General features: G+C 40.2%; 2 protein-coding genes and 1 long non-coding RNA gene across 3 annotated transcripts; 1 reads left to right on the plus strand and 2 right to left on the minus strand.

Annotated features, from left to right (window-relative positions):
• Positions 1-14,072: 14,072 nt before the first annotated feature.
• On the plus strand, positions 14,073-28,813 carry LOC148011807 (ubiquinol-cytochrome c reductase complex 6.7 kDa protein). The gene is made up of 2 exons (XM_087669996.1): positions 14,073-14,393; positions 28,357-28,813. The coding sequence occupies exons 1-2, from the start codon at positions 14,256-14,258 to the stop codon at positions 28,417-28,419; spliced, it is 201 nt and encodes a 66-aa protein (XP_087526122.1). The 5' UTR covers positions 14,073-14,255; the 3' UTR covers positions 28,420-28,813.
• Positions 28,814-38,844: 10,031 nt separating this feature from the next.
• Positions 38,845-39,431, minus strand: LOC148011808 (uncharacterized). Its single transcript, XR_015689355.1, has 3 exons — positions 39,355-39,431; positions 39,160-39,261; positions 38,845-38,990 (listed from the first exon to the last, which is right to left on the minus strand). It is a non-coding gene; the product is annotated as an uncharacterized LOC148011808 (long non-coding RNA).
• An 11,780-nt stretch (positions 39,432-51,211) lies between these two features.
• LOC148011809 (uncharacterized) lies at positions 51,212-54,354 on the minus strand. The gene is made up of 3 exons (XM_087670494.1): positions 54,058-54,354; positions 52,037-53,967; positions 51,212-51,704 (listed from the first exon to the last, which is right to left on the minus strand). The coding sequence occupies exon 2, from the start codon at positions 53,902-53,904 to the stop codon at positions 52,057-52,059; it is 1,848 nt and encodes a 615-aa protein (XP_087526620.1). The 5' UTR covers positions 53,905-53,967; positions 54,058-54,354; the 3' UTR covers positions 51,212-51,704; positions 52,037-52,056.
• Between the last annotated feature and the right edge of the window lie 17,735 nt (positions 54,355-72,089).

Here is a 72,089-nt window from a genome sequence, read left to right on the forward strand (position 1 = left end):
GCATCCTTTTGTGCAATTTCTATGTTCTTATCTTTCTCCTCCATCTATTTTTGGATGGCCTCTAACTCTACCAACTGTGCCTTTTTTGCTCTCTTTCTTCTCTCTTCTTCAATCTTCTTGTCCCTCAATGTTTGTATTTTTCTCCTAGTCTAGGTCGTCTATGAACCCTCCTCTTCTTGCATCTACCTTTTCTTTTCTTGTGTATTAGATCGTGCCTTGCTTGTTGTTCTTTCATTTGAGATCATTCTTGTGCTGAGGATTTTGGTGTGCTCTCCTAGTTACCTATTATTAATTTCGTGTCTGTATTTGGGTCATTTAAAGTTTCTTCAACAATGCGGTTAGCACACCTCCAAATGCAACCATACTAGCTCTTCCTATGGCTTTTCCCCTTGTAGGTTTATGCTTCCCATATGACCTCCTCAAACTACTCAGCATCCTCACTAAGTAGCTTGCATGTTGCATGTGTTGTGCTTCCTGTACATTCATTAAGATCCACATCATATAAGTGCCACGTAAGCAAGTCTTCAAACATAGTCAAGTGGATCATGCTCATTGCAGCAATGTGGCAAGTGCTAGAGAATAGTGTGTGTATTGACTTGGCCTATAATTGCAAGTCTCGGCTAGGGATCGCTTCCAACTTGATGCTATCATTACCCATTTCTTGATTTGTGAAGTTATACTTTACCACTACATCTATTTTCTTCTTTGGTTTCAAAGGGAAATCTAGCAAACCTAGAGCCTTGGTGCACAAGTTTTGCTAAGAGAGGAATTTCCATCTTCTAAAGTCCCTCTCCTATTTTTACAACCACAATCCATGTCCTTTTTTCCACATCATAGTTAGGTACATTTAGAATAGTTAACTCTTCCCCCAAACTTCTCCACATACTTGGCCAAGGAACACATTTCCACTAGTTCTCAAGCTTTCTACTCCTCATCTATGACATATCTGAGGTTTTGGATTTGCATGCACTTCAAGTTTCCATTCCTTCAGGATGTCTGCATTCATGTTATATTTTGCTAATTTTGCATATGTGAAAGGAATATGTGGCTTCCCGTGCCTTTCACGAACCACCCTTTCATCAATTCTTACCATTTCCTAATGTGTTGGCAAAAGAAGAAGGCATGTAATAGAGGCCGAGAGATAGCAAGGCATCTATATCAACTTTTATTTGCTTAGAAGTTATGTGTTGTTCAATATATGAGAGAAAATCACTATTATTTCTATTTATTTACTTAACCCCTTCCCCTTCCCTAAAAATTGCAATGCTTCCTAGCATGTAGGGGGTTAGTGCTAAGTGACTTTGTATCTCAACAACATATACAATGATGAAGAAAAAGGAAACAAAAGAACAAAAATGCATGCACACATTGTGATTGAAGGTATGCATAAGAAAAAAGGAGAACTAAGTGAGGGATGTAGGATCTTGCTATAGCGACCATCCATACAAATGGGGATTGTACTCCATGGCAGCGTAACGATCCATGTCACTTGTTCTCATATACCCACATGTGTGATGTAAGTGACGGTGTCCATAAAGAAAGTATCCGGTCTCAATGCGACTAGCAATGTGAAGCTCTTATTCACTAAGAATTCGTTTCATATCAAAACAATACATGATCCTCTAAAGGTCAATTTTGTGTGATGGCTAATACTCAGAATGACATTGGTGCAATGTAGGTGGGGTCATACTCAATAGTTTTTATGGCCCGATGCTATTTGACATTTGTTATTATCCAATAGCCTAGTCTTTCCCAATGTGTTCAGAGTGTAAACCATTTTTACAAAAAGGGAGAATATGATTTGACCAATGCCTTTAAGTTTGTGATTTCTTCTTGCATTGCTTCTTCATGGCTGTGTTTTAAAATATGTAATTAGATGGTTCAATGAGAGCTTGCTCTCAATTCACTTGAGTGTTTATGAGTCCTTTGGTGTGATAAAAGCATGCTTGGTGAAGATAAAATCAAATTCCTCCCATGAATAAGGAAAGATTCTAACAACCACCATTGTAGCTTCATTTAACAAGCCTAAATCAAGGCATTCATAGCTACAAGTAAATAAGGTGAATTTTTTGTCAAGGTATCTTATGCTATTGACCAAGTTGTCACCTATATGCATAACCATGTCTACTACAAGCTCGATTATGGGAAATAGTATGTGGGTCTTAATTTATCCGATGGTTCGAGTTTAGTGTGGCATACCTAGCACATATTATTACCTAACCTCTTAGGAGGATCTGGTTTGCTTTGAGTCATTGTAGGGGTCAACTCTAACGACAATGTGTTGGAGGTGCTGGGTGGTGAGTGGTCTTGACAATTGGCTCCAATTTGATGTCATTGTTGTATTTCATGGTAGAGGGTGTTGATACTTTCTACTTAGAATTCCACTCCTTAGCATCATGTCGTGCATCATCACGAGACTTAGGCATGGTATTTGCAGGTGGTAATATATGATATTTCAATAACCTGAAAAAAATCATAAAACACCTTGAAAAAGCACAAATGTTTGTAATAATAGTGTCGAAAAAAATTCAATGAAGTGTATGTACAAGATACCTGAACAACTCGGTCAAACTTGTATCGCTCCACCAAATAAGTGCATTTTTCACCAAAATCTTTTCAAAATCTAAAAAATAGCTGGAAAATCCCCAAAAATTATGAAAAATGTGCTTTTTGAAGGCTTATCCCAATAATGTTTCTTTGCCCACTCCTTTAGTGTTTGATAGAACATAGAAGATGATTAGAAGGCTCTTAGCCTTGATGGAGACCATAACTTTGCACTTTCCTAGTAATGAGTAGAGTTTCACCCTATATGGGTTGATTTTAGTAGTGGTGGGGATTGGGTCTATTCTATTTTGGTCTAGTCCTCGTAAGTGAGTATATTGTTTTGTCAGCCCCTTCATTGATTAGCACATCAAGAACATGGCTTTTCTTAGTGGTAATCCTTAGCCTTAAATAGGCTAGTGCTATGTATTCCTCATCCGCAAGGTCAATCTTGGTGATGGAGATGGCTCAAATGTTTATAAGCACTAATAACATAGGAGGCTCATGTAGTGGGTGTGCTTGTGGGTAGTATTTTCTTATGCAAATCTCGAAATACGCCCTTGCCCTCACCTTCTAAGGTTTTGAGCTCCACATTACTAGTCCTATTGATATGATGGAATTGAAAGGTTCCAAGTCCCTAGAACATCATTTTCTGCTTAGTAGGCCGCCTTGATGGAATACAAAAACACTAGGTCACCCTTTTCAAAATCACTCTACTTGATATGCTTGTCAAACCAAGCTTTTCGTCTTGATTTCTCACAAAAATGAGTGCATGAGCAGCAATAAGTCATGCCTTGGAGAGCCATTCCAATTCTGCTAGGTGATTAGTCCATGCCTCCTTGCCTTCCCATATTTCTTGCACTACTATTCTCAAGCTTAGAAGAAAGAACTTGACCTACAAGATTGCTTATATTTCATAAGTTAGCTTAAATTGTGTTTGCCCAATAGCCATTTTGTAAGTGGTTCGATAAACCCACAAAGTTGCCATAAGTTTGTTGTCCCAGTCACTTTGTGAAGCAAAGATTGTTTTTGCTAGCACACTTACCAAGATTTTATTTGGTACTTCAACTTAATCATTGGCTTGGAGATAATATGGTGATAATTTCCTATGGATCACTAGAAATGTCGATAAAAAATGGGTGATTACTTCATTAGTGAAGTGCGCGCCGTGATCGCTCACTAATTCAATGGGTGACCAAACCTTGAGATCACTTGCTCCCAAAGGAACTTAGCAATTGTTCTCGCATCACTCTTTCTAGTCACCCGTGCTTTAGCCCATTTCATGAGATAATTCGTGGCTACAATTATGTATTTCATGTGGGAATGCTACACTACAAGGCTAATTGGATCAATCAATTTAATACCCCATTTTTCAAATGGTTAGCGAGCTATTACTAGCGTCAACTCCATTTTGTCCTTTTGTATAGGGACTTTTGTGCGCACTGGCACTCATCACAATGTCTAACTAATTTAGCAATATTGTAGAATTGTGTGGGCCACCAGAATTGAGACTAAAGAACTTTGCAAGAAATTGTGTCTCTTTGAAGTGCCCTCCCACTATTCCCCCTTGTGTCTCAGTGAGTATGTCGTGTATCTCGTCTTCGCAAACACACCCTCATAATAGTCCATCCTACCCCAACCGATAAAGTTGACCATCGATCAACTAATAAGGTTGAACTTTCAAAATGCGCCTTCTGAGTCTAGCCTTCTCAATCAAATAGTCCGGATCCTATTTTTCAAAATTTGAATTATATTGTCTACCCATTGAACTATAATGTCTACCCAATAAGGTGTAAGGTTTGTTTTGTAAAGCTCTATTTCATTAGAGATTTTCAAAAGATGGGCATTAGGTAAATAATCCACAATGACTTGCTCAAAAACATATCCCATGGGTATGTGGGACATATGTTAGCCATGTAGTGTTTTTCTGCCCTTACATACCACTACAAAGAAGTCCAAACTCCAGCAAAAGAAGTGATCACCTAGCAATGCTTCCTAGCACATGGCTTGTTCACAAGGTACAACAATGCTTGATGATCTACAAAGAAGGTGAAGGGCATCACCAAAAGGTAATGTCTAAATTTCATCATTGTTGCAAACACCATAGCTAACCCTTCCCATTATGTTGTTGAGTAGTTGATTTCAGCCTCGATGAGTTGCTTGCTTGCAAAGCTCACTAGAAAATCCATACTATGCTCACAAGTTGGCATAATATCGCTCCTACTATGAATTTTGAAGCATCAATGTGCATATGGAAAGTGATGAACCAATTTGGGGCTCTTAAAATGGGTGCTAATATTAGAGCTTGCTTTAGCCATTCATAGGCTTATTGACACTCCTCTATCCACTTGAACACAATCAAAAATTTGTATAGAGGTCTACCAATCGATGTGTAATTCAACACAAACCATTGGTATTATCTAGTATGGCCTAGGAAGCATCAAAATCCCTTATAGTTGGGCGAAGGGGGGAGATCCACAAGCACTTTAACCTTCAAGAAGTCAATGGCAATCCCATTCCTCAACACAATGTGCCCTACCATGCAACCATGTTTAACCCAAAATTGGCACTTCAAGGGATTGAATGAGAGACTATACTATCTGCATCTCTCAAAGACTATGCAGAATTTTTCCAAGTGTTTCTCCCTATTGGTATGAACACGCAGGTCATCGACAAACACTTCCAACCATTTCCTAAGCACGTCTTTGAAAATTGCACACATTAGGCATTGGATGGTGGCAATGGTATTAGTAAGGCCAAATGGTATGACTATATAGACAACACTCATCCATTCCATAGTGAATGCCATTTTGTCCCTGTCATCCAGATGGACTTACAATTGGTTATAGCATGAAAATCCATCCAAGAAGCTAGTATGCTTCCTTCCCTACCAATCTCTCAAGCATGTGCTTAGTGTAGGTTAAAGGATAATTGTCTCTCTTCATGGTTGCACTGCCTTTTTTGTAATTAACACCACATACTCTTATCTTTCCATTCTTTTTTAGTACAATCACAATGGGTGACACCCAGTCCATGTGCTCAATCTCATAAATGAATCTAGTGCTCAACAACTTGTCAATTTCTTCTTTCACCACATGAGCATGGTATTCATGGCATAAGGCCTTTGCTTGATCAGTGTTGCATCACAAACCATAGGGATGTTATGAGTCACTATACTTGGATCAGTGCCTTTCAGCTTGTGCATGGACCATGTGAACACATCAGAGAAATATTTTAAAGGTGAATGAGCTTGTCCTCTTCCTCAGTCAAATCATCAGCTATGAACATAGGTCAAGGCTTCTCCCCTTCCTATGTCAAGTTGACCTCTTTGACCTCGATAGGACCTCAATGGGCTAGTTGGCTTGGCCTTTTCTTTTGGCTCCTACTAGCCCACTATTCGGTCACCCTTTTTAAACTTTGTGAAGCATTTAGGTAGATCATGTGGTTTCTTATGCTATTCTACTTTTGAGTCCTTGGGCTACTTTTTCCTCTCCTCCTTTAGTCTTCTATGCCTCAAGTGGACTAGAAGTCTCCTTTGGTGCATCAAGTCTTAGAGGGTCATGGTATCTCTAGGTCACTATCAAATCCTAACTTGGACTCTAAGTTGAACTCATAGCCTTTGATAGAAGAGGGGGTAGCACCAAATGGTTGGAGTTCTAATGCTGGTCCTATTTCAAATAGTGTCATGGACTTACATCTAGGTGTTCCAACCAGGTCCAATCACAATCCACTTTAATGACTCATTTCTCTATCTTAAAGGCATTAGTTTCCTTGGGCTTGGAGTCCATAAACATTTGTTTGATTGTCTACCCATCCATATCGTAATCGATGGTTTCTATTTCCTCATCACTCTCTTCACTTCCAATTCCAATGTCACAAACCACATATTCATTATTGGAATCCTCTTGTTCAGAGGGCTCATCCCCTATTTGCTTGTCAACTTCCAAGTTTTCATCATCCTTAAGTAGAGCCCAATTATACAAGAGATTTAAGTCACGTACTCTAGTCCATTTCCATTTCAACTCTTTCATGAGGCCTCTGAGAGTTTTTAGGTTGGTTGCATGGTTGTTAGCTAACTTTTGCACTAGATGCTTAAGGATTCTATGCAATTCCAACTTGCTTGTTGGAACATGGTATATCATGGGCATTGACATTTTGCTTAAGCTTCTTGCCATCATACATAGAGATACTGTGGGCAAATCATTACTCTTAGGCATAGGGGGTTTAGTAGCTTCATTGAATTTGCTAGCTTTCTTCTCAGTCTTTTTGTAATCATCCTCATCTCTTCAGAGAACAAAAAGTCAATGGTTGCTAGCACATGCATCCAATCATGCTCATCATTTGGACATGGAATGTATTTGGTTAAGGGGCCATAGTTGAGCTTGCCATGGGATTCTTGTTTGAGCATGGCAAAAATGGCGTCTAGGTTGACTAGTGAGGTCTTCCACATGTACATCTCCACTCTAGCTACCTACATTCTATTTCCAAAGAATATCAACCCAATTTCCCAATCCTCTATCACATAGACACTTTGCAACAGTGGCCTTCCCAATAAGATATTGTGGTCCATACCTTTCATTACGATGAAATTCACCAAGGATCTATCTTGATTTGCTATTTTTTCAACTATCTTGATTTGCTAGTTTTTCAACACTCCAAATGGGCAAACTTTTGTACCATTGGCAAGCGTCACATTGAATCTAGCAATCTCCATAGGGGGGACTATCCCAAGCTTGTAATATTGTGTAGTTGAGAACACTCACTCCCACCCCTAGGTCTACAATGCCTTTCCGAGTTGCCTCTTCCAATGCTATAGCTAGTAAAATAGCATGCATCTTAGGCCCCTTCTAGAAGGTATTAATTTGTAGTGACCCTAGTGTTGGGGAGTGTCACACCACTCATAATGTGGGTGTCATTGTCTATTTCCCTTAGTACTATTGGTCACTCTTGCCACTCAACCCATGCCTTAAATGTACTCCATAATTCCATGTTTTGTCTCATTAGCTGGCCTAAAGGTAATGACACTTGTGTGGATACAAGAGCTGTTAACAATCATGCATCAACCTCTTTGACATTGCCTTTCCTAGGCACCTAAGTTTCTAGTTCTAGGTCATTTTAAGCCAAGGTGGGTTCATCTAAGTGCGCTTGAGGTTCTTGCTCTTTCTAGTCACTAATCTTATGTAAGTTAGTGAGGAGGGTGGCTCTGTGCTAGATATTTCTTGATCCTCATGGTCTGTTATTGACTGTCCAATATGCACTTGAGCGTCCACTACCCAACCCCTCACTTTCTCAATGATCTCCATTTGGTCCTCCAACTTTAGCACTTCCCCTCCTTTTAGTCTTTGGAACAAAGGTTTTGCGTTCTACATCAGGAACTTTCCTATCTGATGTTAGTGTTGTAGTGCTATCATTCTTTAGATTAAATTTTCCTTTAGCTCTCTTCTTCTTCTTCTTCTTCTTCTTCTTCCTATTCTTCTTAACTATAAAAGAAACATCCACATTACTAGGCCCAGGCATTGACACTTTGGCTTGGTTGTCTTGTGCCCTAGTCATCACGTTTAGTGGTATAAGGGTAGCCTCATCATCCAAGGACTAATACCAAAATATCCCTAAGGGTACATATGGCATGCTTAAGGTACTAGTTGATGCTTTTCTCCTAGGGTAGTCTACACACAAATGTGTAACCCCACATTCAAGGCATCTCAACTTGGCTTTTTCCTTGTTGATTGGTTCCTTTTCAGGGAAATGGGATGATATGTGTCTAGGATGACCGCATGTCCAACATGTCAATGGTCCTTATGATTGCATTGCTCCTAGTCCTCATCCTCTCCCCCTACCTAATGTCATGACCAGGATGGACCTATAATCCATAAGGACCGGATTTCCTAATTCATTGTATGAGATGTAGGGATTTACATATTGCTCCTCCTTGAGTGGTTCCTCAACGTAATGCACATGAGCATCTATATGGGGTAGAGTTATGATTAGTGCTCGAGGTTTAGGTATGCTGATTGGATTAATGCCAACCCTAGGTACAACTAGTCTTTGGTCATTAGGTACTTGTAGATCTAGTGGAGCCCCTTGACCAAAGTGGTATTGGTGGTTCATGGGGTATTACTACTAGTAAGGCTACTACTAAGGGAACCATCGAGGAAACCTACAATGTATAGCTTCATACCCGTACCTTCCATAGTTAGCACATGTTCTAGGTTTAGATTATGGGCACTCTACTAGTGGCAAGTAGTTACCTCGCAGTACACACATTGGATGTTTGCTCTAGTAGGTCTTGGCAAGGCATCTTGAAGGTTGAAAATCTCTAGCTTGAGGTTAGACATTTCCTACAATAAGTCCACTCCCTTGCCTTTATCCTATGCTTTAGATGTTGCTTGCTCACTACAGATAGTGGATATTTCATTATGAATTGTGATGATTCCTGTCACGTGCATGGCTTTACTACCCCTTTCCTTTAGCAAGTTGTCAACTCTTATAGCTTCATCCAACATGCTTGCTACTACATCTCTTTGCAAGCTTGAGTTGCTCACTACAACTTTGTACATCTCTTTGTTTTTTATACCATTAATAAAAACTGTTAACATCAGCCTAGGTGTAGGCCTCTCAAGCTCTGGGATTCTCTTGTAGAGACTCCTCACATGTGTGACATAGTCTCAGATCTCCTCCTTGTCTTTTTGGCTCACATTCATGAGCTTGACAATTAGGTTATCAAAGTACCTTGCTTCTGAGAAGCTTTTGATGAACAAGTTTTTGAGCATGTCAAAGTTGTTCTTTTCAGTGTCATCTAGGCTTATAAACCATGTTCTACCTTTTTCCCCTAGATGTAAGCTAAAAGCTTGTGCTTTCTTATTAGCATCTATGAGGTTGTTTGCCTCACAAACTTGTTCGAACTATTCAATAAAGCTACAAGAGTCATCCCCATCCCTATACTTGTCAGCTTGTTTAGTGACTATTGGTATTTTTGTTTGAGAGTGTGGTGGCTAGAGCAAGACTACCATTTTCTATTAGTGTGCAATCCAACACTTGCTTGAGAAGGAGCTCAGAAGGATAGAGAGTGGCATTAGATGCCTCAGCCTCCTCTGCATCCTCCCTAGCTGTCAACCCTTTGGCTAGGTCCAAGATTTGTTGGATTTGATTCAACTCGATTTATTTCCTTCCTCTATTGAGTCTCTGATTTTGTGTGAATCAAGCTACTTGCATTATGAGGTCTTTTCCCAACTTCTTTTCAACTTCAACATATGCTAAGATATCTGCTATGGGTCTTCTTGAAGATGATCTTAGGCAAAGAAGTGGGAGTTCCAATTGAAATCTCTAGGGAGAGACAAGTCAATCTTCGTCTTGGCTCAGAAGTTTTGAGGCTACATCACTTGAAATGTTGAGATTGGGTTGCCTTCATAGCCCTTGTTAACTATATAGGCATGTTCAATCCTTTTTTCTCTCTTATTATCAATGAGTTGGTTTGTGTCTCTTGGTAATCGTACCTATGTTAGTCCCCAATTATTGTTTTATGGTCTCAAGTTTAATGCAATTTTGACTTCAACCTCACTCAATCGGTTTGTCCTTGTGAGTGCTTGAGTGTTCCACTTGTATAGTTTTCCAACATTCTTAGGTCAAGGTCAACCCTCTACCTTTGTCTTATGCTAAGTGTCTTTACCCTTTCCCTAGGTTCCCAAAGCCTCTAGGTTGTCCATGGTTGTTGTTACAATATGGTTGTGAACTATCTAGCACTAGAGACTTGAGTATTGTACCTTCTATTGCAATTTCCTAGGTGACTGGTGATGTTTTTGTGATTCAAAGCATCTAGTTGGCTATGTGGGTCAAGCCTTCTCCATAGTGGTCAATTGCGATCACCACCTTTCAAGTCCCACTCAACAGTTTGTGATAAGGAATGTGAGGTTGTAACCTAGTGAGTTTGGGTTTAAGTGCTTGACTCAATTGTAGTACGAATGCTTTACTCATGTGTGGTCAATTGGGGGGTTTGGCACTAGTTGTAATGACACTTTTCTTTCTAGAAAGAGGGTTGCTATTGTACTTCCAAAGTCATGAAGCATCAACAAGGTGTTTGCATTGAAGTTATGATTCTCTAGGTTGGTTGGATCTTGGCTAGCAATGCTATGTTGCTTAGGTAAGTTTGTCACTCGTGAGGTTGTCACTATGGCCTTGAGATTTACCTAGCGGATGAGGTGTTGTACTTAGAGAAACATAGTCTTGGCCCTCTAGACCTAGGTCTCTATGGTAGAGCTTTCGAGATGGGTCACCCCTTTTGCAAAGGACTTCCTATGATGTTGTCATTTCCTTAGTATAGTTGCACTCAGATGGTTTAGGTTATCAAGGCACTCCTCAACTTTTTGGGATATGGGAATGTGATGGTGTACTTGAGGTTACACACCAAAATTGATGAGTTTCAATGGTGCAACTTCTTCTAGGCTAAGGCACTAGGTCAAAGCCCTAGCACTTAATTGTTGTTGAATTCTCGTGGACTCCTGATTGAGGTATATTGTTTCCCCTACACATGGTATGTTACTTTGCTAGGAGAGAATTGCCCAAGACTTGATAACACATGTTAGGGTTAATGGATAGAAGGTCAATGTTCACTAGGCCTTGGGGTCTAGTGCTATTGTAGTCACTTTTGTGCAAGTTCTTGTTGTGTGATATTCCTTTCAAGTGTGCTTTCCACTCTTGTTTAACCAATCAAGTAGTCCTTTGGTTTCTCTTACACCATAAGTGTTCACAATGCAAGTCCTAGGAAGCAAGCCATACTATGTGTTGGCTTGTGGCTCTTGATAGTTTCATGCATCTCTAGAGTTGACTCAAGGTTTGATTGGTAGTCTTGAGTTTATGATTTGTATTTCTTTTGGAGGATTGGGCCTCCTAGGGGTCATGCAACAAGGTAGATGCACTTAACACTAAGCATGACTTATTGGTCCTAAAAAAGGATCAAATTCTTTCAAGCATGATCAACACAAATAATTAGATGTGTACCTGTCTTTTGCAGTTGAGTCCATTCAACACTCCCCCATTGTGTTTTGTCATGCTATGAGGCTTGGCAATGGGTCCTTTACGTCATGTTCAACTCAAAGTGTGTGTGTGGATTGTTGGCCTGTTTCTTCATTGTGGCTATCTCTTATAAGTGTGCCCTAGTCTTGTGTGCTATGGAAGCATGGGCCTAAAAGGCGCCTTGTATGTTGTTTTTTTTGGCTTTTTGAAAAAACACTCAATGGACAATTAGCTTTGTGCTTTTTCCGAATGCATGAGTCATCGAGACACATGGCCTCTACTATGGTTGGGTATCCATGTTTTTGAGAAAACAAGGGAGTAATAGAGCTTCGTACTTACATTAACCTTTTGTTAGAATAACATTGAGCAATATGCCTAGGTCTTCTACAATACAAACACAATCCTTGAGAGTGCCACATTGCTTTTCTTGATGTGACAATGGCTTGAATCAGGCCAAACAATCTACATAAGCTCGATATTGACTTCTTATCTTTCTTAGGAGGCCATTGTTATCATGGCATCTAGACTTAATGAAGCCCCATATAATGTCTCTCAAATAGTCACTTATCACATTCTATTGCTTGAGAAATGAATTCACTTATTGCATGAACCTTTGGCATTGTCAACAAAAGATCTTTCATATAATCATTCAAACCCCAACAAAATCGGTTAACAAAATAATCCTCATGCCAAGCCAAATCACAAGCAAGTTGTTGGAATTCAAATGTATAAACTAATGCTGATTCAAATCCTTGATATAGACTTCTTATTTTGGTCTCAACAATTCTAGCTCTACCAGTGTCTTTAAAGGTAGCTGATAAGTCTTGAACAAAAGCTTTGAGATTATAAAGTAGAGGAGATTCCTTCTCAAGTAAGGGTGCAAATCAAGAGAGACATGTACTTGAAAGGACTTTGTTGATAAGCCCCACTTGAGAAGCATTATCAAGATAACGCTTAGATTGCACGTGAATGAGAAATTGTACTTGCTACAAAAAATCTTTAAACTTTGATCCTATTCCATTGAACTTTTTGGATAGGCTAATCTTTGGCTCCTCTTGTAACTAGGAGGATAGCTACAAGGTGTTGAAAGGCTTGCGTGATGTGGACTTGCCTCTCAGATTTCTTGGATTTGATTTTGAAGGTATTGGATGGCTAATACCAAGCTTGGGGTTTCTCGTCTTATAATAGTGCATTACTCTCATAAAGCTTTTGAATATTTTGTATAATGATGATGATACTTTCCATCACAACTAGGCAAGATTAAGTATGGAGTCTTACAAAACTATTCTGAGGGTGATTGAAACTTGGCAAGAACAAGGATTGTCACCTTACAACTTACAAGAGAATAACTTGAAGAAGAAGAAAACTTATTTCTTTATTATGAAGGGATGAAGTATAATAACATATTTCTTGATACAAGATTGATACAAAACAAACCTCCATACAAGAATAGATCAATGACAAGACAAGGTATGACAAGAATTAGAGATACATAGCTTGAACTAGAACTAGAGAGGACTTACCTCATAGGAACCTCAAAATTGGTATTGGCAAGACTAAAGGGCTTGTAGGTTAAGAGCCCTATTTATATTAGAGTTGAGGAAGTTAAGGGGAAGCTTCTAGATGATGACAACATCATTGATGATATAAGCATCACTGATATAAGTGATACTAATATAAGCACTCTTCTAAAACCTTCCAAAGAATATCCTAGAGCTTTCTTGATTTTTCTAGAAGTTACTAGGTTTCGTAGTGTCCATGATGACATATACTATTGAGCCAAAATATGGAAAAAATTAGCATTCTTAGCAAACCACTCACCAGCTATCATTCAAATCAACCTCTAATTGAATCTACATAAATCTCAAGAAAAGAGCAGTGCCACGCATAGGTCAATTGATCTACATGAGTGAGTTATGACCTTAGAGGAGGATTGGCCACGTGTAGGTTTAGAGTTATGGTGGGCCCCCTACTACCAACGTCTATAAAGGTGTTTGGAGGAGAGAGAAATGCTCTGCACAAGGAGAGAGAAAAAATGTAATTGGACAATACAAACGACAACTAGCCATTCAAAACCATCAATGTAGATTTGCTCCATAGAGTTGACAAAGTACCCTCATTTTTAGAGGGTATCGAATTGATTGGGTAGAGTCCCTTTTTTCTCATATGTGAAGTCAGCAACTACAACCACACAATGAAAACTATTGCTATGTGAATTGACGCAAGCCAATTTCACTTGCATATGTCCTGTCTCAAAGTGTCAATTTATTAGGGTGATGGTCTGCAACCTTTTGGGGGGGGGGGGGGGGGCACAACCCCTAATACACTAACTACTCTCACCTTACCCCTATGTTCTCTCTTCTCATCTTGGCTAGATTTGAGAGGGTCAAGTGCAAATATTCACTTGTGCATAGACAATGGACATGGAAGTCGATGGACCCTCCACTGCAAGCCCATGCACTTGTGTGTGGAGGGATTCTCACCAAATGGGTGTTCTAAGAATCAATAGACTCCTTTGAGTCCTTAACCCTAGATTCCAAATATGCACACGCGCTAAGGCAGCCTGGTCTACATTTGGGTCCGCGCCGAAGGGGCCAAAACCGGAGGAGAGAAATTCGTGAGGTGGCGTCTTGTGAAGAAGAAGAAGAAGAGGCACAGACGGACACAGAGAAAGAGAGAGAGATTTCATACACAGATTTTTAGCGATGGCTTCTGCGACGAGACGTGGTGTATCTTCCCTGCTTTCCTTCATCCCTGCTTATATCCGCCCTCAGTCGACTGACATCACCTCCGCCGCTCTCTGGGGCTCCACCTTCTTTGTGGGTGCCCTGTGGATGGTTCAGGTTTCCCCCTCTCCATCTGCGTCTCTTTCCTCTCTAGATCTCTGTTTTTTTGAAATAAGTCACGGATTTTCTGTTGACGGGATTTTAATCCAGAGTCTGTCATCACCCATGGTTGGATCTCCTTCTAGTTCAAGTGCACAGAAGTAAGTAGGGTATTTTTTCGTGTATTTTCTTTGGGGGATAATGTAATTACGACAAAAACAAGACCAAAACACACACAAGTGGGCACCTCCCCCCAAATGTCAGCCTACAGAGCCCCCAAGAGTTACACTGCCATTTCTCCTATGCGCAGATAGGATAGCTCACAAGCCTAAATGCGAACCTAATTATTCAAAGGACACTGTAAACTGCTCGTATTCCATTGTCGTTCACGTTGGTAGCTGTCATCAATGGTTCCTTGTAGCATGCAAACATATCTTCAACCTAAATTTGATGCCTTCACTGAGTTGTTTATCAAAGAAGTACGTGTCAGAACCTTCCATGAATCAAAGCTGGACTGCTAACGGGCAGGCCTTTCAGCTTGCATTGACAAGAATAGCATACTTCTTTGATTAAAAATCTGTTGTAACTTCATGAAACAAGAACAAGAACATTTATTTCAGCCAATTTTGTGGCAAACAAAACACTGATTCAGTTGAAGGAATGCAATGAAAGTTGTTTCTCTATAAATGTGGATTCAATCTCAGAAGTTGATGGGTCTTTCATACTAGGCAAAAAGCTTCAAATCTTGAGGGCAATAGCAAATAAAAGACTTTGGAAGGAGACTAAATATCTCCCCAACAAATGGGAGAGGATATGAAAAAGGCAAATGTTTTGGATCTGTATAGGAAGAACTTGTAATTATATAATATATATTTCCCTTGCAAGTGGGTGGGCTGAACCTAAGTATATATACATGGAACAATGTTTCAAAATTTCAGGATGGGCTGCTTTATGCCAAGAATAACTAGAAGCTTTTGTGGACTATTCAGTAGATGTATTGCAAGGAGAATTGTCTTTTGAAAAACTTGAAGGTAAAAGAGGAAAGTGTGAATGTAACTCTTAGTACACCAGATTTCCACTCTAAAATCACAACTTCATGAACAAGAGAAAAGGAGATATCACTTGGTGCTATTGCAAATAAGGGGAATAGTTTTGTTGGGACAATGTGTTCAAGGCATCCCAAGCCATTTCAAGTTTTGGGCACTACTAAGATGTGTTTTTTGGGGTGTTGCTTGCTTCTATGATATGATTGCTCTCCTATACATGGTTGTATTATTTTATTACTTGGTCTCTTTTAAATGAGGTGGTTATCAATGGAATGTCTTGTTAGAAGTAGTGTAGCAATGAAAGCATAGACAAAGTGCTGAAATAAATTGCTGAACACTAGAGAGAAGAAAAAGAAAATAAAAGAACACTGCAAAAGAAGAGAACTTAGAGATGTACTCGAGAAATGGAATCCATATACCAAACGCAAGAATAAAGCGTACAACAATGAGTCTTTGGCTCCTAAGCATTGGCACTGGCTCCCTCTCTCCACAGAACTTGTAGGTGATGATGACTTGAATGAGGAGGGAGTCGGATATATAAAAAAGAAAATAATGTCAAATAGCTGCAGGTTGACTTACATTTACTGTTGGTCGGTCAGCGCAAAATGTCCTAATAAGCATAAAATGACCATAATAAACTGCCTAAATACCCTAGCCATGCACGACTCACATATGAGTAGTTTGAATTGCTAACATCCTCTCTTAGATCATGGGTGATTTGATACAATATAATGATACAATGATAATGACTCATCGTAGTTCATTCAACATAAATCCACCAAAGTAGAACCATGGATACCCAAGTAGTGGGTGATCAAGCCACCACCAAGGTGCCTTGGAGAGAGCTTGATGTTGATGTTGATCGTATCAACTCTAGAAAATAGAGAAGAGTCATAATAGATCTCTGTGTTTGTCAACAATGTTGCAATAGCATACAAGATCAGTGTGCCAAAAATGCCTCTAAACATACGTGACCATGGATTCCTCGCCTTTGGCTAAGACCGTCGAAATGTCCCTTCATGTGAGCTTGGACTAGGAGCCAATCCTGCTTTCTGTCAAAGAAACAACTCATCATAAACTTGGATATCAATCCCAACTCTAGGATTTAAACCCACTAGACTGCGGTTAATGTGTTAGGGATGTCCCTCTCTAGAACCTGCATACTTGTATACCTGTATAGGTGAGGCTCAGTTGCTCAATCTCACCACTCTTTCACACTTCCTCTCTTGCACTAGAAAGTCGTGAGGGATGATCGCATCACTTGGACTAGAAAGTAGTAGAGGAAGGGATAGTCAAGTCCTTCTCGTGGTTTGAAGAAGAGGATCCTTGCTATGCCTTGGACTTTCCCTTGGTTGGAGAATTAGAGTTAAGAGTCTGAAGAAGAGGATGACTTGTTGGAGGAGTTTGCATCTTGCTTCTTCATTTTCTACCTTTTCCATAAGGCTGCTAACTCCTTGTAGTCCTTTCGCAAGTGTTCGTTCTTACTATAGTGATAACACTGGGCCTTCAACTTCTTTTTGTCACCTCTCTCGAAAACTGTAAAGCCTCATTGGAACCTCCATAATGAGATGGAAGCCTCCCTTATAAATGCAAAGATGCCTTATGCTCATGCAACATTAAGGATATATGTGTAAAGTGTGAGAGTGCGCCACGGAAAAAGGAACTTGAACATAGAGAAAAAGAGACACAATCTGCAAGAGAAGAAGAAAAGAAACCTGCACTGAATAAGGAACAAATTCTGAATACAGAGGGAGGATTGATCAATTTTTGTTTGCAGCCCCTAGCGTCAGTGAGGGCATTGGATCAGGCTGATGATGATGGCAGCACTGAAGATGGAGGAAGATGATAATCTAACTAGCAGCCAAGTGGGAAATGACTATAAATAGTCAAAATCCCCAAAAACTAGATGATCTGAAATTTGGGACAAAAAATATGTCCGACCAGCATTCAATGCTAGTAAAAATGCCAAAAATGCTAAAAAAAAATCATGAAAAGTGTTGACAATGTTTAATAGGTGAGACAAGTTGAAGAATGCAAAAATTGCATCGGGAAATGTACATAAAATCCCGACTGGAGGAGAAAATGCATTGAAATGCAATCAACCGAGTACTCTAGAATGAGTTACCTTCTCAGTCAAAACAAGTGATAGACAAGTCAGAGCTCCTAAAGTCCTCGTTTGACTCAGATTGAGGCTCAGAAGCAAGAGATGACAAGGCATGACAAATATGACTGCTAACAGCTCCTCTCAGATCTTGGATGTGGCGGAAGGCCAAGGAAGAAATGGATCCTAGGGTGGCAAGAGGAATGCCAATGTCGATGAAGTCCGTCGATAAAGATTGTTGATGAAGAAACTCCTTGTGATCTTCGAAAGTCCCCTCTAAAACAATTTAGCCTTGAAATCCACAGTTGCATCATTGAGATTGTCCCCCTCTGAAAGGGATGGGGGGTACGTGGGAACCATCAGAGAATAGGGTGGGGGATGGAAAGGAGCTTGTGGATAAGAGGGTGCACAAGTGGGAACGGGTGTAGCAATAGACAATTGCCTCAGAGGACCTTGCATAAAAAAAGGGGAACGGAGCTTGTAAAGCTCGCTCTCTTGCCAACCTGTCGTGGTTCCCCTGTAGAAGAATCCTCAATGCAAACAACTTCATTGGTGAAGACAACCCAGGGACCGAGCCTTGTAAGGCCATAAATTGAGAGGAGTGGAAAGCCCAAGTCTAGAACATAAAGAGCCTGTGAAAGGGGCCTTGACGCACGGTCGGAAAATAAATGCAAAGTGCCAATACCACAAATAGGCATTGAACAATGTCACCAACAGTTGCTGAACCCTTAAAAGGGCATAGATCTTGCAACAAATCACCTCGTGCAGTCATATGACTAGAAGCTCCACTATCAACCAGCCAAGGCCTCTCAGAAGATGAGGCAACCGTTGAAGAGGCTCCTCCAAGTCAACAATATAAAGGAACATTGACTCATGGGTAACTGCTTAAATAGAGGTAGAAGGCTCGGATGTTTTAGCTCCATCCTTCACTCCCAGACAAAGATGAGGTTACTTGTTCCACGATTTCTCCTCTGGATGTGTCCCCTTCCCACAATATGGGCTTTTAGGCTTCTCCGAATCGGAGTCAAAACTTGAAAAACTCTCGTCTTTTAGCCAGTGACTTCCCTTTCTTTTGTGTCCCCCTTCTTGAACCTGCAATAAAAGCTTTGGTGGAGGTGGATCCACTAGCTACCTCTTTGACGTGCTCATCATACTCCAAAACAAGTAGGCAAGCTCATTCCATAGAAGCTTCTCACGGGTCCTTGATATAAGAAGGCTGCTGTAGAAGGCTGTTGTTTTGGATATGTGAACAGTTGGCTTTCATCTTTTTTGAGTAAATTTCAGCTGCATAAGGACAGTACAACATATCTAGAACAAATCCCAAGTTGGAAATCACTTTCTGTGACCGTAACTCAATAATTCAAGTGCAGAATTGCAATATGCAGAACTCTGTATTTATTGTTTTTCACCTATTTCTTGATCTGTTCTTAGTCGTATTTCATTCTAGATTTGTCCCATACCAGCTGGACTACAAACCCTTTAACCCTGGCATCATTCCAGCAGCAAAACAGTCCCACAAACAACGCTAAATCAGAGCTGAAAACACTGTTCTTGTGTGGCGTGGTCATCACTTTCTTTAGTTTTTGCATTGGAGAAGCAATCAATGCTCCTGAACTTGGACAGTGAGCCTTTGTCCTCAGCAGAAGATCAAAGAAAACACAGAACTTCGTACATGAGTCAGAGACGACGAAGTACTCTCCATAGCTGATGTACTTGTAGCAATCTGCCCTCATCCCCTCCAAAGAATTTCACGCTCTGATGTGTCCCTCTTGCATTTAGCATTGCTGCTCTCTCTCTCTCTCTCTCTCTCTCTCTCTCTCTCTCTTTTGGGAATTTGTGCCCAAATTGTGACACATGGCATATACGTAACAATTTTCCCATTTAAATTTTTTGGTCTCAAATTCTCCATGATCGGTGCAAAATTTGACCTCGGCACAAACCAGAGAATTAATCCTCGTACAAAATCGAAGATAATGACGTGAATAAATTTTGGGGTCCAAAAATAGTAACTCCCTAAATTTTAGGAATGGCGACCCTTGCATTCCTCAAGTCGTTTTGAGCAACTTTTATCATTGCAACCACATCAAAAAGTGTAATGTGGCTCGGTTACGGTGACTTCTATTCTGTGGGTATTCTCACATGTGTATCTTTTGTCTTGGCCAGGCTCATTGTCTTGCATCATCTCTAGTGGCTAAGCACACAGTCCCAATCCACTGGCATTCTATTCTTCAGTGCCCATTCAATCTGGTCCCAAGGCTCAAACAAACCATTAGTCCAAATTGTCCCAGTAACTGTCTCTTTTGGCCATGCAAAGATCCGAGTTTAATCCAAGAGAACTTTGGGGATAAAAAGCAACAACAACTAAAGAAAATAAAAATAAAATATTTATATAAGTAAATAAAGAAAGCAACTGCAAAAAGTATCACCACCTGGGTGATAGGCACACGATCTTTCGATGATCCAATGGTGGGATCCTCCACTGGACGGGGAATAGGGTGGGTAACAAATCCCAAAGATTGAAGGTATCAAGGATAACACTCCACCTTATACAACCAAAGCAAGTAGTTGGAACCATCAAGCCGGTCTTCTTTGGGCAAAGAAGAGAGTATGGGCACTTGGATAGAGGGTGCAATGAAAGGCATATGAAGGCCAGCAGAACGAGCCTTTTGTGAAACATGGAGAGAATGGGGAGGAGAGGGATCTTGTACAAACGGACTAGGTGACCTCCAGTTGTCGCGTGAACTAGTACGAAAATATCTCCATCTCTCAAAGAAAGGAAGAGACCTTATCCTCTCAAGCTAGCAAAGAATTGGTGATAAGATATCTTCATATCCTGCAAGAGGCCCATAAGAAATCTGCGTTTTGGCGGTAGACAGCCTTGAAACAGGAGGAAACAACTACAGGATCACAAGGAAGTTGATGTAGAGGGACTGCCTAGGGGAGATAGATTGTCACCTGCACGTGGACTATGTGCATTTGTTGAGGAGAGCTGTTTGCTTGACCAAGGAACACTGTGTTTGCAGCAGAAGACTGTTGCCTCCAGTAGGAGATGAAGTGGGCAACAAAACAAGTACTTGGCACAAGAAAAGCTGATGCCACCTAGCAAAAGCTGCGTTTTCAGCAAAACGCTGATGTGGCAAGACTGCCTAGCAATTTGGGTTGGTCTCCTTTGCGAGAAATCGGCTCTGTGTCGCTCTTAGGCAATGATACCATGCTCTGATACCTTGTGAGAGTGCACAATGGAAGAAGGAACTGGAACACAGAGAAAGAGAGAGACAATCTGCAAGAGAAGAAGAAAAGAAACCTGCACTAAACAAGGAACAAATGCTGAATACAAAGGGAGGATTGATTAGTCCTTGCATGCAGCCCATAGCGCCAGTGAGGGCACCAAATCAAGCTGATGATGGTGGCAGCATTGAAGACAGAGGAAGATGACAGAGTCGGAGTGTACACCCGCCAAGGAAGGAGGGAAGATGATAATTTAACTGATAGCCAAGTGGGAAATGGCTATAAATAGCCAAAAATCCCAAAAATTGGCCAACTTGAAATTTGGAGCAAAAAATATGTCCAACCAGCACTCAATGTTGGTAAAAATGCTAGAAATGCTTAGAAAAGTTTCAGAAAGGGTAGACAATATTCAACAAGTGAGGCAGGTTGAAGAATGCAGAAACTGCCTTGGAAAATGCACATAAAATCTTGATTGGAGGAGAAAATGCAGTTAAATGCAATAAATTGAGTGCTCTAGAATGAGCTACCTTCTCCGTCAAAACAAGTGATAGATAGGTCAGAGCTCCTAAAGTCCTGGTTTGACTCAGACTGAGGCTCACAGGTAGGAGATGACAAGGCATAACAAACATGAGTGCTAACATAAAGCTCACAGGTGTAGAGAATGTTTGTGCTTGCAAAGCATTGGCCACTCCATCAAACTTCGGGGGGAGCATGTAGAGTATCGTTCCCACTAGATGTGCCTTTGGAAGGGTAGACTGCATGTGTCGAAGTTGGTCCTGTACATGTGTAACGGCGAGAAAAAATGATTGAATGGTGTCCTTTAGCTCAAACTTCATCTGTTGAAGCTATTCGTAAAGGGCCTCTATACGCACGGGGGAAAGGTACCTCGTAGAGCATTTGAGGCTTCGACCATACTTCAAGAGATGTCTTGTAGGAGGTAATTGCCAGTAGAACTTCTTTAGAAATACACAAAAGTAGTGTAGAATAAGCATGTGCATCGTCCGAAACCCATATAAGCACAGCTTTCTCATGGTTCTCATCAAAATCTTTGGGAAGAGGAAAAGAATGTTGAGGCTAAGGAATAGCTCCACATACAATGTACCAAATCCGCTTTTGCACAAACCAGGCTTTCATCATAGCACTCCATGTAAGATAGTGAGGTCCATGTAACTCATCATCGGTAGAAGTGCATGGAGGAGCCATTGGGAGAGGACAAGAAGAGAATATAGACGATAGAAGATGTATAGAGAGAGAATACAGCCAAACCAACAGCAAACACTTCACAAAATAAGAGTTTACATGCAATGCTACCAAAAATTTGATTAGAAACGAGGGCTGACTGTTGCAAAATGAAGAAAAACCAGTCAAAAGCTACGAGAAACCGAAAAAATGGCATGTACAAATAGTCGCCCAACCATGGTTAGGGGCACAAAATGAAAAATGCAGGTTGGTGGAGTACTTAATGCAGAAAATTGATGATTGCTGGTTGGAACCTAGGCGCAGAGTGAAAAACGCAGACCTGATTAGTAGGGAGAACATAGACCTTTATTCAATAGAAAAATCGCAACGTGAACCTAGATCTTGCAATATAATACCATGTTAGAAGTGGTGCAGCAATGGAAGCATAGAGAAATAAATTGCTGAACACAAGATAGAAGAGAAAGAATACAGAAGAACAATGCAAAAGAAGGGAACTTAGAGATGTACACGGGAAATGGAATCCATATACCAAACACAAGAATGATAGGTACAACGGTGAGTCTCTAGCATTGGCTCCCTCTCTCCACAGAACTTGTAGGTGGTGATGATTTGAATGAGGGAGCAGGATATATAAGAAGTGAGTTGTTTGAACTGCTAACATGCCTCTCTTCTTGGAAACAAAAGGAATACGGAATACGAATACAAGACATTGTGCTATATACCTTGCACTTTTATGAAATGAGACATTGTGCTGAACCTTGAATTCTTAGACTATTAACATGTTACAATGTAGTATGTACATTCTGTTAGCAGTCATGTTTGTCATGCCTTGTCATCTCCTGCATGTGAGCCTCAGTCTGAGTCAGACGAGGACATTAGGAGCTCTGACATGTTTGTCATGTGTTATGATGGGGGAGGCTAGTCACTCTTGACTGGCTGTCTTAGAATGTGTATTTCTTTTTGGCCTCTTTTAGTGGTCAGCCACTGGCTGCCGGCTACTTTTTGGTCACTGTTGTGGGGCGCCCATTTTAGGGCATTTTTAGGGTTTGCGCCCATTTTAGGGTTTGCGTCCATTTTAGGGTTAGGGTTAGGGTTTGTCCTTTTGCCTATTTATTGGCAGCCCCCCTCCCCACTTTGTCACTTGTCTCCTTGCAGATTCCGACACTCCTCCCCCGTGGTGGTGCTGCCATCATCATCAGCCTGATCTGGTGCCCTCACTGACGCTTTGGGCTGCCTGCAGGGACTGATCAGTCCATTTCAATGTATTCAGCATTCATTTCAGTCAGTACAGATTTCTCTTCCTTATTTTCTGCTCTCTCTCTCTCTCCCTCTGTGTTCTTATTCCCTCTTCCGCAGCGCACTCTCACATGGTATTAGAGCCGAAGGAGAGTACATGGAGCTGAGATTTACGCGGGAGAACACCCACAACTTTGTGTTTGCTGGTCAAGACGTTTCCAACAGCTGAGACGTCACCTTCTGCACCATCTTCTTGATCAAGGCGGCCTGTTTTGGTGTCACATCTTTGCGTTTGCTATTGGCGTCATCCCCAACAGCCAAGGCGGCCCTTCCAGGAGGTCCCAAATATTTGCGTTTGCTGCTAGCGTCTTCTCCAGTGGCTGCCACGTCATCAACAACCTCTTCCTGCTTGCGTTTTCAGCAAGGTGGCCTCCCCAACAGCTGGGCGACATCTTCCTTACTGGCGTTTTGAGGCAGGAGGCTGTTTTTCTGTGGTGATTGCATCGTTAGCATTTGCGTTTGACATCATCCTTGCGTTCTGTGCAAGGTGGCCAGCTCACGAGCTTCTGGTGTTTGTGTTTCGGCACTGGCAACCTTCCCTTGTTGTATTTTGGTGTTTGCAGATATCGAAGATGTCTTCTCATCAGTTTACGGGCTTTGATGACTCAGATGATGAGCTTTTGTCTCGATACTCATCTGAACGGAGGTGTGATTTCTATCACGAGGACCGTCGTCCGGAGTCTATTCCTCTTTCCCGTCCCCCTTCTATTCATGTATCTCGGCGAGCCCCTTCCAGTGGGCCGAAGATGCAGCCTTTGGTACCCCCTGTACAGGTACCTGTACTTCCTCAGCTGCCCAAAGAGGACCGGTTGGATGGCTCCAACTTTTCTCTATGATCCTGCAAGGTGGAGTGTATCTTGGACTCCTCCGATCTTTGGGAGCTTGTTTCTATTCCTATTCCCTGGCCTAAGGTGGATCCCGCAGATGGGACATCTATGGATCGTGCAACATTATGGGATCGGCTCAATTCTAGAGCCAAATCTTTCCTCTTTCTGAGTTTGCAGGATTTTGTCCTTGTTCATGTTCACAGGTTGAAGATTGCAGCAGACGTGTGGAGAAAGCTCGCGTCTCTCTACCATCAGAAGACGTTTGCCCACCGGATATCTCTCGAAAAGAAGTTGCGGATGCTCGCTATTGATGATAGTCCTTCCATGAAGGACCACATCAACAGATTACAGGATATGAGGGATGAGCTTGCATCCCTCGGTCAGACGATATCTTCTGAAGACATGGCTATGATTCTTTTGACTCAACTGCCATCGCCTCGGTTTGATGTCTTCTACACCAGCCTTCTTACATCGAGGACGCGTGAGAAGCTTCTATGGGAGGAGCTATCTCCGCTTGTCTTGGAGCATGACGAGCGACTTAGAGAGGTCAGTGCTAGTGGATCCGACTCCACTAGAGCCTTTGTTGCAGGTTCGGGAGGACAGAAAAAGAAACAGAAGTCAAAGGCTAAGAAGAAGGACAGTTCTTCAGGCTCTGACTCAGATTCAGAGAGCCTGAAGTGCCCACACTGTGGGAAAGGGACACATCCCGAGGAGAAATGCTGGAAGAAGTACCCTCACCTTCGTCCGGGAGCGAAGGGTGGATCTACATCGGAGCCTTCTTCTACCTCTACACCAACTGTTACCCATGAGTCAGTGTTCCTTCATATCCATGCTTTGGAGGAGGATCCTTCTTTTTCCGTGGCTGCAGTGTCTTCTGCGCAGCCTTGGTTAGTGGACAGTGGTGCTTCGAGTCATATGACTCCCCGAGGTGATTTGTTACAGGATCTCCGTCAATCAGAGGGTTCAGTCACTGTTGGTGGCATTTTATCGGTGCCTATTAGTGGTGTTGGCACATTGCCTTTGTTTACCGACCGACCTTCGAGCTCCTTTTCACAGGCCCTACATGTTCCGGATTTGGGCCTTCCCCTCCTCTCAGTTTATGGCCTTACGAGGCTTGGCACACGAGTGATCTTCACTGACCATGCTGTTGTTATTGAGGTTTCTCTTACAGGAGCTGTCTTATCTACAGGTTGGCAGGAGACCGGGCTTTACAGGCTCCATTCCCCTTCTTTGATGTAGGGTCCTCCGAGGCAGTCTATTGCTACACCCGTTCCCGCTTGTGCACCTTCTATTCCATAGGTTTCTTCCCATCCCCCACCTTCTCCTCTGGTGGTTCCCTCGTACCCCCCATCCCTTTCAAAGGGGGACGATCTCGGTGATGCGGCTGTGGATTCCCTGGCCCCTAGTGTTTTAGAGGGGGATTCCCAGGATCGTGAGGAGCTCCTTCAGCGGCAGTCTACATCGACGGACTTCATCGACATTGGCATTCCTCTTGCCACCCCAGGATCTATTTCCTCTTCGGCCTTCAGCCACATCCAGGATCTGAGAGGGGGTGTTAGCAGTTATGTTTGTCATGCCTTGTCATCTCCTGCTTGTGAGCCTCAGTTTGAGTCAGACGAGGACATTAGGAGCTCTGACATGTCTGTCATGTGTTATGATGGGGAAGGCTAGTCACTCTTGACTGGCTGTCTTAGGATGTGTATTTCTTTTTGGCCTCTTTTAGTGGGCAGCCACTGGCTGCTCGGCCACTTTTTGGTCACTGTTGTGGGGCGCCCATTTTAGGGCATTTTTAGGGTTTGCGCCCATTTTAGGGTTAGGGTTAGGGTTTGTCCTTTTGCCTATTTATTGGCAGCCCCCCTCCCCACTTTGTCACTTGTCTTCTTGCAGATTCCGACACTCCTCCCCTGTGGTGGTGCTGCCATCATCATCAGCCTGATCTGGTGCCCTCACTGACGCTTTGGGCTGCGTGCAGGGACTGATCAGTCCATTTCAGTGTATTCAGCATTCATTTCAGTCAGTACAGATTTCTCTTCCTTATTTTCTGCTCTCTCTCTCTCTCCCTCCGTGTTCTTATTCCCTCTTCCGCAGCGCACTCTCACACATTTTGCATGGTCATCTCTTGCATGAGCCTTATCACTAAGTCGATAAGAGGGATATTAGATGCTATGCCCATGCCCATTTTGGCATGTAGGACACCTAGCCCTCTTAGGCAAGTTCCCTCTCTCATGTGCTCTAATGTTTCGTATCTATCTAGAGTCATTGACCTTGTAGATATGCTACAAGCATATGCAAGTAAATTGCAAACTAATTAGAAAGAATGTTTACTTATAGGAGAGTTTTTATATAATAGTGTGAAGTGCTCTCCCATGGGGTATAGTCTGCTTATGAGCTCCCTATGTAGCAGGAGTACAAAGGAGGTTCAAGCAGCTAAAGATTTTTTGGAAGATGGTGAATGAAATGTTAATACTTGCAAAAAGCTGTGTAAGAGAGTTGAAAGATCACAAACAAGAGCCTACCCTGATTGACATCAGAGAATGCCTCATGTTTGTAGAATGAGAGTACCTCCAGTTAGTACTTAGTATGGCTTGCAAACTTCAATTGCTTGTTATGAGGAAAGTGGGTTTAATATTTCATATAACTTAAAAACAACCTAGGTGATTTGGGTACTCTTCTCTCAAGTGAGTTAGTTGAGCTCATTGATGCACAATTGTTTCCACATGTACTAGAGAAAATCTTGTAAACTCCAGAAAAGAGAACTAGGTGTAATGTTTATTAGGAGTGCCTAGTTAAGTGGAAAGATGGCCTTGACTCCTAAGGAGAGCTCTATGTGGGAGAGTAAGCACCATTGAAAGATAGTTTCCAAGTATAGTTTTTGAGGTTGAAAACTTTTGTTAAGGGGAATGTTGTCAGTAAATGGACTACGGGAAACACTGAAGGAGAGGACCTTGCACTACGGGAAACACTGAAGGAGAGGACCTTGCATGCATAGGGTTTGGCAAATAAGTATGTGGGTAATTATGCTCTTATTGTATTTAATGTGTAAACAGGTGAATATGGGCTTGAGTGCAAGGCCATAACAGTGATTGACAATATTTATTAATGCTGGGTCATGGCCAGGATCAATTGTTAGACACTCATCTACATCTGGAGACTGAGTGGTGGAGCATGGCTAGGTTGACAATGAGCAATCTTGTAGCACGTCTTTTCTAGGGTCTCCATCTGCTGAGATTAGGGTTTCTGCTGTCTGCAAATTATGGTTTCTGATCATGAACTGGTAATTGCATTAGCCTATAATTAGTTTCAAGACACCTCACATGTAGATCTGTACCTGATGGTCTTGTTCCTCCTAGAGTTATAGTCTGTTGAGCTTTTACAGCATAGCAGATTGCATGCAAAATTAGCTGACAAACATAAGCATGCTGCAAGAAGTTGTATGTGGGTCAACCTTGGTCCATGAATAGAACATTTGCTAGCCAGAATCAATTCCACATCATCCTGAGTTGATCTGTTATGAAAGTGAGTCAAAGTGTGCAAAAAATTGACTGCAAACTTGTCTGTAGCTTGACTTGTCTGTTTTAGAAGTAGAGCAGCAATGGAAGCGTGAATATACGCTGTAATAAACTGCTGAAACTCAAGACAAAAGAGAAAGGGAAAGAAAGAACACTGAAGAACACAATACAGATGAGAACTCAGATGTATGCTCAGAAAATGGAATCCATATATCCAATACGAGGCAGGTGCATACAACATTGAGTCATTGGCTCTACGTGGGCACCGGCACTGGCTCCTCTCCCCAGCAGCAAATTCACAAGTGATGAAGAGTGAGTGACGGGTTGAGGAGGAAGAGCCTGAATAAATAGGAAAAGAAAATGTCCTCAATATGATCAGGTCGGCCAGCAATAAATGCTCAACATGACCATAAAATGACACAAATAAAAATGCCTAAATATCCTAAATAATGTTCCCAGCCCCTGCATGCACAAACTCACACATGAGTTGACATATCTGCTAACAGTCTGTACTTGGATCTGAATAAGATGTGTATCAGTGATAGTCGATAGTCCATGGTTCATGATATCTCTTGGAATGGTTTATAATTCAACAACCCTTGTGATAAGGATCACAATTATACAGCTCTTCACCCTATAGATAGATACAATGTCTAGATCTAAGGCAGCAAGATTTTCTACGGTTCAAGTTTATAGAGTACATTCTAGATTCCCTTGCTGACTGACTTTAATTAAACAGTATTTAATGACTTGAGTCTTTTGGTTTCGTGGCAGCCCTTTGATTGGATCAAGCAGCAGCTTTCAAAGAGCGAGGAGGAAGTTCCTAATTCTTCATGAATCATGAGCCTTGGGCTTTGTCAACCGATTGGTGCTGATGATGCTCACATATGCTTCAAACCCATGCATTTTTGTAGTAGCATTCACTATATCTGCGGTGACTCATTGTCTGGCAGTGATGAGCCATGACATTACCATTCAGGCTTATCCAGCGTTACTGCTGTCGCTAACCCTTGAGTACTGTGTTTTAATAAACTGTGCTTGTAGCCCTCTTATCTAGTGTCCTGAGGTTGTACTGATTTCCAATTCTTCCATTACTGTAGAATTTAAAAGCATTGAAGTCCTAAATAATCTGCCTTCTTCTATCCAAGCAAGCTTACCTTTTCGTGGTGTTGTACTATCTTCTCTAGATGTGCTTCTGAGAGGACGATGATGCGATAATGTTCTAATGAACTTTGCATTACTTAATATCCAGATTTTAATGGTGTTTTATTATATGTAGTAACTAGTTAATGTGGCTTTTAACCAGCTTGGTCATTGAGGTCGTGTGGTCGCTAGGGTAATTTTTGCATGTGATTTGTGGAGTTCTAATATTGAGATGATTTAGAATATGAAGGTGCAACTTGCGAAGGTAGTATTAGGTCTCTGAAGCTTCTAGTTGGCTAAGTAGAAACCTAGCTTATGTAATCAGAGCTGCCATATTTATGACACAAGCCTTATGCATAGAAATCTCCTCTGTCTACTATAAATGATGCTAGAAAAGTGGCGGTCTGGTCTCTGAAGCTTTTGTCCCTTGTGCAATATAAAATTAACTGTGCAGAGAGCTACTGATGCAGAGCTGCTTTTACTTGGGAATTTTGGTGATGTGATGGGAATATCAAATTTTATGGGCTTGTTATCTGCTGCAGCGAGCACAAACATGGTTATTACTTGTTTACTTATGCTTGGGAGTGTCAAAATTGATGTGCTTGCATGTATGCTGACAGCAGGCAGATGGGTCTAGATCCAGGGGAGTCTGAAACATTAACTTACCATGTGCCTCTGCTGACAGATGGCTGCTTTCGTAAATAGTTATAAGTTACATGATTGACCTATCATGTGTCATTTCAGAATAATATAATTGGTGGTATACAAAGGCAGTGATAATGTATTGTGTACTCACCATGCTTGATGTCTGAATATGCTCTGCTCTTAGGCTGAGATACCCATGCTTTCCAAGAAAAGGTAGTGTGCCACCTTTGAAAGTTCCATCCTGTCCATGCACAATGTTTGTCCAGCAGGCTTAATTTTGCCTTCCAGTTCTCTCAAGTGCTTTTCCTAATCACTCATCTAAGCTATAACAAGATAAGATAGTTGCAATCGTTCAGTTCTCTCAAGTGCTTGTCAAAATCAGCCATCGAAGAGGCGTTTTCCAGTACTGATGAATATCTAGTCAATGATACCAGATGCGATTGGTTATCTACTGTTCTAGAGGTCTGTATAACGGGGAATATGAACATGCCTTTGTCTAGTATTTGGCCATATCATATTCCTTGAGAGCAAACCACCTATTGCACTCCTAACCAGGGATGCAGATGATGAATGACCAAGTTTATAACTTGAACATAGAGTCTGCCATGCAGCAAGAGCCTGACCTGGCCCCATGCTAAAGGAAAGCTACTGCCTGTTGAAACGATACCAAGAGATAGAGACCATTGTAGGTACATTACATTCTGGTCTATATAAACATGGAGCTGGTTGCTTTCATCAATGTAAGGTTCTTCCACTCAATGGAGTATACATGTGAAACAATCAGTGATGTGACGTACGAACTTGACATGGCTAAAAAAAATTGTTGGATGAATGCTAAACAAAAGCTTAAAAATTTGTTGTATGGCAGGCTACCTGTATAGCACTATTGATGCCTACTGAGGCTCTTGTTAACTTAACATGGCTGGAACCCAATAGAACTAGCTGTATGAAAAATGAAAGTTTGTTGGTGCCTTATATAGATAGGCTCATTGTGTGGCACATTTTTGACTACATATAATACATTGCATAAGGATTCTCATTAGTTGAGATCTTATAAGTTCAACAGACTTCTCTTTTACCACCTCCCTAATGAAGTGATAGCACACTTCAATGTGCTCTGTCTTTGCATGGAAGATTTAAACTCTTGACCAATTGAATAGCACTCATAGAATTCAAATGTAGTTTATGAGTAATAGTAATACTAAGATTTGATAGCCTAACCATAGGTCTCCTTGCAAGCCTAAGTGTTTGTAACATACTCCACCTCAATAGTCAATAAAGTCGACATTTCTACACCTTGGATATCCAAGAAACAACACCTTCAACAAAAGTGAAGACATGCTTAGAGGTGGACTTCTTACTATTTGTATATTTTGCATAGTCAGAGTTAATGTAACCCATCATTGTAATATCTTGAACACCATAGTAGATGCTTATATTTTCAATATATTTTAGGTACATCATGATACCCTTCACAACATCTTAGTGTTACCGGGGTTAGGTGTAGTCATATAATGTGTCACAACCTTCATTGTAAATGCTATGTTTGGACAAGTGGTTATTATGGCATACATCAAATTGTCCACTATGGATGTATAAGGGATCTTGGCTATCTTGGCTTGTTGCTTATTTGATATAGGACGATGTACTTGACTTTCACACGGTATGGCAAATGATACCCAATAGGCTTAACATCTTGTATATGGAAGCGCTTAAGGACTTATATCTAGGCCTTCTGTGACAAGTAAAAGAGTCTCTTAGAGTAATCTCATGTGATGCGCATGCTAAGAATATGTGAGACATGTCTTGTGTCTTTATCTCAAAGCTCTTCTTGAGTTGACTTTTTAAGGTATCCAATCTATTTTAAGTTCATTGCAATTAACATATCATCCATATAGAGTACAAAGATAATAAAGCTATCATTATGAGCCTTATTCGTACAGAGACTCGGATCCATATCATTATGTGTATATTCGTGTGAGTGCATGAAAGCATCAAATTTATAATACTATTCCTTAGGTGCTTGCTTCAGGCCATAAAGACTCATTCTCAACTTGTATATTAGGTGTTTCTTGTCTTTTGCCCTTAAGTTGTATATAAATCTCATAATACAAGTCTCCATGTATGAAATCCATCTGATAAAGATCCAAATCTAAATGCATAACCAAGGCTAGTACTAAGCATATGGTAGTCATCTTGACCACATAAGATAAGTTCTCATCAAAGTCAATACCATGCTCTTGCTTAAAACCCTTTGCAATCAATCTGCACATGGCCTCATCATAGGTAAGGGTTACTAGTATAGCTATCACCGTAGTATAGTTCATGGAGGTTGCAAACAATCAAGCTGACATCTATCTCTAGTAGATGGTCATAAAACAGGTTGTGGAGTATGTACATCCTGTCCAACATCATGATAATGGGCCATTAGAACATTCACTACAGGTTGTCTAGCTGGCTGTATGGTAACATGAGGCTTCTCTTGAAATATCACTTTGCGGACCTCAACTATTTGCTTAGCCTACTTATGTATCTTCTCGCGGAAAATATCATGGCTATGAATGACCTTCCTAGTCTGCGAATCTCATAGGTGATAGTCCATCTAAATTAAATCTCCATAACCAAGAAAGATGCATTTCACTGATTTACCTAAAAAACATGGCAAAAAGCCTCACATCTAAAGACTATGCAAATGAGCATATGATGGATGCTTTCTAGAACATACCCCCTCTATAACTTGACAATCAATAGTAGTGCATGGAGATTTGTTTATCAAGGGTATGGCAGTAGTAATTGCCTCAGTCCAAAAATATTGTGGTAAGTCTATTTGGCTAAGCATACTACGAACTCTATCATCTTATTCATGCACTTTGCAACACCATTTTGGGGTTTATCTTGCTCATCGTAAAACTGCACAAATTCTTTAGATATATTCACCCCCATTATTTGAACTTAGGCTTTTCAGATTGGTTTTCAACAAGAGCAAGCCAATGCTGAGAGATAGCCAATACATCCGATTTTTGCTTTATGGAATATGCCCAAACCTTATGAGAATAATCAATGATGAAATTCACAGAGTACTTCATGCCACATAGTGATTGACAAGGCATGGGACCACATACATCAGAATAAACAAGAGCTAAAGGCTCACCCATGTAAGTAATGCTAGACTTATTATAAGAATTACATATTTGTTTGCTATAAAGACAATGATCACATGAATCAAAACATTTGTAGTAAAGGGACGAAAGATATTACAAACGAGACAGCATTTTCATTCCTTTTAAGAACGTGTGCCCATAGTGATGATGCCATAAGACGTGGTATGTTAGCCACAACAAAAACATGGTTAATAGATCTAGATGTAAGTAAGGGATAGAGATTGTCAACCTTGGCACCTCGAGCAAAGATGAGATACCCATGGGTAATCTTCCATGTGAAACCACCAAAAGATACATGATATACTACATCATCCAACTGTCCAGTAAAGAGTAGGCTTTTGGTCAAAGCTAAAACATGGCATATACCATGCAAAACAAAAGTATTGCATGAAGCAAAATGCAATCTAACATCACCAATACCAATAATATTCAATGCCAAGTCATTTCCTAGTCTCATAGGACTTGTCATGCTACGATAAGAATGGAATCAATCCTTATGTGAGGTAACATGAAAAGAAGTCCCCCAAATCAAGCAACCAACATTGAGAAAAAATGGACAAGATATTAGTCAATTGACTAATATTAAGGGAAAAAGTTGCCAAGATATAATCATCATCAGACTCAGGCTCCAAGGTATTTATCTCCTCAATTTTCACGTTGGACTTGTTAGAAACAATGCTACAATAATTAGACTTATCTTACACTTTACCCTTGCCTTTCTCCTTGCGCTTATCATCATGTATCTTATGGTACTATGGCCTAATATGGCCTTGCTTCCCACAATAATGACATGTAAGAGAGGCCTTACAACCACGAGACTTACTGGCGAGACTACCCGTGAGACTGAGATCTCTCTAAGTCTCTATCATGGTGGTCATAATTGCTCTTAACATCATGTTAACAGTCAATGCATGAGAAGTACATGCTGCATTCACATTTTTTTTGTTTATCTCCTCTATGATTACGACATCCTCAACATCTTGGAGTTTCAAACCATCCTTAAGCATATTAGCATACATGGCAGTATGAAAAGTGTCCCAAGACTCTAGAAGTGTCATAAGCAAGAACAAGGGAGGAAGATTATCCTTAAACTCAATGTTCTACAAAGTCGATTGACTGAAAATCGAATGAAACTCATTCAAATGCATATACACATTAGTCTCTTCCTTCATGCGAAGGTCCATGAGTTGTTTTAACCAATATATATGTGAAGTAGGACTTTGCTTGTCATAAAGATTACATATTTTCTCCCATAACTGCTAAGCATTATCCTCAGATGCCACAACATCGAAATAAACCTGTTTTGACAATGATAATATAATAGTGGATTTACATAGCTCATCCAACTCATCCCAAGTATCTTGATCAATGCCTTCAAGCTTTACACTCTTGGTTTTCAAAGGCCTAGCTTGTTTGTTAGTTGAAGTTTGTGTCATCAAACTTTTCAATATGAAAAATAGCACTATCATTCGAAATACTGGGTATAATGATAGTACACCAATGTAAAATCCAAGCAAGCTCTCACTACTAGGGATATTCGAGTAGCTACCGGGATACAAAGAATGTAACTAGTAGTGATTAAGCATAGACCACTAATACCAAAGCCTGTCACAAACTTAAATTGCCAGTAAGCCATATATCCCATAAGCCTATACATCATTGCCAAACTGTTGACAGAGGTAAATACTAATGTCCCAATCATATATAATCAAATCAACCTACAAGCAGAGGTAATTGCGTCCAATAGCATATAAGAGAGCATATACATGAACCAAGAGTCTCAATGTCTCAAAGAACCAAGCTCTGCCAAGTAAGTACAAGCATCTCCCATTGGAAGAAAAGCCAAAATGCATGAGCAAGCACAACTTAAGACATATACATCAAAGCACCTAAGAAACCCAAGCACATCTAAATATATTTGAGAGCATAATGTCAAATAAAGCCTTAATATTTGTAAGTGAATAAGCATAAAAACTCAAAGCAATGGACCAAATCCCAAATACATCAAATGTAGCTCAAATCTAAGTATCAAAGTATGTCATAACTATATTTGGGCTCATACATCAATGCTAGAAATCATCGTAGACATGTAGCATACCTAAAATACCATATAGGTGCAATAGGCATTAAAGCATGAAGCTCACTGTTGTATGTTTGTTGTTCAAACTATTATGACAATAATAAACCTTTTCAAAACTAAGCTAATCAAGCTCTAAACAAATCAAGTGTAGTATTCCAAAAGCATACCTATACAATCTGGACACTAAGATAGCATCCTTGAAGCATTAAACATGCATTATGGAATTTACTGTTTGCTATTCAAACCAAAACAAACCTGTTAAGTGTGAAAGAAAGAACATAAAATTGCATAGAATCAACTCTATGAGTACTCAGATATGTAGTTCTCTTCGCGCTACTCGTTTCTAGCTATAGAATTGAACCGGATACTGTATGCAAAAGTTATGACCAAAATACGAAAGTGCTGTCAAGTTGCCATAGTTGTCCACGACTTCTATAGCATGCTTCATATCCACTAAGAATGGATAGAATGGTTTCTCCTCAGCTCAATAAGTGCTCAACAAGGCTCAACTAAGCTTTGAGAAGCTCCTCGATAGGTAGGAAGCAAGCTAGAACAAGCTAGGAGAAGGGAAGACTCAATGCATACCTCATGAGAAAGAAACAATGGCTGCCATGAAACCTTGAGCCGAAGCTTTGAATCTAGGTTGAAGCAAAGGATGAAGAAGCTCTCAAATGTTTGGCTCTAATACTAGTTGAAAGGTAGTGCTCGAATGAAAGCACACAAGTGAAAGTAAGAGCAAAGCAAGAGCTATGATGGATGGAGCAATAGAGCAAAAGAGAGGCACCATATGTGGGAACTCCAATAGTCACAATGTGTGACTGGCCTTCCCTTCTTCAATAGTCATTGAAAGAATAAAGAATAAAGTGACGATGATGGGCATTTGCCACATGTAGTATGTAGGTGTGCGCCTTTACCCCACATAAGGCCCATTGTTATGGCCAAATGTGGCACTCACTTTGACACTCACTCATTGACATCTATCATGTGCAAGTGATTCCTAAAGAGACTCATCTGAATTCACAAAAATGCATGGGATCTAGTTAAATGGTAGTTTTCAAATATCCAAGAAAAGATATGATTGTTCAAACCCTTGCTATTTTTCAAGTCTTTTCAAGTCATCATGGTAGCACTCATCAATGTTGTTTTCTTGTGGTACATCCCAACCTTATAGTTGTTCTAAGTGGTGATTTCTTGCACAACAAAATGAGATCTGACATACATCCTAGTATTATTTTGCATAGAAAATAGAAAATGTAAGATATACATCTTTTTCATATCAAAATTGCATATGGTCATTCAAGTAATAATTTTGTCAAGTGATTCTCATGCTAGATCCCAAGGCAACAATTGTTTTGTGTGTTGATTTCTTGCACAACAAAACGATATCCAAGAGAGGCTTCCTAGTATCATTTTGTAAAGAAACAAAAAATATGAGATAATATCCTTTTTCATATAAAAATTACACAATCATTCACCTAAATAATGGTGATTTCTTGCACAAAAAGATGAGGTCCAATATATGCATTCTAGTGTCATTTTGTAAAGAAAATAAAAAATATGAGAGACAAATCTTTCTCATATCAAAATTTCACGTGGCCATTCAACTAAATAATGTTGTCAAGTGATACCTAAACATGAGGAAAGATTTGGATAGTCATGCATTATCCATGTTTTGTGAAAATGCAAACATCCATAGCTCTTAGCATGTCTCTTGCCTAGTGCTTACTTACAAGGCAAAGCCATGCTACTAGATAAAGTAATAAAAAGCTACAATCATGAACATGTGTTACTTTTGCTTGATATGTTGAGTGAAATGTCCATGTGAAGTGCTAGGATGATAAGTATGAAAATGGAATGTGCTCGTCATGGAAATTTGGTTGTTCTCTCCCACATAATGGACTACCTTGGAATATGCAAATGCTCTTAGACTCTAACTAATGCTCCTATTGATTTGCAACTTTGCATGTTCCTTAAATCCAAGAAAAAGTTAGCATAAACAAAGGAAATACATATATAATTGAAAAACAACTAGGAATGGAAAGTGCCAAGCAAGATCACAAGGATTAAGTTTGAGATTACAGACATTGTAGCAGCTATATGATCAATCCAATAAGAGAGAGAGAGAGAGAGAGAGAGAGAGAGAGAGAGAGAGAGAGAGAGAGAGAGAGAGAGAGAGAGAGAGAGAGAGAGAGAGAGAGAGAGAGAGAGAGAGAGAGAGAGAGAGAGAGAGAGAGAGAGAGAGAGAGAGAGAGAGAGAGAGAATAATAGTCTCTAATTATGCGTTGCTCATGAGTCATTTAGCATTAGGGGAGTTTTGAGGTCTCGAAAATGCCTTTTAGAATGTGGAGAGAGAGTGCTCTAGACCAATAAGAGCAAAGCCTCCGTAATGGAACTTCTATTTAAAAAAAATTAAAAAATTATTTTACAAAAAATATATAAATATGATAATATTACGAATTTGTATTTTTATTATGTATTTTTAGTCTCTTATATTCGTGATTATGACATCTTTTGCATTAATGGCATAGAGTCTCGGCTACTTTTATTTAATGATGTTTCTAGATTAATGATAATGACTGATGCAATCGAAATTCAAATTGGTGAAAAGCATGGCTCTCAGTTTTTTCCCTCCTTTCTTTTATTCCTCTATTGTTTTTTCCTCCGTTATGATAGCCTAGTCCTCTCTCTCTCTCTCTCTGTGCATGTATCTCTCTCTTCTACCATGGATACAGAAATTCGACCTTCAATAAGGCGTCCAAGCTGCCAAATCACATCCATATCAGTGTTTAACTCATTCCAAACTGATGGAAGATGGATTCCTACTATCATTAGCAAAGGTAGTTGGATCACCATGCAACAAGCAAAACGTGGAAAAAGGCAAATACATGAGAGCTCATTTATCTCTGCTTGGAAGGGCAGAATCCGAGATTTTAAGCTTGGAGCAAATAAGAATAGTATCAAAGAGGTACTAGTGCAACATGTGTTCATGCATAGAGAGCTGTGTTTGAAACCTGGATCTTCAAAGCTTCCAATGCATAGACCAAATTGTAAGAATTTGATTCTTAAAGTTTTTCCTTTTTTAAACATGGTTTAGGTTTTTCCATTATAATATTTGTTTGTCTTGTAGATGTCTATCCCTCTAATCTTGAGGAATGGCAACCAGTGGAATCTATTATTGATGTTATTGATGTTATACATGGTTCAATTGGAGAAAAAATGTATAGAGGTAGAAAGAAGACAAAGCTTGCAGAGAATGGAACATTCTTTTATGACCATTCTTATGTTATTCCTATGCGGCGTTGCCAATGGGGATCAATAAAACTCCTTCCTTTGCCAGATTTTTCAAGCTTTGAGTGGCCTTTGCCAAGTCCAGCTACTAGTGAGGGCTATAGATGTAAGATATTTTCTGAGATCCAGAAAGCACTAAAATCTAATATCTCAAGTAGGCTAAGCAAAGTTACTTTATTTATGCCTATTAATATATTTATTGATTTCTTATCTAATATGGAGATAAGAATAACAAAAACCATGCTTTCAGTGAAGAGACTAACATATGATCATATTATACAATTTGTTGATGAAGGATGGGATACAAGGACAGAAGAAAAAATTATATGTAAGATAGATCAAGACTCTATAGCTTGTAAATATATGACTACTACTCAAAATTTTATCCTTAGCTTTTACTATAGTCGATGGCATTTTGTTGGTAGTAGTCTAGTTGCTTTAGACCAGAATCTTAATGATTTCAGCAAGGATCCTATTGTGGATCTTGATATTTGGTTCAATGAGGATATTATTGCAATCTTAAAGATCAGAAAATCATGTACGCTACATCAAGTGAGGATGGATTTACAAAATGAAGACATTGAACTACCATGCTCCTTTGTATTCCAACTTGACAAGAAACGAGCAAGTTTTCACATCATATTATATCTACTTAGATGTATATCAAGATCTCACTTTCTAACTAACAAACATTTGTAATTTATTTTTTGCAGATATTGAAAAGGAGAGAAAATAAAATACACTGCAATGACATTCAAGAAAAGATATCTTTACTATCAATATAAAATACATGTACAAATTTTGTAGCAGATGTCTATCTGCCATCTCTATGAGATATACAAGGGCTAAAGGGCAAATTTCTTTATATGAAGGCCTACAAGGCGATATGGCAAAGCTATTTCTTTTTTGGAGAACTATCCTTTCTAGGAGTCCTTTTGCCTTTCTTTGATGTCTTGGGTATAGAAGGTGTTGAAGCTGTGGATTTGCCTTCCGTGGTTATAGGCACCGGATCTCCTTCATGGTGCAAATCCCCACCAATCTCTGTTGTTGGTTGTATACAATTGACCATCATATACTTCAAGAGCTTTGCTCTGATGTACCAAACATGCTCAGATGTATAGCAATCCTTCGAAAATTGTCACACATTTATAGAAAAAAGAGTTTTAGTTCATTATTGTTCTTACAATAGACTATATTTTTATCATCAATGGACTATTTGCAATTAATATCTATCTTAAAGTTTAGTATCTTTCATATTACCTTTACATGTTTATCATCATTAAGATAAACAAAGTTAACCATTATTCTAGCATTTGCAATCACCCTCCAGCCACAAGAATGGCTATCATCCTGATGGGGACACTGCAACCACCAACACAAAGTAAAACTATAAAGAGGACGAATGGTAGTTCATAGAATAAACTCATGTTTCAATTATTTTAATGAATAACTTACCGCAACTTGTCTATATTGCATTGTTGCAAGCAAATCAGATTGCATAGGGGGTCTTTTCTCTAGCTCTTCAATTAATCTTTTGGCACCTCTGTATATAAAATATGTTGAAATTTAGAGTACTTACAAAAAAAAGAATTGAAATATCAAGGAGCCCTTGGATAATATAACTTACAATTTAACATTTCCATGGCTTCCTTTCATAGAGTTGATTAAAAAGCATTGCTTATCCACAAGGTCTATTGCAATCAAGCTCCAATGAGAACTAAAAGCAATCATATCTCAACAAATTAGTAGAATAAAATCTCAAAAACTCTAATAGAATATTGAATCACTTACTTTTTATTATATGGAATTATAAGCAGCTCCAAAGTATCGAAGTCAATCAAATTGAGCTAGTGCTCAATAAAACTTGCATCAAGCTCATTCCTCATAAAGAATAAGATAGATGGATCAAAAACCTCAATTTTTTGTTGTATATCCAAAGGAAACTCATGCATTATACACCTAGAAAAGGCATAGAAATAGTGAGTATAAACAAGAAAAATCTTATTACTAAAAAAATATCAAAAAGTATAAGTAATTATGGATAGACATACCTTAGGCCAGCAAGAATAAGACTGCCATTTACTTCTCTTCTTTTATCCTTAAGAATCTGAACACATGCAGCATCAAAGGAGATAACCTCAGTTCTTTTGCCTAAGTCACCAGGTAAGAAACAAAACACACTGAATCCTTTTGGATTAGCTGCTTCAAGAAGGGTGGCTAGCTCATTTTCAAAGGACTCTAGTTGCTCTATTTCCCTTTCTTCAACCCTTTGCCTCCTATACTCTCTCCATTTATCTGCTTGTTCCTCTTTAGCCTTCTCCTCTTTTTCATGTTGCCTTGTATCCTTCTCATGGGTGACATCCTCAACCCTGACACCAGAATCATCTTTCTTTCTTCTAGCTGGGGGCACGTTAAGGATATTAAATGTCTTCATATCACTGAGGGGAATTGGCTCAAGGACCTTTGAAAATCTATATCTTAGCCTCCTAAGAATTACCATGTCCTTGTCCATGAGTGTAAGCCTATGAGCATGAGCAGCACAAATGTAGGCATCTTGGAAAAACTCAATTAGAAAATCCTATGTGGCTTCTTGTATACAATTAAGAGCTGTTCTTGTCCATCTGAAACTATCCAAACTATATCTGTCACAAATTTCCCTAACAAGCCTCTGAAAAGACAAGTTTGGAATTGCATTGTCAAGAGCATTTACTGCCTTCCTAATCTCCCTTAGACACTTGACATTTTGAGAAAACCTTCTCCTTGGCTTTGACTTTCTAGAGAGCTTCTGAGGCTTTGAAGACTGCAATCTTTGATGGTAAATCCCTACGATCAATCTTCTCTTTTCTTGCTGTTGCCTTAGTCCTAGCCATCTGCCAAAAAAACATATGCTACTTCTTCTCCAGCATGTAAAGCAAAACTCGAGTCCTAGACAAGAGTTATCTATGCTGCATGGCGTTTCCTCGTATCAACTAAATTTTTCTCGAGCTGTCTAGTGAAACGCGAGTGTCAAGCAAGGCGCCTCCTTGCAGTTGCTTCTTTTCGTGTTTCACCGGACTTGTTGTCCATTGTGTCCAGTGAAACGCAAATTTAAGCCAGGAAACCTACTTGAAGTACCTTATTTTCGTATTTCACCGGACAGCTCATGAATAGTATAAAAATTGACAAAACCAAGAAAAAAGAGCTTTGATCCAAGGAAAGATTTTAAGATTACTTAAAATATCCACAGAATTAGGGAGGAAATTTGAAGATTTCCTTAAATATCCACAATATTAAGGAATGCTTTCACTGTGGAAAAAATTCTTTTGTAGTGGTCATGAGCTAATAATAACATAAAGGATTAAGGAAAAATATCAAAACAATTCATTGAATGGAGCTTGTTATTGAAAAGCAAGATGCAGAAACCATACCTTCTTTTTAGCTTGTTCTTCACAATCTCAGCCTAAAGATGACAATATGCTTGAAGGTTTGCTTTGTTGGGGAAGCAGTGAAATGCTTGGAGATTGGAAGGAAATGCTTGGAGACTGGAAGGAACACCAAAAACAAAGATGGAGTAGCGATGAAATGCGATGAAAGGTGAAGGTGGTGAATTTGCATGGACTCAACGTTCTTCGCAAAGTGTTAATAACACACGTGTGACGTACTCTCACTTACCGGAATTTTTTATTTACTTGGAAAAGGGTTATTTAACACACGTGTGACGTATTTTTGGAAAAAGAGAATGCGCACATCTTCTGAGGAGTTTATTACGCTGTGTTAAGTCAGACATGTGTACACGTATTTTTCCATTATTACACAAACTTTTTCGTTGGAACTATCACCACATGCTTAATGGTCAATATAAAAGCATTTCAAACCCATTTCTCCGACATTGTCTTATTCTCTGCCAAAATTTCGTCTCGACTTCCCTTCAAGGTCCTTGCATCCTGTGTGGAGAGCAGTTCAACAATCTTTGATAGGTAACAAATTTTTTTATTACAAGCATTTTAACAAAATAAATTTGATTAATATAGAAAGAATGTTTTATAACACTTGAACAATTAAAGATGTTATGTGCTTTCTATCTTTCAAAAGCAGCATAGCTTTTCCAAAAATGATTATATCATCAATTTATGTGTTTCCATAGAATTTATTTATTGTTCATGTTTTTTACCAGTGAAACGCGAGACAATGTCTCTGTTGATGATATTTTGCTTAGTATCGCATTTCATCGGCCACATATTAGAATAATTTTTGTTATCAAGCTAGTGTCCGATGAAACGCGATTCCTTCACAGGAATTTGCCTTACACACTTGAATTTTCGTGTTTCACTGGTCAACTAAAAAAATTCTCCTGTTTTGATTTTTTTGTCTTGGAAAATCAATGTTGGGGCCTCTTTCCATGATATCATCTTGTTTTATTGGATATTGGTTCTATTGTGCTTTTTTTTTTCAGGGATAAATATTTTTCTGGTCAAGATGACAAAGAGGAAGCTATCTCTGGAAGGAATGGATGAGGAGGAGATAATTGAGACATCTGATGATAGGCTCTTTGATTTTTTACACACCACTGGAAATTCTTCCAAGTTTTGCTATATCAGGGAAATTTTCAATGTTCCTTTTGATTTGAAGGATTTATTGGAGGATCTTGATGATAAACTTAAGGAGTACAGATATTTTTATGATAGACATGTGCAAGGTTTGGAAGTTAATGGATTTGTTCATTATAGTGATGTCATGGGAGCCACCAATACATCCAGGTCAACTTTGCTCGGCAGGTTCAACCTCATTGATGAGGAATTCAGAAAGAAAGAAACATGTTGCCCTTTCCACAGGTACCAACACCAATGCCTTCTGATCCACAAGGACGTTGGATTTATTGTGTATCTTCAGTACATGGAAAATTCTTCTCTAGATATAGACCAACAGAGAAAGCTAGAGGATATTGCAAGTATGGATAAGGAGGTTGAAGAGAAGGAGGAGATGTTCCAAGAAGATGTTGAGAATCAACTTGTCCAAGGTTTTGATGTAGGTTTATTCAAGAGTGACAATATCACAATGATGGAAGAAAAGGAGATTGAGCCAAGTGCACAGGTTGATGAAGAAGGTCCTCTTGCCTGTGTTCCAACATTTCCCACTTATCTTATCAACAAGAAGAGATATGTGTTGCTAAATGATATTCAACATCTTTTTGATCTTAGAGAAGATTATTGCTTAGCAATCCTTGCAGGTTGGGGCAAAAATGACATGAATTTTATAGGTTATGAACAAGAACCACTAGCAAGTCTTGATGTTGAGGGAGAGAATTTCCAAGATAGCTCTATAGCCTTACATACATGTATTGATCAGATCATAGAATATGAAAAGGGGGGGCTACCTACAGAAAAAGAGTTCTTGCAGGTCCAGAAGAAACTTCATATTGATGATGTAGGGTATGAAGAGAGATTGAAGTCTCCATCAGATGAGAAGCCCAAGAGTTCAATAAATCTTTATGATGATAGTCTTCTTGAAGAAGATGAACACCCTAAGAAATGAAATATAATTCGAAGTTACCCATTGAGTTTATGTTAGACTTAATTATGCATTATAGATAAATATCTTATATCTTGTACTGTTGTGGTTTGTTCTATAGATTGAGATTGAAGATCTGGACAACTTTCTTGGAAGGGCCAAGGGCTCTAGGCCAATGAAGCTTGGAAAAAATCAAAGCCTTGGCCATTATATTGGAAACTTAAACAATCAAACAATTGTAATATATCATAGTAGATTGTCAAGCTCTCCAAGTCTACCAATGATGGCTTTGAGAGCTATCTCAAAGGTAATTGGATCTCAAGTTTTCAGCAGAGGTTTGGATAAGATCATTTTGGTGGAGAAGGAAGAAGCCATAAGAGTTTTTGGCTTTATGCCTAGATACAGTGGATCTAGAGCTGGATATTTTGGAGTTCTTGGCTCCTATTTGCTCTCTTATGTAGGAGATAGTAAGAATTTGAAGCTTCTTCTAGGCTATCGGAAACAAGAGTTTTTGAAATACAGAGGTCTTATTGAGTGGGATGAAACAAAAGATTCCTCTAGAGGCCCTGTCAAGCTACGTGAAACCAAGGACTCCTCTGAAGGCCCTGTTGAGGTGCCTGAAACTAAGGACTCTTCTGCAACACAATCAGACTAGAAGATGCCAAAGATTAAGGGTTTCTTGAAACCCATATTTTCCCAACTCTTTGTTTGGTTTGTAACCATTCTATAAATCTTTGCTTTGCGCAAGAATTTAAATATCTATCTTTTCTTCTTTGGGTAACAATTTGTATAGTCCTTGCTAAAGATGATGTATTGCTTGATGTGGTTGTATCTTTAAGCTTGAATTTATGCCAAATTTGTCGATAGAACCATTGAAAGACCTCTAATAAAATGTTGGCTTTGTGTCTTCCACCTCCATGTCTTGTATGTCTGAAATATTTTGTTCTTGCTTGATAATGTGATTTTTTCATACCTTGGGTTGACCAGATAGATAGAGATCCATATTGTTTAATAAAGTATGAAGCACGGTTGTATAGAATATGCTGCATAGTCAACAAATAAGGAAAGTTATTAAAAAACATTATATGAGTTCGACAATGAAGAAACAAACATATACAAACTTCTTACCATATAGTGAGTAAAGTGTTGATCACCCCAAGCTTCTGTCATCGCCTTTTTGAAAAGGTTCAATTGGTTTTTAAAGTCTTTGAGATCATCATCATTCCATTCAGTCTTATCACAATAAAAAAACACTTTGTCTAGTGTTTCCCAAACTTTAGCTTTTCTATTTCGAGCTTGTTCATTATCAGTGTGATCCTTAACTGCATTATGTAGGGATTTTCACTGATTAAATTTAATAGTTGAGCCACCATTTCTCGAGTTTATCTTGCCAAGTCTCCCATGAAAGCCTAGAAACCTTATAGCCTTCACTCCACCAATAGATGGTTTTTTTGGGACACAATTACCATCCTTAGACTTTTGAAGATCTGGTTCAATAACAACATTGCCACCATGCAAACCAATTGCAGAGAGAAAATTTTCAACCTTTGTTATAGCATCCGTTCTAGTTGATAATGGCTTCAACTTCCATGCAAATCCTATATAGAGATGGACAAGCTTTTCGATTATCTTGCAAAGTGCATGAAGTGTACAAATATGGGCATTCGCTAAAGGAATGTCCAAGTCTGGTTTAAACTGTGGATCCTTATTGTGTCTAGAGGGAGCTCTATTCCAATTGCTTGAGTTTAACTCTACAGCTGGTGACATGCAGTATAAGCAAGGAGATCTTGAGTTAGCTCCCTTTGATACATTATACATACATTTGAGTGTCTTTAGGTCACCAGCTATGTGCCACTCAATCCTGTAGTTCCCTAATCCTTCAACAAATAGCTCTTCTCCTGCTTGTTGCCTTTGAATAACATTAGGTATTGATGTTTGATGAAAAACCCAATATAGTATATCAAAATTCTCAGTATCTACCTCAAATGCTCCTAGCCACCAGATGTTATATTCAGATTGAACACTAAATGATGTTGAGTGATTGCAATGACTTGACAAAAGTGCTCTATTCATCAAGGTGATAGAGATTCTCTCTAATTTTTTACATTTCAAAATCTCACTTTCATCAAGTTTAATCACAAATCTAGCCACTCCCTATGCCTCTGCTATTGACAAGTCATAAAATTTGATCATTAAGCATTGTAGGGTGGGCAAGTCAAGGAAAATATTGTTAAATTCATTGAATGTAACCTCCTTTTTCTTGCCCTTGAAGCTAGCCTTGATATGAAAAGGCTCACCTAGAATCTCCATCACTTTGTTATTAACTCTCTGTCTGATAGTCCTAACCACAAATGGTTTCGGAAGTATGCAATTGTGTACCTGTCCTTGCTTCATATTTGATTGTAAAAGTTGCATATAAGCATCTCGACTGATACCAATACTATCCAGTGTCTTCTGTACTAACTCAGAATCCAAAGAATGATCCTTCACAAATGACTCCAAGCATTGTTTCTTTGCCTTTTTAAATTTCTTCTTCTCCAAAATATCCTTTGAAACCACTGAAGGAAGAAGATGATAATAAAACTGAGCTGCTTTTAAAGAATCTCTTTCACTTGCATTTGGTTGTAGAAGAGATCTAAGCAAAATTAACATCACAAATCAATGCAAGTAGTTTAAATAAAGCCATATTTAAGATTTTTCAAGTGAAAAAAAATATACCTTGCTGCTTGGATTCTTTTACCATAGCCTCCTCCTCCTCGTTTGAGATTCTCAATATTTTTAAGAGCTCTTTGTCGATTTCGAAGGCCTAATAAAGTTTGCTTTTGTTGATAAGCTTTGATATGCTTTTCCAATGAATGAATTTTTTGTTGACAATCCTCTAGCTTCTGCAACAACTCTATATTGTGTTTCATCAAAAGATGATTCTCTAGTCCAAGGATATCCTTTTCTGCAACAAGATTAAGTGTATAACCTAAAAATCCATTGTAGCCATCACCAATAAACCTCATTAATGACGAGCTATTATAGAAAGGAGGAGTGCTATTTCTGCTAGGATCTTTGGGATATAGCTTTCCATCTAACCAAAAGATCAATATTCTTCTTTCCTTCAAACCTCAGTATATGTTTCATAGACTCTGTAACCGTGATAGATTTTGTTCTCTTTCTTATCGGTTCATACTCACTGTCCAACTCAATATGAAGATGATAGAGAGGTCTTTTATGAGAGCTACAGAGATCATTAGATGATTGATCCATAGCTGAGTTATAGAGATCATTGGGTGATTGATCCATAGCTAAGGATATGATTAGAAGCAAGAACGAAAACAAAGAAGAGACTAATAAGGAGGAGAAAAAAAGAAGAGAGAAACGATGGAGAAACGATGGAGGGAGGCAATCGAGTATCCACCAAAATTCAAATTGAATATTACTTTTCACTTTAATGAGGAGAGGTAAGATCTTCATTATGACAACCTTGCCAACTTTATGGCGACCTAGATTTCTAGGTTTGATGTGACCACGAGAATATCACGACAATGACTTATTAACGAATTTTGATATTTTAACTTACCAAAATATAAACCTTTTAAAAATTCTATAAAATGATTTTATTTCGTAAATTGTTTTCTCTCTCTAGGATCTCTTACAGGGCATTTTCGAGACCTCAAAACTCCCCTAATGTCTCCACTATTGCCTGCACACATGAGTGCGTGCACGGGCATGCACACACACGCACATGCACATGCACACACACATGCACACACACATACATGCGCACACACACGTGCACATGCACACACACGCACACACAAAGAGCTAACTTGGAGACATTGGTTAGCTATGATGCTAAAAATTTTTCCCCCAATTCTTGCTTCTAAAAACAATCGAAAGAGGGTAAAACAAGAATGTAAGGATTATTGGAGGAGTGCGAAGATAACATCTCTTTTGCATTGTAAAAATATTAAAATTAGAATAGTATAAACAATATGTACATGAACCTAAGGAGCAAGAGTAGGGCATATATAAGTATGAGGGAAAATTACCAATTAAGGAGAGAAAATGCCCGAGGATACTTAGTAACGTTTAGGTGTGTTGATACTTGATTAGCATATTGTAGTCAACAAATCCTTCCTAAAAGTGATGATAGAAACAAGTATAGGGATATCCTACAAATCTAGGAAGGGTGGTATGTTCAAAGCTTTATGCTTGTGGATGGTTGATATGAAGGCATGGGTGTGCTAATCCCTCAAAACTTAGCTCATCATAGAACCATTAAGATCTTAATTGACTGAAGCCCATCATACAAGCATTAAGAGATTAACTTAGTTAGCTTTAGAATGCTAGTTAACCTAAAATGAAAATTATTATTTAACGATATAAATTAGTGATGTATGAAGTCCCTTGCAACACAACAATTAATATAGCTTTCTCATTTCGCTTTGTCTTATCATTGCTCATTTGGTTTTGCCTAATCATTGCAAGCTTTAGTTTAGCAAAGGGAACTACAATATTCATACGTACAAACTTTCACAAGGTTAGAATTCATTCACCTTTTCATCATAATCAAAAATAAAGAAAAGTTAATGATCTTGCTTGGTGTTGAGAGTCATTAGCATATATAATGATGTGATTTGCATGAGCATGGAAGACTTAATTCTTTGCAACGACCAAAGCACTTTGAATATCCATCATGGATATGGGTGTGTCTATATCAATTACCAAGGGTAGATAATGGTAGGGGATGACTAAAAATACTCAGGTTTGATTAAACTTATCTCGAACAGTTTAGAGAGAATGAAGTTAGGGTGGTGCAAGCTCCTCACTATGTGCATTGTTTCATACAAGATTATTGCCAAGGCTTTGGCACTAAGAGTCAAATTTTTATTGTCCAAGGTGATACATCCATGAAAATATGGTTTCATTTTTTAGTGTCACATTTAGAATGCAATTTAAAATATGACATTAGCAATTATACAAGTGGCCAACAATAGTTTTGATCAATATGGATTTCAATAAAGTGTATGATCGCATATGTTGGGAGTTCATTATCCACACCTTGGAAGCAATGATATTTGGGAGAGGTTTTGTAAGGATGGTAAACACACTATTTTGTCATGCTATAGCTCAAGTCAATGTTAATGACATTTTGTCAAAACCCTTTAATTTGGTTAGGTCAGCTAAACAAGACTGCCCTTTGGCACCATTATTGTTTGCAATCATAATTGACCCTTTGCTCTGCAAGATTGATTGGTTGGTGCAAAAGAGCACCCTTGAACCTCTTAAGCTACCTAGAAAAGAATACTTTACTTCCCAATTCCTTGTAGACAACAACTCTAATGTTGTTGCTATTGAGAAGACTTAGGTAGATGCATTGCTTGAAGTTTTTTAATACTTCTTAGAAGTCGCGAGTACCCTTTGTTAACAGAAGTAAAAACCAAGGTATTATACATTAGGCTTGATGATGAGCCGAATTGGACTTTTAGCTATGGTTTTAGGGTAATACAAAAAGGATATGTCTTTAGGTACTTGAGGAGTCCATTGGGATTGTGTCTAATGCAAACCCAATGGTTTTAATGCTTTGCTCAAAAAGTTAAGGCTAAGCTACTGAAGTGGTGCCATGGAGCATATCCATGTGGTGCGAGTATGTAATCCTCTATTCTTTTATGGTTGCAGAAATTATTTTGTTGTTGTAATTCTCACCTTCTTTGCAATTACTTAGAATTAATTGGAAAAGCACTTCCAATCCTTCTTGCGGTTGGCTAAAGAGACCCAATAGTGGCATGCTCCTTCTTGGGAGGTTATTATAGCTAGTCGAGGGGGGAGGGGGATTGTCTAGGGATAGATTCCCTTAAAATGGTTTTGCAACTGCTCAAGAGGCTTACCAACCTTGGGCCACATTGGCAAGGTATTGGATTGAGAGTGCCAAATTGCTTGCGGGGCATTGGGAAGGGATTAGATAGGAATATCTAGTCTTCATCAAAGAGTTAAGACTGAAAGTGCACAGTTTAGAAGTGATTCCAAAGCTTATGCATGTCTAAAGACAGATCATTTAGGATGTAGAAGGGATTGAGATCACTAATGGGAGAGAATATCCTAGCTTATTGTAGTCAATATGGGTTGCTAGAGTTGCTTAATTAGCATGATTTTTTACCAATTATGGCCAATACAAAGCCTTCCAAGAGCATGCATGATAAAGGTCTTTGAACATGGATTGATGTGTGGTGCCCAGCTAAGATTAGAAGGTTGACATTGGAAGAGTGTAGATTGAAGTGGAATCTCTCTAATGTAGAGGCAGATTATCTACTACAAGTTGTTCTATCCCGTAGAAGGGAAGACTAGTTAACTTCCTTTAAAGTACAATTACTTAGCTTACTGAAATGCTACAAAACTATTAGAGGTAAAGTTCTTGTGGGTGCTGGTAGAAGGGAGGACTTTCAACCCCTCAACATTTAGCACATACTCAAGACACAAGAGTATTGGAAACGAAGATATCCTAGGATGAAGTTGAGGACTTGGAAAACGAGAATTAGGAGGACATAGTCTAACAGTCCCTCTAGATAACTAAATAAATGGTTATGGGGTGATTATGAACAAATTTCCCACCTGTGAAAGGCTTGATAAAAGTGATAGAACTCCTCCATGGTGTGTCTTTTTGTCAATGCCATGAAGGATCTACCCAGCCCTCTTTTAGGAATGTGTTAAGGTCAAGGGTCTTTGGAGATTTTAGGGAGATCTCTATCCAGATGACTGAAGGATGTAGGTTTGCAATTCAAAGTACATGCAAAATGAGTTTTCTTTGATGATTCTTTGCGAGAAGCAAAGGGTCCTTTATGGAATGTAATCCATGCTATTGCCATTAGAGCCATATCGGTATAGAGGAATGCTAAGCTATTTGGGAAGTGCTCACATTATGCTAGTCTGAATTTTCAAGAATAGATACTTTGTGTTCTTCTAGCTCTTAAAGGTTTAGGCAATGAAGTCTCTACCAATAGGGTTTTCTATAACGCTTTAGTGAAAGTAAGTGACCTCAGATAAGACTCATCTTTCTGTCTTTGTGATGATGTAATTATTTATTTCTTAATATGTACAACCACATTACAATAAAACATGCCTTTGGAACCACATAATTAACTATAGGGTTTCAAATTCTCAACTTTATAGGTGGAAATGTCCATAGTAGGCAATTTATTTTTCAACAAAGATATAAATGAAGCATTAAGGTCAATATAAAACCTATTAGTGAGATTTTAGTGGTATGGTGTCCTTCCCTAGTTAGAATCTCAAAAATCATGTATGAAGAAAGATCCAATTGGGAGTCTAAAGTGTCTTATGCCTATTGATATTTCAATGATGATTGTCCCATGGATGTAATAAGTGGTTGTATTGATGTTACATTGATATTTGAATGATGGTTGTCCCATGAATGTAATCAATCGTTATATTGATGTTATATAGACAAAGAATGAATAAGCAAACTATTCATTTTGTGTGAACTCTTAAGTACTACACTTAGTCTCTTACTTCTTGTATTAACTATGACCTAATATAAATTGGTTGTGTGCTTCATGCTTCAATAATTGAGATATTGATCATGATTATCTCATCATTCTCATGCATTAACACTTGGGTAATTAATGGAGTAATGCTAGTACTGAATTTGTGAATCCTAATTTCTTGGTTTAAGTTGTATGGTGATGAGGCAAGGCGGTATAGAAGTGATGTTGCAAGACAATCATTTTATTACATGATACAAGATATAATTCCTGCAAAGAAAGTTAAAAGGCATACTTGTTTCCATTTTCTTAGTAAATCGTAAATGTGTCACATTGCTTCTTGTTTTGTAAATCTATGGAGGCATGTCAAGTCTAGAAGGAACTTGTATGGAACAAAATCACAAACAACTTCCATTTGATGGATGAGATAAGCCTCAATACTTGTCCTCATGTGGTTTTCTTTAAAAGCCACATTAGCAATAAAAAAGAGATTCATAAAATTGACGAGAGATGGAAGAAAGTTTATACAACTGGCCAACATGGCCAGAGTGGCAAAGCCATTCTCAAAAACAAAAGGCCTTAGTCTCTGAATGAGAAAAGGCCTTGGCCCCTCTCCTTTTGGTCAGAAACATGTTCTAAGATATGCCAATGAAGGAGGGCTTATCATTTCTCTTCTCAATGAGACCCCTTTTAAGGTACGCTAATGAATGAGCGTTTATAATTTCTCTTCTCAATGAGACCCATTCTATAGCTTTTCATTTGGAGGCGAGGGAGGGCCTTTGAGCTGCTATTGGATAGAGTGGCATCAAAGTGGATGTCCATCAAAGCCTACAAGTCCAAATGGTAATTAAGTCAGTGAGATGAGCAGTTCTCCTTAAGTTACATTACAAGGATGATTATAAGGACGACGTGAATGCTAAGCTTTTAGAGTAATCCTTAGGTTACAAGGATGACCATTAGGGCACGGTGAATGCTAAGCTTGATATAATGCTTAGATTAGGAAGATGATTGCAGGAGAAGGTTAAGGTTAAGCTTTATTATAATATGAGTATGTTTTGTTAGAGAGGTGGATGTAGGTACTTACAAAACGATGAAGGTGAAGGTTAAGCTTTATTATAGTATGAGTATGTTTTGTTAGATAGGTGGATGTGGGTACTTACAAAACGATGGAGGCCAGTCATCAGAATCTGCAGAGCATGGAAAAGGCCGGGCCGTCGGGTCGGATGGACGGATCGTACGACCCGGGCCCCGGCCGCCACTCCTCGTCCATGTGGTGCGACGACAGCCTCTCCCCGAGGCTGAAGCTCGGCGCCGCCTGGGACACGAAGCTGCGGCTCGGCTCGTACGCCCCAGGCCCCGGCGTCGGCGACTGCCACTGCCGGTACGCCGTCCGGCTATGCAGCGTATACGATGGCCCCTGCACCTTCGGCGCCACGTGGTAGGTCCCCGGCCCCGGACCCAGGCTGACGTGTCGGTTGTGCAGCCGGCCGTGCAGGGAATGCGATGGCCCCGCGGGCTTGTACACCTGCTCGTAGGAGCCCGGCCCCGGCCCGAGGGCGCGCTTGTGGCCCGGCGGCCTCATGCCGAAGCTGAAGCTGAGAGTCCGGGGGCGGTTCGTGACGTTGTATTGGCCAGGCCCGGGGGAGCAGGAGCGGCTCGGCGAGACCGAGCCGCCGGGCAACCGGCTGCCGAAGCTGAAAGCCGGTGAATCAGGGCGGTCGGGGACGTTGTACCTGCCCGGGCCGGGGCTGTCGGAGGATCTGCCGGGCGGGGAGACTTTGGCCAAGAGGCTGAATGCGGGGCCTTCGAGTGTACCGGGCAGGTTGTAGGCCCCGGGGCCGGGGGCGGCAACCGGCGATCCCCGGTCGTGGGCCTTGCTGGAGATGGAGAAGGAAGGGGAGGAGGGGCGGGAGCCGGAGTAGTAGCTGCCGGGACCGGGGGTGCCCTCGACGCGTGCCGGTTGGAGCCTGCTGAGGAGGCTGAAGGAGGGGCCCATGGTCTTACTCTCCTGGTAGTAGGCGCCGGGGCCGGGGCTGGAGGGGCGGCGGGAGGCGGCGCCCAGGCGGCCGCCGAGGGAGAAGGCCGGCCCGTCGAAGTCGTAGGGGCGGCGGTACGCCCCCGGGCCGGGCGTGTCGCTCTGCCGCTTGAAATGCACCGTCTCCTCTCGGCCCGTGATTGAATACGACGGCCCCTGCGTGCCGCCCTTCAGCTCGTACGTCCCCGGGCCCGGCGTGAAGGCCGTGTCGGTGACCGGCCGTGGCAGGTGGCTCCCGAAGCTGAACGCCGGCGGCGACGGCCGCGTGTACTTCGCGTTCACCGTATACGCCCCCGGCCCCGGCTGGCTGTACCGCGCGTAGCTCGGCTTCCTGGAGCAGACGCCTGTGTAGAACCGGCGGCTGGCGGTGGTCGACGCCAGCGACAGCGCGTCGTACGATCCAGGGCCGGGGACCGGCGACGCGTCGAGGGAGCGGGGCGGCAGCCGGCTGGCAAGGGTGGCGCTAGGGGCGGTGGCGCCGCGCGCTGCCGACACGTAGCCGTAGGAGGCGGGGCCGGGGCTCGGGCAGCGGCGGGAGGGCGGGGAGAGGCGGCGGCCGACGGAAAAGGCGGGGGATTCGCACCGGGCCTTGGGGCAGTAGTCGGCGGGGCCGGGGGTCATGGGGTGGTGGGTGGGGTGGCGGGCGCCCATGGTGATGGACGGGGAGGCGGACCGGGGTGGCGGGTAGTAGTAAGCCCCCGGGCCGAGACCGCCTGCGGGGAGGGGCCTGGGGGGGTCCTTGCCGGTGAGGGAGTACGCTGGGCCGTGAAGTTCGTCCGGTAGGCTGTAGGCTCCGGGCCCGGGGGTGGCCAGCTCGGGCAGCCGATCTGGCAGCTTTGGCGCCATTGTGATGGCTGGGGCGCCGTCCATCGCTGCCGTGTACGTCCCCGGACCTGGTGACGTCGCCGAACCTCGCCTTATCGCCGCACTTGCAGACCTTGGCCTCAGGTCCGGCAAGACTTGATGATCCTTCGCTACAGTAGCTTCCTCCATCCCTTCTTCTTCTTCTTCTTCTTCTTCTTCCTCCTCCTCCTCCCAATGCAGGATCTTTCAATCCTGCAGCAACACGCTCTCGTAAGCGCATCCTCTTAACATGACCATGCAGTCCATGCTGTGTTCCGGCCTCTGTTCATATAACCCACTTACCATGATGAAGAAGGCTCCACCTTGGTACGATCCGCGAGTCTCTCCGCTTCACATCCTTCGTTCTATGATGTTGCGGTCGGCTATGCTATTGTCTCTGCCATTTTCTCCAACATCGCTCTACCATCTCCAGAAGCTACTGACTGTGCAGTACGTTACGGAGCCTTGTTCTGTCGTCGATATCTGCTACAGTAGGATTGTATATATGCGCGCTTTGTTCTGCAAGGCTTGCAGAGCTAATGATAAATGGCGGAGGGAGGTTTTTGTCAGCAGGCAGATCTCATAATCGCCAGAGAGCCTTGAATCGCAAACGAGCCGCCAAGTTGGCGAATGCATGCAAACACCCGCGCTTGAGATACGATCCAAGAGTATCGAGGTCGCAAGCGGCGCGTTCTGGGATCACCTCCTTTAAATTCTTAAGGCTCGAAAACCACAGATACTTTATGTAAGAATTAAGGAATCTACATAGGACTCGCCAAACACATTAAGGGCTGCATCCCGCCTAAGTTTGTAAACTTGCACCTCCTAAGGCCTCACACCCTTGAGTGACCCCATCACAATTGCTTAGCTTTTGAGGCAAAATACATATGGACCTTATGACATGTGGAGAGCCTTGAAGAACCTCTTGAGTGGCTTCTCATGCAACGTAGTGTTTGAGTACTTTTTGCCTTGCTTTTGCATGGGAGGTGGGGTAAAAGAGAGTGTATAAGATGATGTGGACCCTCACTTAAGCACACGTAAGAGTTTTATCAAATTTGCATGAATATTTTTGATATCATGGCATGCAAATTTGAAAGAGAGACCTAGACATGACACTGTAAGAGAAAGATATCATCATTTGAAAACATAATTGGCTACAAATAGCTATGGAACTAAATTTTTCCTATAGCTAATGATAGTATCCTACTTGTGTCAACTTGATATCCCACCAAACTTGGGGAAGTCATTTTCCATGAACTCAAAGAAGATCAAAAGTTATAATGTGCCTAAAATGTAAGCAAGCCTAAGCTGTTTGGAAGATGTAGAAATTACACAACACAGTGGACAGAATCTCACCAAGGAGTAGAGAACAACAACAAATGTGAGAAGAATAGAGATTTCTTTAATTTCAAATGAACTGAAACAAACATGGTTCTATCCACCCATGTGGTTCCACCCACTTGAAGCTTAGATGGTGATCCTCGGGGAGGTCAGTAAAAAATACATATATGTATCACTTGAGTTCAACATAAGGGATTTTTAAAATACTATTTTTACACATTTTTTACATACAGAAAGGTCCCATATAAAGGGGTTACTTACAGATTGAATAGAAAAGGGTTATGTTTTATTAAGGGAAAATTCACAGATAAGGATATTTTTAAATAGGCCTTGAATGCATGTGATATAGAGGGTATATGTATAGTGAAATACCCGAGTGGTGATCTAGAAAGATGATAGGCGAAGAGTTTAAGGGTAGCTAGAATAGCTTTTAGATGATGGCTTTAGGGAGGTCTTCCTTTTATATCATGGGAAGGTCATTTGGTTAGCATGTCTAACCATATTATGAACCTTTTCTAGTCGGCCAGGGAATATTTCCTTTACTTGACCGAGGGCACTGCTCTCAGACCCCTATTAAGGGGGACCATTGGCTCCCCTAAGACCCCTTAGCCAAGGGCCACTTCCACGGCCCCCGCACCCCAAAATAGTGGCCCGTGATAACTGCCATATTCTACAACTTGATGCATTGTGCCTTGAGTTACTACCATCATAAATACTCTGTCTAACCTGGATGCTAGATTCACAAAGGTCACCTTTTTGCCATTCGGTCACATAGACCTCATTTGACATACAAGTCAGGATGACCCACCCAATATCTGTGCTCACACATGGGTTCTCCTCATAATGGGGGCCTTACAACTTAGAGTACCATGGGTCATTGGTAGCACCTTATGAGGGTGGGACATTGAGCATATCTAATACCCGCCTCAATGTCCACCCGTAGGTAAACTACATTCTCGGCCTAACATCGAGTCTTTTGAAGATTAATTCAAAGGAGATCCTTCGTAAGAGCTTTAGTGAAGATATCTTCTCCATTCTCCTCCATTGGACAGTAGACCAGCTCTACTATCCCATCCTTGATCAAGTCACACATGTAGTGATACTGAATCTCAATGTGTTTGGTGTGTGTATGAAAAATTGGATCTTTGGCAATGGCAATGCAACTTCGATTTTCACATCTTAGAACCATTGGATCTTCATCCTATACTCCCCTATGCTATAGGATCCTCCTTAACCATACTACTTCACATGCAGCATAGCAAGCTACTTTGTACTCTACTTTGGTAGAAGATAATGCCACAGTTGGTTGCTTCTTACTGATCCAAGAGAAAGTTCCTTAATCTAAAGAGAAACAATATCCAGAAACTGATTTCTTAGAATCATTGTCACATGTCCAGTCTAAAACACAGTTCCCCATAAGAGCAATTTCAGAACTATATGTGATACCATGGTTAAGAGTTCCCTTCAAGTATATGAGCATCTGCATTCCAACTTTCAGATGACTTTCTCGGGGTTTGCTTGAGAACTTGCTCAAAAGCCCAACAATAAAATTGATATCTAGTCTAGTGTTAGATAGGTAGATGAGGTTATTGACCAACCTCCTATACCTCCCGATCATAGTGCTGATGTATTCTCAATGGATAACTTCACATTGACCTCCATAGGTGTAACTATCTCCTTATACTTAGTCACACCAAATGCTTTTAAGATATCCCAAGCATACTTCTTTTTTGAGAGATAAAGATTTGGCCAAAAGGCTCTTACCAGACTTCAATCCCCAAACAATAGTGCAATAAGCCCAAGTTAGTCATTTCAAACTCAGAGTCAAAGCCTTTCGAGTCTGATGGATCATATCTTCACAGTCACCTCATAGTCATGTGTGATAAGAAGGTCATCCACATATAGGACAATCACTACAAACTTTTGACCATCCTTATAAACATACAAGTTAGCATTTGAGGCACATATTTTGAAATTCAAGCCTAAAAAGAATTTATCTAACCATTGGTACTATGCTTTAGGGTTTTTTTTCAGCCCATACAATGCTTTTCTCAGCTTACAAACTTGGTTCTCTGAATGGGGGGCCTCAAACCCTGGTGGCTAAGAAAGTACACCTCCTCCTTGAGGTTACCATTCAAAAAGGTTGATTTAACATCCATTTGGTAAACTCGCCACTTCTTATGAGCAACCACTGCAAGTACTCTGCGAATAGTGGTCATTCTAGCAGTTGGAGAAAATGATTTTTGAAAATCAAATCCTTCAACTTGTGAAAAACCTTGTGCAACTAATCTTGCTTTGTACGTTTCTAAGCTATCATTAGCCTTGTACTTTACCTTCTAGACCCACTTGATGTTAATAATCTTCCTCTTTTTTCTGGCTCATCCACTAGCTCCCAAGTGTCATTGTTCATTATGTTGTCATACTTAGCTTGCATAACTGCTCTCCATGCTGAATTGGTAAGTACTTCTTCCAAGTCTACTGGCTCCTTTACTTCTCCCATAATCTTAACCACCATCAAGGCCATATTGACTATGTGAGCATAAGCCTTTCTTTGCTCTTTTATTCTAAGAGACCTCCTTGGTCCATTTGCCTTTTCCTTAACTATGGTAGCCATAGTATTACTTTGATCATAGAGTTGCTTTACCATCACAACAATGGCTTTTCTACAGGCATGATTGTAGGTTGGTGAACTTTATCCTCATCATTTGAAGACGATGGTTCCTCCTTCTTGAGAGTAGGCATAGCTCTTGGGATAAGTTCATAGTGGACTACTTTTTTGCTGGATGATAAATTGGAAGAACTTATATTCTCCTCCTCTACTATCTGTGGCTACTCCTTGAATACCACATCATGGTTTTCTATTATGATCTTCTTTGCCTCTTGGTTATGCAATTCCTAAGCCTTTTGCTCATCACTATAACCCAATAAAATACATTTTATGCTTTTTGGATTTAACTTGTTTCTCTTATCCTTTGGAACATATGCATAACATTGACATCCAAAAGTTTTAAAATGTGAGAGTGATGGTTTCTTACCAGAATAAGCCTCACTAGGCGTTTTGCTCTTAAGAGCCTTTGCGTAACTCTGATTGATAATATAGATTGCAATATTAATAGCTTCTGCCCAAAATTGGTTAAGCAATCCCTTGCTCTTAAGCATATACCTTGCCATTTCCACAATGATGTGATTTTGGCATTCAACAATGCTATTCTGCTAAGGTGTATGAGGCGTCAACAATTGACACTTAATCTGATGCCATGAGGCATATTACATGGTGGATTCTGTGCCACGGTGGATTCCATGAGGTTTTACGGTGGATTCCGTAAACTTTGATTACCGGGGCTCATACACAAAGTGGATTCTTTGTGTGAGAAGTTGATGGGGACGCCTATCCTTTTCGGGCGTTTCGTTAATTTAGTGTGTACATGGGTGATTCCATAGCGGGTGATTCTGCAAAATACATATTAAATTAATAAACGTTTATGAGTTTAGAGTGCACACTTGTGATAAATTAAGGTTAGGATTGATTTCTAACCAATTGATTTATTTATGTAGGTGAAGATTGCTAGGTATTCACTTTTGTCGGTTTAATTGTATTATTTTACTAACGATTGTGAATGCTTCAATTGATGTCTAGAGATAGCAGCAGTGGTGGTGGAAAGCATTGGAGGATAGCATGTATTCAAGTTATCGTCTATATTTTGATGGGCGCATACCTTAGGCATGGTGCCTATATTTTGTCGCGCCTATTTATTAAGGCGTTGGATATTTATTTATTATTTTTGTATGCGCATGGGCGCATGATTTAGATATTTGTATTTGGACATTTTATTGGGTATGCCTGACTTCTTGGACCCCCGTCCATTAGCTTTATTTTTATTTAGCACTAAAGCAAAATCAAAAGCCAAAAGCGTGCTATTTTGTAATTTGGACTATTATTTGAGCTTGAAGATGATTAATACATAACATACATGCTTTGTGGAGCACTCACACAAGGCATGGGGGGAGATTGCATCCAATTGGTCTATTGTTCATGTCGTGCATACTTTCTACATTGAGTTTTGTGCAAAAAGTAGAGTTCTTTTGTCCTTGGGGACCTTCTAACGCTCACTACGCACGTTTATGGCATCCGATCTGTGCACCGGTGGTATCAGAGCGAAGCTGAGATCGAGAGCTTCCAATCGCTCCCCATCTTGCGCGAAGGCGGAGCTCCTGGAACGATCGAGCTCTACAGTGAGTTTCCTCGCGAACGGTCGATAGGGGTGGATTCCTGGCGATCAAGAACCTCTGTCTACAGCCTTTGATCGCGAAGGACCGGCGTGAGGAGGTGGAGGACCACAAGGAAAGCTCCTTCTATAAGTTGTTTTTTTTTTCCTCCATAGTCTGACAGTAACTTCCATAGCTTAAAAAAGCTTACTTAATAGAAATTTAATGAACAGTAATGCGACATGTTCTGAACGGATTCGTGGCGGAAAAAACGCCCCCCCCTCAAAATTCGTCAATTAGTTTAATCCTCTCAAGCTTAAGTCACTTAAGCTTTAAACAAGCTAAATTATTCAAGTTCTGTAAGTCTTCTCACTCTACAAGTCACAAAGGTCAATCAAGTCCACAGAAGTCGAAACAGACTAACCTCAATTACTCCCATAAAGGCTGTTCCTGTGCAGAAGCATAGAACTGCAAAATTGTTCCCTGGAAGACTCTGTTCACATACTAGACTTCCTGAACTAGTTTCAGCACATGTAGAAGGTCATACGTAGTTTCTAAGAAGACTACAAATCCCGCAATCGCAAAAGACAAAGACCGTGAAAGCCAAACAAAAATATATAAGCCTTTTATACCCAATTTTGAGCTACGCTCATCCCGTTAATTGGATTTCGAGAGTGTGAGGTCTTTTGGATTTTTACAGGATGACAGAACAAAATATGGATGATTTAATGGCTGAAGGCGATCTTCCTGAACCTACGATGGAACAAAAATTGGATTTGATTATGATGCAGCTTGATAAAGAACGAAGAGCCCGACAAGCTTTGCAAGTTCAATTGGCCAATTTGCAATGATCTACCACTAACAAAGATGAACCACAACCCGAAGATCTTATTCGACGTACCATTGATGCGACGCTCGAAGCTCAATCCATCCGCAAAGAAACAAAGATAAGTAAAAGAAACTTCAAATTTTGTACTTTCAATGGATCTCGAGATGGAAAGACCGTCCTTGCATTTATCAGTCAGTTTGATGATTATTTTCATGAAGAGACATACGCTGAAAAAGACAAAATTAAATGTGTTACTAATCATTTAGTCGATCACGAGCATCTCTTTGGTGGACCGTGGTTCGCAAGAGTATTGATTGTCCCACTATCTGGGAGAGTTTCAAAAGAAGTTTTTGCAAAATTTCCTTCCTCCTCAATTCCATGAAAAAGTCATAAAGCAATGGGATCTTCTACAGCAAAGAGATCGTGAGTCTATTTTCCAATACACCGAACGTTTTTGGAATGCCCTACTGCAACTCCGAATGCTTGAAGACGTACATGAAGCAACTCACAAACGCAAGTTTATGTCTGGACTACTTGGACATTACTACGTTGAAGTCAATATGTTCAAGCCTACAACCCTTGAAGATGCAATTTCTTTGGCTCATGATATTGAAGACAAGATTCGAGGAAGAGACAAGCATCCACAACAATTCCAAGCAAATGGTAACTATGGTTCCAAGCAATTCAATTCAAATTTTAGAAGATTCAATCAAAGTCATTTTCTTCCATCATCATTCCATAAGACTTGGACACGACCACCTGCTTTGCCATCAAATACCAATCAAAACCCTAAGCCATCCTCACAGTCAAATCCTAATATTCCTAGACTTCTTGCGATTGCCAACAATGTATCCAAAGCTAAACCAATAGTTTGTTACAAATGCCATCAACCCGGACATCTAGTAGCTAATTGTCAATTGAAGAAACCACCTGTTCATATCAATTATCATGGAGCAATGGAAGATGAAGAACGTGAAGAAATGCCTGACTTTACAGAAGATGAAGATGACATTGCTACTCCTTCAGATATTTTACCAGGTATGCCAACTCCACATTCTTTGTTGACAATGAAATGTTTAGTGCATGGAAAATAAAAGATTATTTTGCATGATGATGGTAGTACACATGATTTTATTTCTGCAAAGTTAGTGAAAGAATTGAAATTACAAACTGTTTCTACACATTATCGCATTAAAGAAGCATTCTTAGGTACAAGATATAATGGAACACAAGAGGTGCATAACTTAGAAATTAAAATTGGTGAATACACTGAACGAAGAAATTTTCTAGTTGTACCTTTGCAGTCCAGTGATATTATCCTAGGTATGCCTTGGCATCATCAGTATAATCCTAACATAGATTATTCCACGCATTCAATTAAAATTCACTTTCAAGGAAAACAAATTACATTGCATGGTATGCATGCATCTAATAATTTTCTACTGCTTACTCATACTCAAGCTAAACGTGCATTACGTAAAATTAGTAAATCTTATTTAATTTGGGTGAATGAACTTCAAGCTAAAGAAAAACATATGCATCCTAGGCATACAGAATTCCTTGCTCAATTTAAAGATTGTTTTGCTGATGATTTACCACCTAGACTACCACCTTCACGTCCTGAAGATCACAAAATAGATTTAATTCCTGGCACACAACCACCATGTAAAGCACCATATAGGCATAACCAGATTGAATAGAAAGAAATTCAAAATCAAGTAGAGGAATTGTTAAACAGAGGATTAATTAGACCTAGTAGTTCTCCATTTGGCGCACCTGTTTTGTTAGTAAAGAAGAAGAATAATACTTATCATATGTGCATTGATTATCGTGTCTTGAATAAAATTACTGTTAAGAATAGATATCCAATTCCTAGGGTAGATGATCTTATGGATAAACTACAAGGTTCTGCCATATTCAGTAAGATAGATCTTAAATCTGGTTATCATCAAGTGAGATTAGATAAATCTGATATATTCAAAACTGCATTTAGAACACAATTTGGACATTATGAATTTCTAGTGATGCCTTTTGGATTGACTAATGCACCTGCTACATTTAGTCGAATGATGAATCACATATTCTTGAAATATCAGTATTGTGTTATAGTATTCTTTAATGGTATATTGGTATTCAGTGAAAATGAGAATGAGCATTATGAACATCTGTTTTTAGTTGTCAAGTTGTTGAAAGATAATCAATTGTATGCTAATCTGGAAAATAGTGAATTCTTTCAAACAGAAATTGAATATCTAGGTCACATTGTTTCATCAGAAGGTATTAAGGTTGACCCTAAAAAGATAGAAGCAATTTTAAATTGGCCCATACCCAAAAATGTGCATGAGTTACGTTCTTTTCTAGGTCTTGCTAGTTTTTATAGGAAGTTTGTGCGAAATTTTTCATTACTTGCCTTGCCTTTGACTAAACTTTTAAAGAAGGGTATTGTTTATAACTGGACTGATAATCAACAAAAATCCTTTGATTTATTGAAACATGCATTAACCCATGCTCCTATATTACAACTACCTAATTTCAATAGACCATTCTTTTTAGTAGTTATTGATGATAGCGGATCTGGAATAGGAGCCATACTTATGCAAGATAATCATCCCATAGCCTATTCTAGCTGTAAACTGAAACCATCTGAACTTAAATATTCTACATATGATAAGGAATTGTTAGCTGTTGTACAAGCCTTACGACAATGGAAACATTACTTAATGGGTTCTGAGTTTATGATTAAGACTGACCAACAAAGTATTAGACATCTCCTTAGTTAACCCCAAATATCTGACCGACATATCAAATGGGTAGCTTTCATTGAGAGTTTTCATCCCCTTATACAATATCAACCAGGAAAAGAGAATGTTGTAGCCGATGCTTTAAGTAGAAGACCGACAATTCATAATATTTCTATGATATCATTTGATTCCCTTATCCCTATGAAAGATACTTATCATCAGGATATTAGTTTTTAAGCTGATTGGAATAAATTAGTTGCAAATAACTGGATTCCTACTGATTCACTGTCTTACAATGATGGATTCATATTTTATGAAAAGAGATTATGTGTTGCAGTTCCATTTAGATCTTTTGTTTTGAATGAGATTTATTGTCCTCCATATCAAGGTCATAGAGGTATTATATCTACTTTGCGTACATTGACTAAAGATTTTTATTGGCCACATATGGACACTAATGTATCTAACTTTGTTTCTGAATGTTTAGTTTGTCAAAGAGTTAAGAGACATAATGGTAAACAGTATGGTTTACTAATGCCTTTATCTATTCCATCACGACTATGGGAACAAATTTCTATGGATTTTATTACTGGTTTACCTAACACTAAAGCTAACCATGATATGATTTGGACTATTGTAGACAGGTTTAGCAAACAAGCATATTTCATTCCATGCAAGAAAACTTTAACTGCATCTCGAGCAGCTCAATTGTTTTTGAAAACTGTTTTTACTAATCATGGTTTACCAAAAGTTATTATTTTTGATCGTGATTCTAGATTTTGTAATAATTTTTGGATTACTTTGTTTGCTAACTTAGGAACAAAGATTCATTTTTCATCTGCATTTCATCCTGAAACAAATGGTCAAATAGAAGCTACTAACAGTACTATTTTAGATCTTTTACGTGATTACACTATTTCTAAACCACATACATGGGATACACATATACATTTACTTCAGTTTGCACATAACAATACCCACACACAGCTACAAAAAAAGCACCGTTTGAAGTTATTTATGGTTATAGATTGGCTACACCTGTTGCATCTTTATCAAATAAAATTCAGAGTGCTGATGATATTGCTAACATGTACGCTACTATTTTTGATGAAGTTAAAGACATGATTGCCAAAGCCCAGCAATCGTATGCAAAGCAAGCAAATAAGAAAAGACAGGCCATGAATTTCAAAGTTGATGACTATGTTTGGTTAAGAATAGAAAAACATAGATTACAAAGTGTAGATAAATACCCAGTTGTAAAATTAGCAACTAGATTCTATGGACCATTCAAGATCATTCACAAAATCAATGACAATGTATTTAAGTTAGAACTACCACCACATTGGAAAATTCACAACACTTTTCACATTAGTTTATTACGACCCTTTAGAGGCCAATTACTTGTACACCCTGTCTATGAAAATCCACCTTTGTTAGATGAAGAGACTGAAATCCTTGAGCCTGAAGCTATCATAGATACTGACTTTATGACCACTAGAACTGGCCGTAGGTATTCTAGATATTTGGTCAAGTTTAAAAACCATCCTGTTGAAGAGGCCCAATGGATGCACGCTACAGACTTAAATGCTTTCCCAACTCTGTTAGCTCCACATTGAGCTAATAGAAATTGAGGACAATTGCTATCCCACCCCGGGAGTATGATGCCAGGAGGCATATTACACGGTAGATTTTGTGCCACGGTGGATTCCGTGAGGTTTTACGGTGGATTCTGTAAACTTTAATTATCGGGGTTCATACACAAAGTGGATTCTTTGTGCGAGAAGTTGATGGGGACGCCCATCCTTTTCAGGCATTTCGTTAATTTAGTGTGTACATGGCTGATTCCATAGCGGGTGATTCCGCAAAATACATATTAAATTAATAAACGTTTATGAGTTTAGAGTGCGCACTCATGATAAATTAAGGTTAGGATTGATTTCTAACCAATTGATTTATTTATGTAGGTGAAGATTGCTAGGTATTCACTTTTGTCGATTTAATTGTATTATTTTACTAACGATTATGAATGCTTTAGTTGACGTGTAGAGATAGCAGCAGTGGCGGTGGAAAGCATTGGAGGATAGCGTGTATTCGAGTTATCGTCAATATTTTGATGGGTGCATACCTTAGGCATGGTGCCTATGTTTTGTCACGCCTATTTATTAAGGCGTTGTATATTTATTTATTATTTTTGTATGTGTATGGGCGCATGATTTAGATATTTGTATTTGGACATTGTATTGGGTATGCTTGACTTCTTGGGCGCCCGCCCATTAGCTTTATTTCTATTTGGCACTAAAGCAAACTCAAAAGCCAAAAGCGTGCTATTTTGTAATTTGGGCTATTATTTGAGCTTGAAGATGATTAATACATAAAATACATGCTTTGTGGAGCGCTCACACAAGGCATGGGGGGAGATTGCACCCAATTGGTCTCTTGTTCATGTCGTGCATGCTTTCTACATTGATTTTTGTGCAAAAAGTAGAGTTCTTTTGTTCTTGGGAACCTTCTGACGCTCACTACGCGTGCTTACGACATCCGATCTGTGCACCATAATCCCATTGTTCTTGCAAAATTCTTCAAACTCCTTTGAGTTGAACTCACCACTACCATCTGTTCTAATCTTCTTCACACTTTGCTAAGTTTCATTCTCAACAAGTTTTAGCCATTCTTTAAACTTACCAAAAGCTCAAGTCTTATCACAAAGGAAGGACACCCACATCTTTCTACTATAGTCGTCAATGATCAACATAAAATAAGAAGATCCTCCCAAGGCTTTTATAGGCATTTTACTACACAACTTAGCATGTAGCAACTCTAGAGGAGCCTTTGCTCTATTCTTACTTTCTTGTAAAAATGCCTTTCTCAGTTACTTTCCCATCATTCAGGCTTCACATGGTTCCTTATTTCAATTATTGTAGGTAGGTGAGCAACCATACCTTGCTTATGCATCTCCTTTAATACTGCAAAATCAATGTGGCCAAATCTTTAATGCATAAGTTTACTTGTGCCTACACTACTAGCAGTTGCTATAAGAGCACTTAGCTCATACAACGGTGGTTGTATGAACTCAAGTTTACTTGTGTCCATACTAGCGGTGGATGTAAGAGCACTTAGCTCATACAGGTTGTTCATTCTTTCTCCTTTGTTGATAACTTTGCTAGCATATTTAATAATTTTTGCACCTGTCTTAGTGAACCTCATCGTATGGCCAAGATCAGTTATAGAAGCAACTGATAGCATAATTTCTCTTAATCTCTAGAACATACAACACATTTGAAAGATTTTTGACTTTACCATTTGTAGTAACAAAGAAAATAGTACATATATCCTCCGTAGGGCATTTTGCATCATTTTCAATTGTCATATTGATGGATTCTTGCATATGCTTCATAGAACTACATTGATATTTATTGTTGGTCATGTGATGGGAGGTGCCACTATCCAATACCCATGAGTGAGCGTTATATATTTCTTGCACTGAGGAACAAACTTTCTCAATGGTTACCCATGAATAACTTCAACTCTACATCAGTTGTATTCGCTATCTCCTTCCCTTTAGTTTTCACGATGCCATTCTTTTCATTTGCCTTCTTGACATGACAATATGCAATTGCATGTCCTTTCTTCTTCTTCTAGTAGAAGCACTCTCCTTGAAATGTTTTCTTACTATCCTTCTTCTTTTTGTCACCATTGGTACCACATTTTCCTTTTGCATTGGTAGAGAATGTAGCATCTCCACTGCTACTACCTTCTTGGGCTTTAAGCCTCAACTCCACCTCCATTAGTCGTGCACAAAATTTCTCAAACATTAAAGCTTGGGGTCTCACTTGAGTGTTTAGGATAGTTACCAATCTATCAAACTTTGGTGGACAAATCCGAAGATACCTCTGAGCTAGCTCCTCATTAGTCTTTTGTATCCCAGTGCCAACCGTCTGGTCACACAAATTTTTGATCCGAGTGATTAATGCTTTAGTTGTCTCTCCTTCAATAATTTCCTCTACTGCTAGTGGATTCCCCAAGTTTTGAATCCTTGTTTGATTTCACATTTCATATTGACTCCTCAGTATATTCCAATCCTCTGATGCCCTAGTTGTATACTGAATCAATGTTAAAACATTGTTAGAATAACTTGTAACTAAGACACATAATGCATCTATATTCCTTTGTTTCCAAGCTCATAGAAGATCTGCATTTGAAGGAATCATAAAACTCAAATTTGATGGTTGGTGTGACGTGCCCGTTGTCCGAGAATGTCTTTGGTAGTCCATCGAGAAATGAATCGAAGCGTCACCGCTCGGCACTCCCACGGAATATCACGGGGTTTGTCGCCTAGGATTTCCCGAGATTGCCTTGCAATGGAATGTTCGCGGTGAGCCCACTAGGAACAACTTGAATCTTGAATCCCTGGTGGTCAAGGTTTCCCAGTCACTCTACTATATGCAGAGTTACCCAATTCGAAGCACATCCATACCCCACTTGGTTCAAGGAGAAGTAGGAACGAGAGGGATGCGTCGCTCCACCTCTTTGCCCGTAGGGCATAATCCCATTCCAATCTCCAAAAATGGCATGAATTCGGGTATTAACCCGTGTTGCCCAAAGGTTGAATGATGGTAAAATCTTGTGAGAAGTCTCCCAGTTCTTTGGGACCTTCTTGCCGTAGGATAGACTCGTCGGGGGTTCCACCCACCCACTTTCCTCAATAGGTGTACTTTAGTTATCTGATTAGCCCTATCACATTCAGGTGTGACATGTAAAAGCAGCTTCCTTAATTAAGCCTCTTAAGGGACAGGGTTAGCTTCATGTAATCTTATGGCACTAATACGAAAACAAATTCAAACAGGTTCCCTGGAAGTGAACTTAATATTAGAAATTTTATCAGAGCTACAAGTCTTATTCAAAAGGGAACAATATCCACAATCCGTAAGGATGCACTTTATTTCCACCAAGTTTCCGCCTTGCACTAGTAACAAGGATCCTCGAGAATCTATCTCGAGTCAAACAGATCATTTGAGTAGGACTTGGAGGCAAGGAATTTACATCCAAAGCTCCCCTAGCATCCAAGCATCCTCCTACAATTAAACCAGCCCATAGAGAGACCTCTCATGGCGGGTTCGGTCCACGTTCCCGTCACGGCTGTCTAGAACCCCCTTGGCTAGGGTTGGCGGCTAGCTGGGAGTGGTTTGGTGTGCCCTCCAAAAGTTCAACTTGATTAATTATTTCCATTTTTTTAATGAGTTTGGAGTCACACAATCCTTTTTTTTAAGCAGTGTTCCTAAATTTACAAGCACAAACAAGGGTGTAGGTGAGTGCTTGGGACATCTGCTAAGGTGGGGTCCCTCTCTTGATGCTTAGCATTTGTCCTTCTTGCCTTGGCGAAAATTTCCAATATCCTTCGAGGGTTAGGGAATACCTTCTTTCTGACCCCACTCCTGTGTGATAAGAGTGAGCACTTATACAATTGGATCTATATCCAGATGCTAGTTGTCTTAGCTTGCTAGCCTTTAGTCTAGGGTTCTGGCCTTGGAAAAATGACACCCGAATAATTAAGTTGTGTCATAGTTAAGGGTGATATCGTCAAGGTTGTTTTGGTTCACTTACTTTTAAACCCCTAATAAGTCGAGTTAAGCTCTATCCTTGCGTATATAGGGTTCATTTTATTGAACGGCCCTAAGCAATTTTAGCATTTCATATGGGCGACTTACAATTATATTTAAGATGAATGCCTAGTAGCGCAAGTGAAATTGACCATGATGCCATGCAATCTAGATGCATGTCTTTCCTAAGAGGATGATGTAATGCATGGCTTTTGCTTTTGGGAATTCATTTTGACGCGCTTATGCAAAACATACATAGAGACTCGTATTTTTCTTTTGAGTGGGGGACGTGAAGTTATTAGGTCTAATCCAAAAGTGAACCACTTCCCTCTGAAGGTTCATAAGAGCCTAATACCCGGCTTAGTATTGCAATGACCTAGATATACTTAACCGTTATCATAGCAACTCACGATCCTCATGTACTTGATTCAAGCCTTTACTCCTACCTTTCCAATTTCACAAATCTTGTGATGCAAAAAAAAAACTATTTTCGCTTAATGACGAATATGCTTAAGTGTCCTAACAACCCATTTTTTCCAGTACCCTTCAAGCATGCCAATGCTAGTGCATAATCTAAAGCACTACGAACACAACAAATAAAGTCCTTTATTTTTAGTGTGCATGAATGCAAAATATTTTGTGCAATTTATTCGTTCAAAACATGCCAAAGTGCACTAAAACACAATTTCCAACATGATTGAATAATGCAACCTAAATGGTGGCTAGTTATCATAGACTTTTACCCGAATACTTCTCCCTTTCCAATGAAGTCGGCCTATGTTCTTAAGGGCTCCCATCAAGGTAGGATTTATGGGACACGCCTGGTTACCAAGCATCACGGTTCCTTGACCCGCAGCTCCATCGGTTGATGTGGGATTCATGCTCGATTGAACCTTACTCCACTTGGGAGACATCATATAACTTAGCTTTTTCTTCGCGGCTACGCACCTAGGTTACGAGAGAGATGACTCCTCGTGGAAGGAATTCGTCCATGATAACCCTCTCTAAGAGGGGGGAAAAGAAAGACAGCAAGCTTGGAAGCCTTCAAAGAGGGAAAAATTCCCTCCTTCTCTCTCTTTTCTCTTACTCTCCCTTTCCCTCACTCTCTCTTTAGTCAAACAGTGTGTAGGTGTCATGATCTCCAATCCCCCTCCTTCTCCATGCTTAGGCCCTTTTTATAGTGTATGGGGGGGGGGGGGGGGGGAATTTAGTAAGGTATGGAGCGCCGCCCCCCCCCCCCCCCCCCCCCCCCCCCCCCGCCCCCTCTGCCCACATCGTCCTAGAGCTCCTCCCACTGTTAACCCTAACACAAGAAAAGCAAAAGGAAATAAAAAAGACACAGGGCAAAGGTGAAAAAAAGGTAGCCCGACAGAAGAAAGAAGAAAAGAAAAGGCCAAAAGTGCAGGGGAAACCTTAAAAAGCCCAAGGCAAATGCAAAAGGGGAAAGGTGCATTTTAAAATACAAAGGCACACCCTGAAATCTTGTAAAAGAGTGCTAGCGGTGGAAAATCCGAAAAGCTAAAACAGAAGACAAAGACAAAGGCCAAGGCAAAGAGAAACGGAAGACAAAAAGTGCAAGTCAAAACCTTTGTAAAAGAGCACAAGCGCATCATGGTTTAATTCAAGGAGCGCCGGGCTCTCACTCGTGCAATTTGTAAATATAGACGAGCGGTGGAAAGGAAGCTAGGAAGATGGAGGGACAATGGAAAAAGGGCCTGGAGGCTACGACTGGCCATGTAAAAAAGGGGAAAAGGGGATGACCGCCCAAAAGGGATTTAGGGTTTTGTATATAAAGTTGAAAAGTGAATGAGAAGCTCATTCTTGTGTGTGGCAAAAAGTGGCTCTCTTCTTCTTCTTGTTCTTGCTTGCTTGAGCTTGTGCTTGAGAGAGGGAGTGTGAGAGTGTGAGGGAGTGAGTGTGTGAGGGTGAGGGACTGTGAGGAGGAGAAGCTCTCCATCTTCTCCTCTCTTCTTCTCTTCTCTTCTCTTGCTCACGGTGATGGAGCTTGGAGCGTGGAGCTTGAGGATGGAGCTTGCTTGAAGCTTGCACTTGGATCGTGGAGCTACCGGAGTGTGCGGGAGAGGAGGTAACTTGAACGGCATGGAGGTAAGCTCACTACACCCGTAGATATAGATGGCACGTCGGCTATGTGAGAGGTAGCCATTAGTGCTCGGCTTGGAACGCTTGAAGCAATAAGCAGTCGTGGATCTTGGCGGTTGAGCAAAAGCTCCCACATTTTGGTTCCATTGCCGGGACCAATGGATTCAAGCCTTGAGCGCTTGCAGGCTTCGAATCGAGCATTGAAGTAGGGTCTTCCCCGAACCGGTGCTTGAGATAGGTAGGAAGTGAGGGGGTTGAAGATGGTATTCGATCTCCTTGGCAAGTAGGTTTTTTGCTTTTTTGAGGTTTATGTTGTAAAATGAAGTAGTGTAGGTATTTACTTTGTGAATTGGATGCATTAGAGTAAGAGAAAACAAAGAAAAACAAAGAAAATAAGCATTAGGGTTTATTGTTGCAAAACAGGGCAAAAATTGTGCAAAAAATGGCAAAAAGCTCGCTTGTGATGCCTAAGATCAGCAAGTGAGTGATTGGGGGCATCAACATCTTACCCGAGAAGGGGCATAAGAGCCAAGAGGCCAAGGGAGAGCTCATTTGTGACCATTTCAAAGAGAGAGAGAGAGAGAGAGAGAGAGAGAGAGAGAGAGAGAGAGAGAGAGAGAGAGAGAGAGAGAGAGAGAGAGAGAGAGAGAGAGAGAGAGAGAGAGAGAGAGAGAGAGAGAGAGAGAGAGAGAGAGAGAGAGAGAGAGAGAGAGAGAGAGAGAGAGAGAGAGGGAGAGATAGAGCCATTGCACGATCCGCTCCGATCTCCCATTGAAGAGCCTACTGCTCTAGTCAGGTACATGAATCCCTTCCCCTATCCCTCTAGATAGGATCTGGAGGTTTGTGCTTGGTATGATTGGGTAAATCGCAAGAATCGAGCAAGATCAACATCGCGCTGTTGTCGTCGCATCGCACTTGGCCCGTCCGAGTGGCCTTTTTTGGATGGAGTCCCAGAATCGGCCCTCGACCCCTTATCATTCGGCCCACTCGGCCCAAACCCTAATCGGCCCACTCGGCCCAAACCTACTCAGCCCGTCCGAGTCTACCATTCGAACCGTGGACCAATTCAGCCCTCTGCCACATGTCAAACTCGACCCTCGGCCCACTTTTCTCGGCTCGATTGCCTTGGCCCATCCGAGCAACCTTGTCCGAGTTGGCCACTCGGCCCGTCCGAACCAATCTGTTCGAGTGACTCCGTCCGAGCCCACCTTGTCCAAGTCCCAAATTCGACCCTCGGCCCTGTGCCTCGGCCCGTTCGAGTAACCCACTCGGACCCTGCAATTCGGACCAGTTGGGTTGAGTGTAGGTTTTTATCAAATTTTCAGAAATTTGACCTGACCCGGCTAGAACTCAACAGTGCAAACTGTCGAAAGCCCTTACGACACTCAGAATTTATGGGGGACCTCCACAAGCACTCATAGGGAAGTGCAATATCCTTGCAACAATTGAAACTGAAAGCTTGCCCATCCTATTTCATGTTCCTCCAAATAGTGCTAAATATGGTAAGGAAACCCTCCTGGG

This window comes from Lygodium microphyllum, chromosome 28, assembly GCF_053477565.2.
Source record: "Lygodium microphyllum isolate KBCC chromosome 28, Lygodium_microphyllum_v1.1.10, whole genome shotgun sequence".
In the NCBI taxonomy this organism is placed as follows: Eukaryota; Viridiplantae; Streptophyta; class Polypodiopsida; order Schizaeales; family Lygodiaceae; genus Lygodium; species Lygodium microphyllum.

Coding starts and splice junctions, on each gene's coding strand:
- LOC148011807 (XM_087669996.1), top strand. CDS start 14,256: ATGGCTTCTGCGACGAGACGTGGTGTATCTTCCCTGCTTTCCTTCATC. Junction 14,394..28,356: donor GTGCCCTGTGGATGGTTCAG/GTTTCCCCCTCT, acceptor GTTTCGTGGCAG/CCCTTTGATTGGATCAAGCA.
- LOC148011809 (XM_087670494.1), bottom strand. CDS start 53,904: ATGGAGGAAGCTACTGTAGCGAAGGATCATCAAGTCTTGCCGGACCTG.